The 72089-nt window shown below is 44.5% G+C and overlaps 1 protein-coding gene across 1 annotated transcript; it reads left to right on the top strand.

Annotated features, from left to right (window-relative positions):
- Window positions 1–18656: 18656 nt before the first annotated feature.
- LOC137538205 (protein RD3-like) lies at window positions 18657–40783 on the top strand. Its single transcript, XM_068260242.1, has 3 exons — window positions 18657–18805; window positions 19204–19517; window positions 39574–40783. Exons 2-3 carry the CDS (start codon window positions 19213–19215, stop codon window positions 39881–39883), a joined length of 615 nt encoding a protein of 204 aa, XP_068116343.1. The 5' UTR covers window positions 18657–18805; window positions 19204–19212; the 3' UTR covers window positions 39884–40783.
- Window positions 40784–72089: the final 31306 nt, after the last annotated feature.

The raw sequence follows: 72089 nt of genomic DNA on the forward strand, positions 1-72089 counted from the left end.
CCGAGAGAAGGGTGCTAAACAGTGGGAGATAATGCTTGAGATCAGGTTCCTTCCACAGGTCTGAAGCTCCCCGAGGGGCGGAGCTAGGTTGAGAGTGGGAAGGACAGAACGTGAGTGACACCAATGAGTAAGTGTCACTGACAGATCTGCGAATTATCTCTTAACAGCAGAGAGAGTTCTCGAGGTCGGACAGGCCAGGTCGTTAACACACGGACAGATAAAGTACAGAGACAGTATACAGGGGCAGAATTCTAAGACCAGCAGAGTTTGGCAACAGAGTATCAGAATAACAAAGGTACAGAATCAGAGATCAGAAGAATGGTCAGGAAAGCAGAAGGTCATAACAGATAATCAACAATGCCTAGGCTTGAGTGTGAGCTCCTAGATTCTCAACACTCCTGGAACTAGACTAGATAATAATAATGATACAGATGGTACAGAATTCCTAGACTAAGGTGTGAGTTCCTTGGCCATCAACACCTTGGAAACTGGTCTAGATAATAACACAGATAATAATACAATTCCTAGGCTAAGGTGTGAGCTCCGTGATCATCAACACCTACGAAATTGTCTAATAAACACAGATACTGACAAGGTCTGAGTGCTACCACGTAGTGATCGCAACGCCAGACACCAGAGAAATTACCAGCACCCAGTATATATACACCAGCGCTCTCTAGCGCCTCCCCTAAGTGCTGGACCAATGGAAGTTGCTGAAATTGTCAGCTGACCGGCTTGGTCAGCTGACTCCCCTCTGACTGTCATAAACTGACAAGAGTAGGCCTATGCGCGCTACCTGCCACGTCAGATGCGGAATCCGCCGCCCTGTGGTCTGGGTATGCGGCGGTTTCTCCGCGCTCCGGCTGCGTGCTAGCTGCCATGTTGAACGCGGAATCAGCCGCCTTACTTTGAGTACTAGCGGCGGCTTTTCCGCGTTTCCTCACAGTACCCCCCCCCCCGAGGAGTGGACTCCGGACAACTACTACCCGGTTTCTCAGGATATCGAGTGTGGAATTCCCTTCTTAATTTGTCCGCATGCATGTGACACTCAGGTACCCATGTTCTCTCCTCCAAACCATACCCCTTCCAGTGCACCCGATACTGTAGTGAGTTCTGCACTACCCGTGAATCTAAAACCTTTTCTACTTCATACTCAAGTTGGTCGTCTACCATCACAGGAGGAGGAGGAGTGGCACCCACATGGACTGCTGGCTTAAGCAGGGACACATGAAAAGATCTTACATCACGCATGCTGGCAGGAAGATCAATGGCATAAGTAACATTGTTGATCTTCCTGGTCACAGAAAAAGGACCCACAAACCTGGGACCTAGCTTGGGTGAGGGCTGTTTCAGGGTTAAATGACGTGTGGACACCCAGACCAGGTCTCCTGGTCGGATCTTCCACTCTAAGGATCGTTTCTTGTCAGCTTGACCTTTCTGACTTTGAAAAGCCTTTTCCAAATTACTTTTCATGATTCCCCAAATGGCTTTGAACGACTTTTGCCAAGCCTCCAGAGCTGGAAACAGAGTGGAGGCTACATGCAATGGGGAAAACTTGGGCAACTTTCCAGTTACCACCTGAAACGGAGAGAACCCAGAGGAAGAGCTTTTCAAATTATTGTGTGCAAATTCTGCATACGGCAAGAACTTGACCCAATCACTTTGTGCTTCTGCAACATAACACCTCAAGAACTGTTCAAATGATTGATTAACCCTTTCCGTCTGACCATTGGTCTGTGGGTGGTAGCCCGACGAAAATGACAGTTCCATGCCCATTTGATGGCAAAATGCCCTCCAAAATCTAGAAACAAATTGGACTCCCCGATCTGACACTATGTTTTCCGGAATGCCATGAAGCCGGAAAACGTGGATGATGAAAAGATCGGCCAGCTCCTGGGCCGAGGGGAGTCCTTTCAAGGGCACAAAATGGGCCATTTTACTGAAACGGTCGACTACCACCCAAATGACCGACATGCCTTCAAACCTAGGAAGCTCGCCCACAAAATCCATGGACAAATGGGTCCATGGTTCACTTGGGGTGGGCAAAGGCTGCAACGTTCCCACGGGTGCCAGACGGGAGGGCTTGCTTTTTGCACACACTGCACACTCTCTAACATACTCCTTGCAGTCCGTTGCCAGAGAAGGCCACCAAGCGCATCTAGCAACCAAGTCTTGCGTTCTGGAGGCCCCTGGGTGCCCGGCATTTTTGTGTGAGTAGAACATCTGCAAAATCTGAAGACGAAATGGTAGTGGCACAAACATAACCCCTTCAGGCTTTCCCTCAGGGATATCCTGCTGGAAGGGACTTAAAGTCTCCGTCCAGTCTTTCCAAGTCTCTGTGGCTCCCAGCACTACTCTCTGTGGGACAATGGTCTCTGGGTCTGAGGGCTGTGCTGTCTCCGGCTCAAAACACCTGGACAAGGCATCCGCCTTAATGTTTTTACTACCCAGAGTGTACGTAATTACAAATCTAAATCTCGAGAAAAACAGTGACCACCGAGCCTGACGGGGACTCAATCTTTTAGCCCCCTCAATGTATTCCAAATTTTTGTGATCAGTGTAAACTGTAATAGTATGTTCTGCTCCTTCTAGCCAATGACGCCATTCTTCAAAGGCCAACTTAATGGCTAGAAGCTCCCTGTTACCTATATCGTAGTTTTTCTCTGCTGGTGAAAACCTCCGAGAGAAATAGGCACACGAGTGTAATCTTCCCTGCAGCCCAGAGCGTTGAGACAGCACAGCCCCTACCCCAACTTCTGAGGCGTCAACCTCTACAATTAATGGATAAGAGGTGTCTACGTGTCTCAATATGGGTGCAGAGCAAAACAATTTTTTCAAAGTGGAGAAAGCGGCCAGAGCTTCGGAGGACCAGTGGTTGGTATCTGCCCCTTTCTTTGTGAGACTGGTGAGGGGTGCTATGACTGTGGAGTACCCCTTTATGAACCTTCTATAGTAGTTTGCAAACCCTAAAAATCTCTGAAGAGATTTGAGTCCTACTGGTTGGGGCCATTCCAGGACAGCAGAGACTTTGGCGGGATCCATAGAAAGGCCCGATGTGGAAATTATGTATCCCAAAAATGCGACAGATGTCACCTCAAAAATGCATTTCTCCAATTTAGCATAAAGCCTGTTTTGTCTAAGCTTGTGCAGCACGAATTTGACATGAGCCCTGTGCTCAGAGAGGTTGTCTGAGAAGATCAGTATATCGTCCAGGTATATTAGGACAAATTTACCCAACACCTCTCTGAAAACTTCATTAATGAGTTCCTGGAAGACGGCCAGGGCGTTACACAACCCGAAGGGCATCACCAGGTACTCGTAATGCCCGTCGGGTGTGTTAAAGGCCGTCTTCCATTCATCGCCCTCTCTGATCCGCACCAGATTGTATGCACCCCGCAAATCCAATTTCGAAAAGATCTTGGCATTGGTGACCTGAGTGAATAAATCGTCTATCAAGGGTAATGGATAGCGATTTTTAACTGTGATTTTATTCAGTCCCCGGTAATCAATGCATGGCCTCCGTCCTCCGTCCTTTTTTTTTACAAAAAAGAAACCTGCTCCGGCAGGTGACCGGGACGGACGAATAAATCCCTTAGCCAAGTTCTCACGGATGTATTCTTGCATGGCCACCTTTTCTGGCCCAGACAAATTGTAGAGATGGCCTCTAGGGGGCATACAACCTGATCGGAGATCAATCGGGCAATCGAACGGGCGATGTGGAGGTAGTTTATCGGCAGCCTTGGGACAAAATACGTCCGAAAACTCAACATATTGTTCCGGGACACCCTCCACATGAATCCTGGTCTGGCCTAAGGTCACCTTCACTAAGCAATGACGAAAACAGTGGGCTGACCAGCTCGTTAGCTGACCGGTAGCCCAATTTATCTGAGGGGAGTGAAGGTGTAACCACGGCATACCAAGGATGATTGTGGAGGTTGTCATGCGCAATACAAAAAAACTGCAACTTCTCTCTATGCAGCACCCCTATAGTGACTTCCACCTCAGGTGTCTGGGACAGCGGATGGTTACGCTGTAGCAGGGAATCATCCACTGCCGTGACCTGAAGGGGTGGTTTAACTGGAGTGAGCGGAACACCTAATTTCAAAGCAAATTCGTAGTCCATAAAATTAGCTGCTGAGCCTGAATCAATGAAGGCCTCAGAGACTTCAGATTTATCTTCCCATGTAATCATACAAGGGAGAAGTAATCGCTTATCCTCTAGGAGTAAGAGCTGTACGCCTAGGGTATTACCCCCAACTACTCCTAGGCAGTGGCGTTTCCCGACTTCTTAGGGCAATTTCGTACTCTATGACCCCCCTCTGCACAATAAAGACACAACTGCTCAGAAATCCTGCGTCTCCGCTCCACTTGGGACAGTTTTGACCGACCAATCTGCATTGGCTCTGGAGGAGGTGAAACTGGAGGAGGTGGAGTCACCTGAGGCGCAGTGTAGGACACCATTTTAACATTGTTTCTACCCCGGGTATGCTTTTGATAACGTAATCTGCGATCAATCCTGATTGCCGATGAAATGGCCTCATCGACAGTTTTAGGTTCAGGCTGACTTAACATAAGATCAGAGACCTCATCTGATAGTCCTGATAAGAAACAGTCTAAAAGGGCATAGGTGTCCCACCTGGCTGAAACTGACCACCTCCTAAATTCGGCAGCATACTCCTCGTCTGGACTCTTGCCTTGACGCAACAACTTGAGCTTCCGCTCAGAAGTCGAGGCAATGTCTGGATCGTCGTAAATTACTGCCATAGCCTTAAAATATTTGTCTACGGAGGTTAAGACTAAATCTCCAGCGGGTAAACTGTATGCCCAGGTCTGGGAGTCGCCCGATAACAAAGTCTTAATAAACGTGACCCTTTGGGTCATGGTTCCTGAAGATCTGGATCTCAACTCAAAATATGATAACACTCTACTCCTAAAATTTCGAAAGTCAGATCTGTGACCAGAAAATTTTTCAGGTACAGGCATACGTATGTCTGTGCTAGGAGGGGATCGCACCTCGTCCACTGCCGTCTGGAGGGTACGTAAAGAACCGGACAAAGCGTCAATCATAGCTTTGTGGTTACCCAGCACTTGATTGATGGAGTCCACCGAAGTGGTAAGTGCGCCCAGACAGTCAGTGTGTGCGTCCATTTGCATTTTTGGGTCTGGCGTTCTGTAACGATCGGTGTAACACAGAAAGTGTCTGATTACCGGTGATCTGCAGTATCACCGAAAATACAGATATATACCCGATTATTGATGATCTGCAGTATCACCGATAATCAGATATATCTCTAACCTCTGGACACCTGAGTGGTAAGAGTGTTTGGTGCAACAGTAATACTTTGAGGAGAGCACCCGAGAGAAGGGTGCTAAACAGTGGGAGATAATGCTTGAGATCAGGTTCCTTTCACAGGTCTGAAGCTCCCCGAGGGGCGGAGCTAGGTTGAGAGTGGGAAGGACAGAACGTGAGTGACACCAATGAGGAAGTGTCACTGACAGATCTGCGAACTATCTCTTAAGAGCAAAGAAAGTTCTCGAAGTCGGACAGGCCAGGTCGTTAACACACGGACAGATAAAGTACAGAGACAGTATTCAGGGGCAGAATCCTAAGACCAGCAGAGTTTGGCAACAGAGTATCAGAATAACAAAGGTACAGAATCAGAGATCAGAAGAATGGTCAGGAAAGCAGAAGGTCATAACAGATAATCAACAATGCCTAGGCTTGAGTGTGAGCTTCTAGATTCTCAACACTCCTGGAACTAGACTAGATAATAATAATGATACAGATGGTACAGAATTCCTAGACTAAGGTGTGAGTTCCTTGGCCATCAACACCTTGGAAACTGGTCTAGATAATAACACAGATAATAATACAATTCCTAGGCTAAGGTGTGAGCTCCGTGATCATCAACACCTACGAAATTGTCTAATAAACACAGATACTGACAAGGTCTGAGTGCTACCACGTAGTGATCGCAACGCCAGACACCAGAGAAATGACCAGCACCCAGTATATATACACCAGCGCCCTCTAGCGCCTCCCCTAAGTGCTGGACCAATGGAAGTTGCTGAAATTGTCAGCTGACCGGCTTGGTCAGCTGACTCCCCTCTGACTGTCATAAAGGCCTTGCCTCTCTGCGCGCGCGCGCGTCCTCCTGAACCAGTGTGGACTATCAGTCCCAGCCACACCAGACATGTGTTGTAATGTTCCTGCTGTGTTGAATGCGGAATCCGCCTCACCGCTGTCTGTGCATGCGGCGTTTTCTCCGCATCCAGCATCACTGACAAGAGTAGGCCTATGCGTGCTACCTGCCGCGTCGGACGCGGAATCCGCCGCCCTGTTGTCTGGGCATGCGGCGGTTTCTCCGCGCTCCGACTGCGCGCTAGCTGCCATGTTGAACGCGGAATCAGCCGCCTTGCTTTGAGTACTAGTGGCGGCTTTTCCGCGTTTCCTCACACAGAAAGTTTTGAATCAGGATGATACCACTTATTGGCTTAAAAGAAAAATAGTAAGCTTACTGCTAATAAGCCTTCTTCAGACTGTGTTCTTGTATACTGTCAATATGTTAGAGCACACCACCATATGTACATTCAGCATTCAAAAGAGATGCATAGATTTTTCAGCAAATATAAATATATGTCATTCAGATGCTTTAAAGTGGAGCTGAACTCTTGCACAGGACAGAAGGAAAACAGAGAAATGTACCATTTATGTATTTAGAGAGCCTGTCTAATTCCCCCTCCTCTGTGTCACAAGTTGTAATTTATCTCTACACTGTGTCACCCGACTGCCACAACAGCTAAGCTCATTTGAAAGCACAGGATGTTAACAATATGTCTGCTTCCATAAAAGCAGGAAGTAGACACACTGCAGATTTATTGCAGGATTTATATCAGCTGTAACAAATAAATGTTTTTCTTTAAAGGTTATGTTGTTGCATATCTTTTAGAGCAGAGAGGAAGTTCTGAGTTCAGGTCCACTCTAATTACAACAGAACATCCAACGTGGGTCCTGACAGGATGTTTGCTACTTACCTGTTCTCTGTTTTGGATGGGCTTCTCTCCCATTGCACTGCCTTGGCACCTGTTTGTGGCTCCGACTGCAGCCAGTCGCACAGAGGACAAAGAAGCAGCGCATGCTCTGGCCACTCGCGCTCCCTGTAATTTCTCGCTCCTGCCCAGATGTGCACAGCAAACGAGGCCAGTACAGTGTTGACAAGTACCTTCTTGACAAGTTCCAGTCATACATCAGCGTCATTTCTCAAGTATGCATGCCCAGAACACTATCCGCTGCTGTGCACATTCGGGCAGAAGCGCAAATTACAGGAATTATTTGTTGAATAGGGGGCAGAGCAGCACAACTGAAATGAGCACATTGAAACCAGTGATCGCTAGTCAGAGTGTTGGACAGAATGTTTTTTGGTGGTGGTGGGGGGGGGGGGGGGGGGGGGGGGGGCGTGCAGGGGTTGGTGACAGCAGGCCTAGGGCACTGGAAAGTACAAATCCGGCCCTGAGTAGGATCAGATATCCTAATAGCATCAAAAAGGTGGTGGGACCTAATCAACTTACGGAACGCCTAGGAGGTTTTGACGGTGGAGATAGGAGTATCAGGCTTGTCCAGCGAGCTATGATCCAATCGAGGGGAATGCATAACATTTAAATCTCCGCCAATTATTATTGCAGGACAATCCATCTCGTCCAATAAGTTACAAACTTTGGACATAAAAGGTACCTGACGTGCATTGGGAGCATGTATAGGTATATTAGCCAATAAAAATTGCTTATCACCTATATTACATTTAAGTACAATATATCTACCCCTTGGGTCCAGGATATGATCTGTAACCTTAATTAAGGTACCCTGTTTAAGTAAGATGGCAACTCCCACTTTACTAGAAGTATCACTAGCTGTATGTATATATTAGGAAAGTATTTAGCTGTAAAATTAAAGGATCCCCTTTTTTTAAAATGAGTTTCCTGTACCAGAACAATATCTGCCCCTGAATCCAAAAACTGTTTAAAGAGAACCTGTGACAAAAAAAAATGTCCCCTGGGGGGTACTCACCTCGGTAGGGGGAAGCCTCAGGGTCCCAATGAGGCTTCCCCCTCCGCTGTAGCTGCAGGCAGTCCAGTGTTGGCTCCCCCGAAGTGTCCCGGAATCCTCCCTCTACAAGCCTGACAAGCGCTGATTTCTTTACCTTTCCTGGCTCCAGCAAGGGCGCTGTTGCAGCTCGCCACACGGAGATAGGCGAAAATAACCCATCTCCGTCGGGTCCTCTCTACTGCGCAGGCGCAGGAGACTTACGCCTGTGCAGTAGAGCAGCCCAACAGCGATTGGCTATTTCCGCCTATCTCCGAGGCAGAGAGCCGATACTGCACCTGTGCTGGAGCCCGGAAGGTAAATATTTACATCCCCGCTGTTGTTTGGGGAGCTTTTTCCCACTGCCGTGGGACCGAGGATGGGGGAAGCCTCATTAGGATCCGGAGGCTTCCCCCACCCGAGGTGAGTACCCCCCAGGGGAGGTTTTTCTCAGTACAGGTTTTGTTTAAGGGCTAGGCTCCATTTCTTAATAGAGTTCAGACCTTTAAAGAGTAACTGTTAGGCATGAAAAACAAAATCAATTCTCTATTTGTATCTGTTGATCATATAAAAGGAATGCTAAAGAGGCAATGCTTAACTTTAAAATCAATCTTACTTTTTTATTGCAGAGATTAATCCTCATGTCCCCAGCTCCTTATCAGCCGAAAAAGAGTTGCAGTGCAGGCTGGGGCGCGGGGAGTTTCTGCACAGAGACAACTAGTTCAGCCTGTGTCACTCCTTTTCCTCTCATTGGATGCCTCCCATGACTGTCCGTGTCTGCCCTCTCCCCACACTCCAGCCTGACAGGCATCTCCGCTGATTAATTTGGGCAGTGGCTGTCACCACCGCATTGCATCGTATCCATGGGGACCCCCATCCCTGCTACCATTTCCTTAGGGATTCCCTGCATTTACAATCAACGCTTGCTATTGGTGTGGGGAGGAAGGGGGAGGAAGGGAGGAATTGATCTCACCATTGGCTTCAGCTGGAGGGAGTAAAGATGGCCCCTGCCAGCAAACAGAATTCTCTCCATTTACCTTTTTTTATTTTATAAAGTTCACTGAAATCAACACCTGGACTGTGCAATACACATGTTATGTAAGTAGAGCTAGTATTTATCTACTTATATATGTCGTTTTTTTAACTGGCATAGTATGGCTGACAGCTCCTCTTTAACATTATATGATAAAATATGTACCACTATAAATCTGATAAAGAAATAACTACGGTAAGTGTTAAGATGCTCGGAAAACATATTAACCTCCTTAGCGGTAACTCAGTGCGACACACGGGGTGTCGTTTTTTTTTTTAAACTGGTGCAATACGCTTTAGCTAGCGGTTCGCTAGCTAAGCGTATGCACAAATTTGCTCCGGTCCCCCGCGATCACCTGCAATTACTTCCGGGATACGTACCGCCCAGCGTTCCCACGCCAGCGCAGCCTCCCAATCGGCTCCAGGCTTCGCGATGACGGCGATCGGGATTGCGGCTGACGTCATGACGTCGATGATGTCATGACGTAATCTTCTATCGTCGCCATAGCAACGCCGGAAGCCGACCGGGAAACTGCGCTTTCCGCGGGATCGTGGCGAGGTATGTATAGTCGGCGGCGATCGGCGGGCATGGGGGGGACCGGAGCAACCTTGCACATACGCTTAGCTAGTGAAATGCTAGCTAAAGTGTTTTACAAAAAAATTTGGGGGGCAAAAAACCTCCTGGCGGACGCAGCCTCAGGAACTGCGTACCGCCAAGGAGGTTAACATAAAGCAGGTGATTGGTTAAAAGCAGCCAATTGTAGATACAGTTATAACAGCAATAGTACCTAAAGATAAACTTAGATGAAATACAAAACATTAATAACAAACAAAAGCAACGGACCATATTCAACAGAGTAGCTTGCCCGGCCATAGATGGTCAGGATGAGAAGTATACAAGACTCTGAGTGTGTATTTAATCAGAGTAGGGTGACAAAATATCGTTTAACCAAGTGAGGAAGATGGCTGGAGTCAGGAGAAAGAATTACTCTAATCCAACCTGATAATAGAAAATAAACAAAAAGGGGTCAAGACCATGTACACTATATGCACAGCTTAAAGAGACTCCGTAACAAAAATTGCATCCTGTTTTTTATCATCCTACAAGTTCCAAAAGCTATTCTAATGTGTTCTGGCTAACTGCAGCACTTTATACTATTACAGTCTCTGTAATAAATCAATGTATCTTTCCCCTGTCAGACTTGTCGGCCTGTGTCTGGAAGGCTGCCAAGTTCTTCAGTGTTGTGGTTCTGCTATGAACTCCCCCATCCAGGCCCCTCTCTGCACACTGCCTGTGTGATATTTAGATTAGTGCAGCTTCTCTCTGTTCTATTATCTTTTACAAGCTGGATAAATCCTCCTCTGAGCTGGCTGGGCTTTCACATACTGAGGAATTACATACAGGCACAGCTGTCTGCACTCTGCAGGAAGAAATAGCCTGACACTTCAGTGGAAGATAGCTGCAGGGGGAAAGAAACACACAAATGATCTCTTGAGATTCAAAAGGATGGCTGTATACAGCCTGCTTGTGTATGGATGTATTTTCTATGTGTGGACATACTGTACATCAATCTACTTCCTGTTTTGGTGGCCATTTTGTTTGTTTATAAACAAACTTTTTAAAACTGTTTTTAACCACTTTTAATGCGGCGAGGAGCGGCGAAATTGTGACAGAGGGGAATAGGAGATCTCCCCTAACGCACTGGTATGTTTACTTTTGTGCGATTTTAACAATACAGATTCTCTTTAAGCATTTTCCTTTATAAGGGCTTTGGAGGAACGCCTGTTGTTGACTCACGGGATCTTAGATCTTAGATCCATCAATAGGCGATGTTCTGTTGTCGCAGAAGAGTAGTGACGGGTTGCAAGGAGCGTCGTTTGGCGAGTGTCACCAATAAGATGTCATTAAAGATATGTACAGGGAGTGCAGAATTATTAGGCAAATTAGTATTTTGACCACATCATCCTCTTTATGCATGTTGTCCTACTCCAAGCTGTATAGGCTCGAAAGCCTACTACCAATTAAGCATATTAGGTGATGTGCATCTCTGTAATGAGAAGGGGTGTGGTCTAATGACATCAACACCCTATATCAGGTGTGCATAATTATTAGGCAACTTCCTTTCCTTTGACAAAATGGGTCAAAAGAAGGACTTGACAGGCTCAGAAAAGTCAAAAATAGTGAGATATCTTGCAGAGGGATGCAGCACAATTGCAAAGCTTCTGAAGCGTGATCATCGAACAATCAAGCGTTTCATTCAAAATAGTCAACAGGGTCGCAAGAAGCATGTGGAAAAACCAAGGCTCAAAATAACTGCCCATGAACTGAGAAAAGTCAAGCGTGCAGCTGCCAAGATGCCACTTGCCACCAGTTTGGCCATATTTCAGATCTGCAACATCACTGGAGTGCCCAAAAGCACAAGGTGTGCAATACTCAGAGACATGGCCAAGGTAAGAAAGGCTGAAAGACGACCACCACTGAACAAGACACACAAGCTGAAACGTCAAGACTGGGCCAAGAAATATCTCAAGACTGATTTTTCTAAGGTTTTATGGACTGATGAAATGAGAGTGAATCTTGATGGGCCAGATGGATGGGCCGTGGCTAGATTGGTAAAAGGCAGAGAGCTCCAGTCCAAGTCCGACGCCAGCAAGGTGGAGGTGGAGTACTGGTTTGGGCTGGTATCATCAAAGATGAGCTTGTGGGGCCTTTTCAGGTTGAGGATGGAGTCAAGCTCAACTCCCAGTCCTACTGCCAGTTTCTGGAAGACACCTTCTTCAAGCAGTGGTACAGGAAGAAGTCTGCATCCTTCAAGAAAAACATGATTTTCATGCAGGACACGCGTCCAAGTACTCCACAGCATGGCTGGCAAGAAAGGGTATAAAAGAAGAAAAACTAATGACATGGCCTCCTGGTTCACCAGATCTAAACTCCATTGAGAACCTGTGGTCCATCATAAAATGTGAGATTTACAAGGAGGGAAAACAGTACACCTCTCTGAACAGTGTCTGGGAGGCTGTGGTTGCTGCTGCATGCAATGTTGATGGTGAACAGATCAAAACAATGACAGAATCCATGGATGGCAGGCTTTTGAGTGTCCTTGCAAAGAAAAAGGTGGCTATACTGGTCACTGATTTGTTTTTGTTTTGTTTTTGAATGTCAGAAATGTATATTTGTGAATATTGAGATGTTATATTGGTTTCACTGGTAAAAATAAATAATTGAAATGGGTATATATTTGTTTTTTGTTAAGTTGCCTAATAATTATGCACAGTAATAGTCACCTGCACACACAGATATCCCCCTAAAATAGCTAAAACTAAAGACAAACTATAAACTACTTTCAAAAATATTTAGCTTTGATATTAATGAGGTTTTTTTTGGGTTCATTGAGAACATGGTTGTTGTTCAATAATAAAATTATTCCTCAAAAATACAACTTGCCTAATAATTCTGCACTCCCTGTATTTGGTAGCCTTTGTAATCTATGAATTTCTGTGTTCATGCAGCTTGCGCAAGAGCCTCCTTACTATCATAAAAGTGGAACCTGGCAAAAATGTCTTGCGGTCTGGAGCTGGGTTCAGGTACAGGGCCCAATGATCTATGTGCTCTGTCTAGTCTCCAGTCAGAAATGGGGATAGAGGGGGCCAGGTGTTGGAACAGGGACAACAAAAAGGGTTTTATCTCTTGGTCTTTCACAGATTCAGGGATACCCTGAGGTTCTGTGGTCGATCTCGATTTTCCTTATCCTCCTCTTGTATTTTAAGGGCAGCAACATCTGTTTTTAAAGAGAACCCGAGGTGGGTTTGAAGAATATTATCTGCATACAGAGGCTGGATCTGCCTATACAGCCCAGCCTCTGTTGCTATCCCAAACCTCCCTAAGGTCCCCCTGCACTCTGCAATCCTTCATAAATCACAGCCACGCTGCTGACAAACAGCTTCTCAGAGCTGGCTGTGTTTATCTCTATAGTGTCAGTCTGCTGCTCTCCCCGCCTCCTGCAGAACTCCAGTCCCCGCCTGCATCCCTTCCCTCCCTGCTGATTGGAGGGAAGGGACGGGGGCAGGGACCGGAGCTATGCAGGAGGCGGGGGAGCAGCTGAGACTGATGCTGCATACACACTTGAGATAAAAGTCTCTGGAAAAGGCAAGATCACAGACCAATTATACCCCATTCCATGTAGTATGAGAGCCATACCTTCACAGTCTATTCTATGGAGCTGCACTCCCCATCAGATAAATCTTTGCAAGATGCTGCACACAAAGATGCCCGTACACATTCAAAAGATCATTATCTGCAAAATATCTCTTCCTGCAATAGATCCATTCCTTCAAAATGCATTCATAGTCTATGAGATCTGCAGATCATCATACACACCTTGTTTAGCAGGCAATCATCTGCAGATCAGATCCACCAGGATGGATTTTCAGATCTGCAGATGATTGCCAGATATGCAGATGAAGTCTGTTAAACAAGGTGTGTATGAGGATCTGCAGATCTCATAGACTATGAATGCATTTTGCAGGAATGGATCTATTGCAGGAAGAGATCTTTTGCAGATAATGATCTTTTGAATGTGTAAGGGCATCTTTGTGTGCAGCATCTTGCAAAGATTTTATCTGATGGGGAGTGCAGCTCCATAGAATAGACTGTGTAGAGTATGGCTCTCATACTACATGGAATGGGGTAAAATTGGTCTGTGATCTTGCCTTTTCCAGAGACTTTTATCTCAAGTGTGTATGCAGCATGACACTACAGATGTAAACACAGCCTCACAGCAGGGCTGTGATTTATGAGGGATTGCAGAGTGCAGGGGGACCTTATTGGGGTTTGAGATAGCAACAGAGGCTGGGCTGTATAGGCAGGTCCAGCCTCTGTATGCAGATAACATTCTTTAAACACACCTCGGGTTCTCTTTAAAGTAGCGTTTTCCTCTTCAACAGCATTTACATAATCGATCATTTGTTCCATCTTCTTTTCTAAGTCATTAGTGCGATTGCCAATTAAAGCAATTTCCGAGCGAAGATCTGACGCTAACATTGAGATCTCCGAAGAGGGATGATAAACATTCATCTAATACACTGACATTAAGAGACTGTAACAACTGACCCTCTGACTGTGGAACAGGGGCGTAACTAGACATCACTGGGCCCCCTGCGAAACTTTGAATGGGGCCCCTCTGCGAAACTTTGAATGGGGCCCCCCCGTGAAACTTTGGATGGGGCCCCCCACCCCCCTCGCTTTCTACATGGGAAAACTAAGGACCAATGTGTTTTCCCCATGCAGATAAAAACAATTAGGCTTAAAGGGGAACTGAAGAGAGAGGTATATGGAGGCTGCCATGTTTATTTCCTTTTAAGCAATACCAGTTGCCTGGCAGCCCTGCTGATCCTCTGCCTCTAATACTATTAGCCATAGCCCCTGAACAAGCATGCAGCAGATCAGGAGTTTCAGACTTCAAAGTCAGATCTGACAAGACTAGCTGTATGCTTGTTTCTGGTGTTATTCAGATACTACTGCAGAGAAATAGACCAGCAGGGCTGCCAGGCAACTGGTATTGCTTACAAGGAAATAAACATGGCAGCCTCCATATACCTCTCTCTTCAGTTCCCCTTATAAAGGAAACGTCATGCAATCTATGCTACCCCTAGATCTACTTACCCAGGGCTTCCTCCAGCCCCTTGCAGCTGACAAGTCCCTTTCTGTTCCCAGTACATACATACACACACAGCCTTATTATTTACTACATGAGAGCACATGCTATATGGAGGAACAACAATGACATGCTGAACATAAGATATAGTATCAATGTAACTTTGGCAAAACATTCAGAATGTCACTGATTGATACTGTTATTACGGGATCTTATGAGACAACAAGCTCTCAATGAGGCAGTGACAGTCAGACATCAGTCTCCACTCCATTGCCTTGTAAAAGTATTCAGAGGCCATAAAGTCATTAGCCAGTGTGATAAGAATCTATGAATCCTTTTGCTGAAAAGGGAAAGTCTACAAACAAAGGAGTCACATTTTGAAAAAAAGTTGTAAAGTCTTTGTCAAGTCTTTAGAACTTTGCAGCAGTGAGAGACAGATGTTTTTTTACGAACCCTAGGGAGCAGGGACAGTGTACAAATTCCAAAGTGTGTGTGAGTCCTGATCTGTGTGGTGGACACATGCAGTCCCCCCCGCGGAGGCATCCCTTGCAGGGTCTATTTGTTACGCCCCTCCTGTGGAATATACTCCATAGTTATGTTTGGTATCAGTATCACACTAGGAGTCACAAAAGAGATTTATCTCAATCCAAGTTAGTTATGGGTCTCAGATGATAGCAGCTCTCAAATGATTGCAGGGAAAGTAGAAAAGCAAAAATGAGGCTGTAGTGCAGATATCATAAAAAGCTGACCCTGTAGAACAACCAGGAGCAGTACCAGAAAAAAAGGGATAAATACTTTTAAATTCTGCAGCCCAGAGTAGGTCCGATATGGTGGAATGGAGCAGGAGGGACCAGGAGCTCTTAAACGCAAGTCTGAGATCCTTCAGACTAGAAGCAGGCAGCTGCGTCAAGTGAGGCCTAGTCTCGGCTATGAAGCCGGGGCCTCAATTAGTTCCTGAAGCCGGGAAGCAGGCAAGGTTAGCACAGTGCACCGCGCGTATATCTGTCGGTGAAGCCCCAGGGACTTTGTGCAGGGTCAGGGGGACTAAGTGGAGATGGTCCCTCTCTAAAAAGAAGTGGCAGCAGCAGAGATGAGGGGTCCCGAAGTCAGGCTGAGAAGGAGCTGAAGAGCTACACAGCCATTCTTGCTGGTGCCAGGCCACGCCCCCTGATTGAAGGTATTTTGGACCATCCCTCTTTACAAAGTATCTCTAGTTCATTCAGGTTTGATGGCTTTAACTCACACCACAGATTTTCAATTATATTCAGGTCTGGAGACTAAGATGGCCATTCCAGAACATTGTACTTGTTCCTCTGCATGAATGCCTGGATTGTGGATTTTGAGCAGTGTTTGGGGTCGGTGTCTTTTTGAAAGATCCAGCCCCGGCGCAGCTTCAGCTTTGTCACTGATTCCTGGACATTGGCCTCCAGAATCTGCTGATACTGAGTGCAATCCATGCGTTCCTCAACTTTGACAAGATTCCTAGTCCCTGCACTGGCCACACAGCCCCACAGCATGATGGAACCACCACCATATTTTGCTGTAGGTAGCAGGTGTTTTTCTTGGAATGCTGTGTTGTTTTTCCTCCATGCATAACGCCCCTTGTTATGCCCAAATAATTACATTTTAGTTTAATCAGTCCACAGTACCTTATTCTAAAATGAATCATCCTTGTCCAAATGTGCTTTAACATATCTCAAGCGGCTCTGTTTGTGCTGTGGGCGGAGAAAAGGCTTCCTCTGCATTACTCTCGCATACAGCATCTCCTTGTGTAAAGTGCTCTGAATGGTTCAACGATGCACAATGACTCCATCTGCAGCAAGAAAATGTTGTAGGTCTTTGGTGCTGGTCTGTGGGTTGACTCTGACTGTTCTTACCATTCGTCGCTTCTGTTTATTCGAGATTTTTCTTGGTCTGCCACTTTGAGCCTTAACTTGAACTGAGCCTGTGGTCCTCCATTTCCTCAATATGATCCTAACTGTGGAAACAGACAGTTTAAATCTCTGAGACAGCTTTCTGTATCCTTCCCCTAAACCATGATGGTGAACAATGTTTGTCTTCAGGTCGTTTAAGAGTTGTTTTGAGACCCCCATGTTGCTAATCTTCAGAGAAAATTAAAAGAGGAGGGAAACTTACAATTAACCCCCTTAAATACTCTTTCTCATAATTGGATTCACCTGTGTATGTAGGTCAGTGTACTTACCAAGCCAATTTGAGTTCCAATAATTAGTTCTAAAGGTTTCGGAATCAATAAAATGACAACAGTGCTCAAATTTATGCACCTGCCTAATTTTATTTAAACAATTATTGCGCACTTTCTGTAAATCCAATAAACTTAATTTCACATCCCAAATATCACTGTGTGTGTCTCCTATATGATATATTTAACTGACAGTTTTTATCGTAACAACCAACGATTTATATAGGAAAATTATGACGATTAACAAGGTTGCCCAAACTTTTGCATCCCACTGTATATAGATCATTTTAGTGTGATAAGTAGCGATAAAGTTATTGGCGAATGAGTGGGAGACACGTGATGTAAAAATTGCTCTGGAACAGAAAGGGAAAAAACATGTCCTAGGGAAATGGTTAAAGAAGAAGTGTCGCGAAAATCTTAAAAATGAAAACACATACAAATAAGAAGTGTGTGAGTAAAATGAGCCATACATTACTTCTTTCCTATGTTGCTGGCATTTATAGTAACTAGTAGAAATCTGACATTACCGAGGTTTTGGGCTAGTCCATCTCTCCATAGGGGATTCTCAGCATGGCCTTTATTCTTTATAGAGACACTCCTTGAAAAAGAGTTATACAAAGATGCTGACCAGCCTCCCTGCTCACCGTACACTTTTTTGGCAGTTGGACGGAGCAACTGTAATTCACTTAGTGCATTTTGAAAATAAAGAAATCCCTGTAAACCCCCATGAGGAGATGGGCTAGTCCAAAACCTGACAGTTCTGTCAGATTTCTACTGCCTACTGTAAGTGACAGCAACATAGGAGAAAAGTAATTAATGGCTCATTTTACTCTGGAAGAAATGTACTTCTTAATTGTATATGTTTACATATATTTAAAATTTAAAGATTTTCGCAACAAAGGTCCTTTTAGGATCAATGTGAGTCCAAAACATGTCAGCTACCCGGCTGTGTAGTTTTATCCTGATTTAATAAAGGTGTATCTATATTTTGCTACGGACATTGTGTGGAACTTCCCCTTTTATCTACTATTTATCATTTCAAAGCACTCAGATGAGTTTTACTAAGCCAGACAAGAGTGTTATGACCTCTAATTAGTTATCAGTGAAAGTTCCATGCACAAAATCTGTCATTTATATACCCTGAATTATTAACCCTGACAGTCAGAAATAGTGATAGTCATGTCTTGCAAAACTCTGATTTACTCTGATCAGAGACTTACATATCTATCACCTGACCAAACTGATCACGTTTCTATATGAGTTCTAGACATGACCATCTCTAGTCATAAACAATAAAAAAAGAAGGAATGCAGACTATTTAAAAATGGGATTGGAAAGGATCATTTAACTTTATTTATGTTCTTCAGAAGTACAAAACAGGGAGTCATAATATTGTCCTGTACTTTTGTAATATTGCAGATGATTACCATTATAAAGTTTTCACTATAACCATATATAAATGACAGTAGATTTATGAATAGGACTAAAAGTGTCCCGTGTAAAAGAAAAACCGAATGTTATGTCACACATTACCTATTTCTAAGGTGAGCATTTTCAAAATGTAAGAGCTATTAGTTATATAACAAGTGTGATGTGCCTCAAAGAGAATAATGCTGACTGGCTGGAATCCCTGGATTACAAAGTATTACACAAAGCTTTAAAAGATGTAGCGTGTATAATATGAACAGGGGTGTGGAACCAAGAGCATCTGTGAAGACAAGGACAGTATAACAAGAGGAAGAAGCAAAGATAAGACAAGTAGCTGATACGTTTGAACATTTGGATTCCACAAAGAAAAAACAAACACCAGTAGTGGGTTATATTTTGAAAGAAGTCCAGGTAATATAACACTCATTGCTTTTAGTAGAGTGGACACAATATTTTGAAAGCAAATTTGGTTATTACAGCACTTTATTTTCTCTAGAACCTTTTGGGATATTTACAAGGTGTGTTTCATCTTGGGCAGCCTACATTAGTAAGGAACAGTCATCATGAAAGGTTTTATTATATTATTTAATCAAGTTAGCCTTTGATATAGAACTAAGTGATGTGTTTGTAATTAATTGTTCTATGGGTGTCTGACCAATGCTACCTTTATTCAGATTTATGTTATTATTCTCTCATGTTATACTCGGTGCTTAGAAATAATTTTTCTCTTTTGGTACAACACTATAAATATTCCAAAAGGTCAGCATGTAAATATATATATTTAACTGAGGTAATTATTCGTGTACCAGGTACTGAGGATGTTCCTGGCAGGACTTTTTGGCTGGAATGACTCAGATGGCCCTGCAATGAAACTGGCACCAAGAACCAGTGGAGAGCTGGTCACAGAGACTCTAATGTTAGAACTAGGATCCCATCTCAAACGTGCCGAGAAGCAGCAAAGAGAACGCCTCATTGAATATCGTCGAGTGAAGAGTGGAGTGGACTATACATGGCTTGCCTCAATTCCTCGCCAGGGCTATCAAATCACCCCAGGTGACCAGCTAGAGCTCAGAGACATATGCTCGAAAATAAGCCCTTCGCAATGTGGTCCTGTCATCCTCAGGTACAGTAATAAAGTCACAACCATAGTTTAGAATATATATATAGTTTTCTAATATCTGCAACTCATACCTAATTTATAAATAAAAAATTGCTATTTTTAAATTTAAAAAAAATGTATAATTTTTGCCCTACATTTGCAGGAAGCAAGAAATATAGTAGGAATAGGAAACTGACAATGACATAACTTTGCCAAGCATCAATTGGTACAAAGCTTGCGGTTGCTGAAATCAAAATTTGTTCAAGATTGAAGGGTGAAAAGTGATACATTTAAATACTTATTTTTAAATATTTTAATCACAAACTCAAAAAGTAAGGCTTATAATAATCCTCTAGAGACAATGGGCTGCCTGTAATTAAAAAAGGTTAAAAGTGAACCTGAGACGAAATAAAGGAAAGAATCAATACTTACCTGGGGCTTCCTCCAACCCCATGAACTTTGTTACCTCCCTTACCATCCTCAAAGTTGGTTAGGTAATGCTAGGTAATATGGCTTCAATTGTGCCTGTCTGGCCATGCAGCGACTGCACGATACAGCCGCATGGTTAGTAAAATTTTCACATGAGCAGGCATTTGTGAAAGGGTCTCCTAACATGCAAATTGACATTAGCTTCATCAAGAATTACGAAAATTAGGCTATTGATTCACTGCGCAAATAACACACTGGCTAGGTAAGTGTGTAAACTGCAATTTGCTAATCCAAAATTCTGAATCATTTTAAAATTATATTTTTATTGAATTTTTAGTACCTTTTTCCTTTTTAGATACAGAAAATGTATTACAGAAACAAGAAAAACTGAGAAAAAAAAACAGTTTAGAAAACATTACAAAAGCCATATATACCATATTTTTGCGACTATAAGACAACTCCGGACTATAAGACACACCACAAGTTTCAAGGCCAAAATCTGGTAAAAAAAATACTAAACCTGGTGCATCTATGGGTCAGAGGGGTCTTACGGACCTTTCCTTCCCCCCCCCCCCCCCAACCCAAGAAGTCTCTAAGCTACACTACACCTAAGGCTAATTCACACTTCAAGAGCTTTTTAAGCGCTAGTGATTTTGAAAGGCTTTGCTTATGCAATGCTATGGGGGATTTTTACAAAATCACATCGCTCCAGTGTGAAATCACACAAAGGATAACATTAGCAAGAGCTTTTAAAATCACCAATCGCTTAGAAAAGCTCTTGCAGTGTGAATTATCACTAACCGCTGCTGTCCAACCAACTTATCTGCACTACCCTACACACTGCACTACACTCACCCCTGCTGCCCCACCAGCAAAGCTATACTGCACTGCACTACACTACATTAACTCCTGCTGCCCCACTAGCTAAGCAGCACTAACCGCTGCTGTCCAACCAACTTATCTACACTACCCTACACACTGCACTACACTCACCCCTGCTGCCCCACCAGCAAAGCTATACTGCACTGCACTACACTACATTAACTCCTGCTGCCCCACTAGCTAAGCAGCACTACATTATGCAACACTACACAAACACACCTCACCTCATCCTGCCGCTGCGCTCATCTCCCCCTTGCACTCATCCTGCTGCTGCACACATGCTCATCTTCTCCTCCTGCAACTTCCAAGATCCCATACACTGTGGCCACCTGCCCCATACAGCTCCAGTTTTCGGTATTCAGCTTCTACATCCTGATTAGTGGTTCCCTGCGTGACCCCAGCTGCCCATGTGCTTCACACATCAGCTGCCCATGTGCTACGCACATCACTTTGGTCACACAGGGAACCACTAATCAGGATGTAGGAGCCAACCAAGAAGTACGGAGCACCGAAGCTGTATAGCAGCTGTACGGGATCTCGGAAGCTGCAGGAGAAGAGGAGCACGTGCGCAGCAGCAGGACTGGAGCGAGGAAGAGAGAACCATGGCAGCAGGCTGCTGTAAGTATATTATGTATTCCGGGGGCAAGTGAATCAGCTGATTTCGGCTCTCGGCTCTGAGAGCCGAGCGCCGGAACTGGGCGCCCTATAGCAGCAATGCTATGCTGCACGGGGCACGTAGTGGTAATTCGGAATTTAGCGGCAGCGGTGAGAGCCGTCATTCGGCTCTCACCACGCCGAACTGAGCGGCGCCGAATTAATATGCACCCCGGCAGCAATATGTGGTACTGTGTATTCTGAATGTAAGACGCACCCACTTTTCCCCCCAGTTTGGGGGAAGAAAAAGTGTGTCTTATATTCTGAAAAATATGGTAAGTATCTTTATATACTTCTCAGCTTTTCTATTTGATAACATTTTATATACAGTTAAGTACTTTACATGCATTAAAGTTCACTAATCTTAAATCTCTTTTAAAGAAAACCTGTAACTAAAAAAAGTTCCCCTTGGGGCTACTCACCTCGGGTGGGGGAAGCCTCCGGATCCTATAGAGGCGTCCCCCACTCTCCTGTGTCCCACGGCGGTCTTGCTGTGCCCCTCCAAACAGCGGGGATGTAAATATTTACCTTCCTGGCTGCAGCGCAGGCTCAGTATCGGCTCTTCACTCGGACATAGGCGGAAATAGCCGATCGCTGTCGGTCCGCTCTCCTGCGCCTGGGTAGTAGAGCGGACCCAACAGAGATCGGCTATTTCCGTCTATCTCCGTGCTGAAAGCCGCAACAGCACCCCCGCTGGAGCCAGGGAAGGTAAATATATCAAGCCTTGTCAGGCTTGTCGAGCCAGGATAGCAGGACGCTTCGGAGGAGCCAGCGCTGGATTGTCTGCAGCTACAGGAAAGTACCCCCCAGGGGAACTTTTTTTTGTTACAGAGTATCTTTAAAGTCAATGGGAATCATTAAAAAAAACAGCCAGATACTTACCTAAAGAGAGGGAAGGGTCTGGGTCCTATAGAGCCATACCGCTCCTCTCTCTGTCCCCGTTCCAGTGCTGGCTCCCCAGGAGCAGTATTAAACCAATTTGGTCAAATACTGCTCTCTCCACTGCTGAAGGGAAGTCTTCGGGAGCCTGAGTGCTCCTGAAGACAGGGGCCGATTCATGCAGCACGCTCGTGAGCGCCCTCTCTCACGCACTCGTGTGTGCGCAGTATGGAGCCGCCTGTCTTCGGGAAGACTCGGATCCTGAAGACTTCAGAAGTCCCCCACAGTGGGGAATTCAAACAGGGAAGCTGCAACAATCGAACCGGGAGAGAAGTGGGAAGGCTCTATAGGACCCAGAGCCTTCCCTCTCTTTAGGTAAGTATCTGGCTGTTTTGTTTTTTTTAAATGATTCCCATTTACTTAAACACAGAAATTAACTGAGATTACATTTTTACTAACTAGATGCTGAAAATTTCTATGGTTTTCAATAATGTCACTTGACATTAAAGGGTTACTTAAGCTAGAGTGACCATATTTTTGTGGGTCCAACCTGGGACGGGGGGGGGGGGGGACGTGGGGGGGGGGCGGCGCGCGCAGCGCGCCGCGGCGAAAAGTGGGAAGGAGTGAGGAGCACGCAGCGGCGAAGACTGGGGGAGGGGGGCTTCGGCGCGCGCAGCGCGCCGCGCCGAGAAAATGGGCGTGGCCATGACATTGTATGGGCGGAGCTAACGTAATGATGTAACAGCGAGGCATAAGAAAGCAGTGTTTACGCCATGATGTGGACAAACGAGACTTTGTATCATGGGTGTGCAGAAACTGTGTGATGCTAATAGTATACCGTAACCACAAAGCAGCAAACATAGCCATCTATGACCATTAAATAATAAATGCAGTAACAGTTACCCCGGACACCAGAAAATAAACGCAATAGGCAACATGTCAGTATAAAATAAATGCAATGCGGGCAAACATGTCAGTACAAAATAAACGCAATGCGGGCAACATGTCAGTACAAAATAAACGCACTGCGGGCAAACATTTCACCAGAAAAGAAACGCACTGCGGCCAAACATTTCACCAGAAAAGAAACGCACTGCGGGCAAACATTTCACCAGAAAAGAAACGCACTGCAGCCAAACATTTCACCAGAAAAGAAACGCAATGCGGGCAAACATTTCGCCAGAAAAGAAACGCACTGCGGGCAAACATTTCGCCAGAAAAGAAACAATGCGGGCAAACAATAACATTTCACTAGAAAAGAAACAATGCGGGCAAACATTTCACCAGAAAAGAAACAATGCGGGCAAACATTTCACCAGAAAAGAAACAATGCGGGCAAACATTTCACCTGGAAAAGAAACAATGCGGGCAAACATTTCACCAGAAAAGAAACAATGCGGGCAAACATTTCACCTGGAAAAGAAACAATGCGGGCAAACATTTCACCAGAAAAGAAACAATGCGGGCAAACATTTCACCTGGAAAAGAAACAATGCGGGCAAACATTTCACCAGAAAAGAAACAATGCGGGCAAACATTTCACCTGGAAAAGAAACAATGCGGGCAAACATTTCACCAGAAAAGAAACAATGCGGGCAAACATTTCACCTGGAAAAGAAACAATGCGGGCAAACATTTCACCTGGAAAAGAAACAATGCGGGCAAACATTTCACCTGGAAAAGAAACAATGCGGGCAAACATTTCACCTGGAAAAGAAACAATGCGGGCAAACATTTCACCTGGAAAAGAAACAATGCGGGCAAACATTTCACCTGGAAAAGAAACAATGCGGGCAAACATTTCACCTGGAAAAGAAACAATGCGGGCAAACATTTCACCTGGAAAAGAAACAATGCGGGCAAACATTTCACCTGGAAAAGAAACAATGCGGGCAAACATTTCACCTGGAAAAGAAACAATGCGGGCAAACATTTCACCTGGAAAAGAAAGCATTTACTCACCTGGCAGAAGTGTCCGGCCTCTGGCGCGCTGCTCCGTCCCGGGACCGTCTTCCTCCTCCTGCTCTTCTCTCCCGCGCTGACAGGGCTACGGCAAGATGGCGCCCGAAGCCCTGTACTAGTGACACAAATAGGTCTCCAGTACAGGGCTTCGGCAGCCATCTTGCCGTAGCCCTGCTCGCCTGCCGGTGTCAGAAACAGACACCGGAAGAGGAGGCTGGAGCGGGGCTGCGGGCAATGAACTGGCACGGCGTCTATAGACGCCGCTGCCAGTTCATTGAGGAGAGAGTGGCCAGAGTCCCGAGGCCGGGACGTCCCGCTGCTGAAAGCGGGACGTTTCCCGGGACCTCATTAAGCCTGGGACAGCGGACCCCGAATCCGGGACGTGTCCCGGGCAATCCGGGACGTCTGGTCACTCTACTTAAGCCTAGATGGAAAAAAAATCAGTTTTACTCACCCTTGGCTTCTACCAGCCCCCTGCAGCCATCCCGTGCCCTCACAGTCACTCACAGATCCTCATGTCCCCCGCCACCAGATAGTTTCGATTTCGGATGGAAAGGCTTACTGAGCAGGCCTGGCCATGCGTATCCTTCGCGTTCCCGTCCACAATAGCATCCTGGGAAGACACAGGACGCTATTGAGGACGGGAACGCGAAAAAGACTATGCATGGCCAGGCCTGTCGGCAAAACAAACTAGCTGCTGGCAGAGGACCAGAGGACCCGTGAGTGACTGCGAGGGCAGGGGACGGCTGCAGGGGGCTGGTAGAAGCCCCAGGTCAGTAAAACTGATTTTTTCATCTAGGCTTAAGTATCCCTTTAAAGGACACCTGAACTGAGAGGGATATGAAGGTGGACATATATATTACCTTTTAATGGACCTTTGTTGCGAAAATCTTAAAATTTAAAATACATGTAAACATATACAATTAGGAAGTACGTTTCTTCCACAGTAAAATGAGCCATACTTTTCTCCTATGTTGCTGTCACTTACAGTAAGTAGTAAAAGTCTGACATTACCGACAGATTTTGGACTAGCCTATCTTCGCATGGGAGGTTCTCAGGGTTTTCTTTATTTTTAAGTACTTAGTAAATGGCAGTTTCTCCGTCCAACTGCCCAAAAAGTGTGCAGCGAGCAGGGAGGCTGGCCAGCATCTTTGTATAAATCTTTTTCAGGGAATGTCTTTATAAAGAATAAAGACCATGCTGAAAATCCCCCATGAAGAGATGGACTAACTCAAAACCTGTCGGTAATGTCAGATTTCTACTACCTACTGTAAAGGTGGCCATACATGGTACAATTTTTTCATACAATCTTACCATTTCTATGTAATATAAGGGAACTGCCTAAATTATCCATTTAGTATATTCACTTAATTTACCCTTATACTACATAGAAATGGTAAAATTGTATGAAAAAATTGTACCATGTATGGCCACCTTAAGTGATTAGAGATGGCCTGAACGGTTCGCACGCAAATTTATTCACGCGAACTTCGGTGGTTCGCGTTCGCGGTGAACCGCGAACTATATGCGAGTTCGACCCATTTTCCTATACTACATCATTAGGGCAAACTTTGACCCTCTACATCACAGTCAGCAGACACATGGTAGCCAATCAGGCTACACTCCCTCCTGGAGTCCCCCCCCCCCTTTTAAAAGGCAGGCAGCATCAGCCATTTCACTCACTTGTGTGGTTGCAGTAATTAAAGAAGGGAGAGGAACCTGTGTAGACATAGGGAAAGCTTAGTTAGGCACTTGTTAGGCTTGTTAGCTTGCTCCTTGCTGATACTTATTGCTAAATTCACCCCTCAACAGCTCTTTTGAGAGCAAATGTTGCTCTTGTGATCTATTTTGTGTGTGTGTGTGTGTGTGTGTCCCACAGACACTTGTTGCATATACAGCCCTGTCAGTCAGTCGCAGCTGGTCCTTGGCCCCTTGGTAATTCCTACTTTGCCACTGCCAGGCCCAGCACATTCAGTGACTACCTGTGTGTGTGACAGCTGCATATTTGTAATAGCAATCACTGCATACCTACCTGTTCAGTGCACCTACCTACATGAGCGCACGCAGTGTTATTTACCAGTCACTGCACCTGTTCACGGCCTGTGTGTGTGTGACAGCTGCACATTTGTAATACCAATCACTGCATACCTACCTGTTCAGTCACCTACCTATGTGAGCGCACGCAGTGTTATTTACCAGTCACTGCACCTGTTCACGGTACCTGTGTGGGTGACAGCTGCACATTTGTAATACCAATCACTGCATACCTACCTGTTCAATGCACCTACTTACATGAGCGCACGCAGTGTTATTTACCAGTCACTGCACCTGTTCACGGTACCTGTGTGTGTGTGACAGCTGCACAAGTGTAATAGCAATCACTGCATACCTACCTGTCCAGTGCACCTACCTACGTGAGCGCACGCAGTGTTATTTACCAGTCACTGCACCTGTTCACGGTACCTGTGCGTGTGACAACTGCACATTTGTAATACAAATCACTGCATACCTACCTGTTCAGTGCACCTACCTACGTGAGCGCATGCAGTGTTATTTACCAGTCACTGCACCTGTTCACGGTACCTGTGTATGTGTGACAGCTGCACATTGTATTGATACCAGTCACTGCATACCTGTTCACTGCACCTACGTGCCCACACTCAGTGTTTTATTATATACCAGTCACTGCATACCTGTTCACGGTACCTGTGTGTGTGACAGCTGCACATTTGTAATACTAGTCATCATTGCATAACTGTTCACAATACCTGTGTGACCGCACGCTGTGTATTTGTAACGATTGGTGTCAGCACGCAGAGAGAATCTGATTATTGGTGATCCGCAGTATCACCAAGAATGCAGATATATACCTGATTATTGATAATCTGCAGTATCACCGATAATCAGATATATTGCTAACCTCTGGACACCTAAGGATAAGTGAGTGTTTGGTGTAACAGTAATACTTTGAGTAATGTACCTGCTGAGCAGGTGGTATACAATATAGAGACACAGCTCTGGGAGAACAGGAACCTTCCAGCAGCCTGAGGCTCTCCGGGGGGAGGAGTCAGGCTGGAGACGGGAAGGACCTAGGAGTGAATGACACCTAAGATGGATGTCACTATCTGATCTGGAGACTGTCTCTTTTAAGGGGAGATATAGCTCTCGAGGTCGGGCATACCGGGTCGGCAACACACTGACAGATAAAGTATAAAGACAGAAGGCTGATTCGGTTTCCAAGTCAAGCAGGGTCTGGCAACGGAATATCAGATATACGAGGTACCGAATCAGAAGACAGAGGAGTAGTCAGAAAAGCTATAAGTCATAACATATATCAAACAATGCCTATTCTGGGTGTGAGGTACTTGGTCTCAGCACCCCGGAACTAGTCTAAAGAATACACAGATGATAATACAGTATTCCCTAGACTGGGTGCGAGGTCCGTAGTCTCAGCACCCTGGAACTAGTCTGAAGTATAACTCGGATGATAACACAGTTCCCTAAACTGGGTGTGAGGTCCTTGGTCCCTACACCCTGGAACTAGTCTGAAGTATAACACAGATGATAATACAGTTCCCTAAACTGGGTGTGAGGTCCTTGGTCTCTACACCCTGGAACTAGCTTAAGCATAAACAGACTACAATTCAAATATTCTGGCTAAGTGTGTATTCCCAGGTCCACCTGGTTCAAACACACTGAGGATCTGACTAGGTCTGAGTGCTTCCACGTAGTGATCGCAACGGCAGACAACTTGCAAGTGACCAGCAGGAACTATATATGGAGTAGTGCTCTCCAGCACCACCCCTAATTGCTCAACCAATAGTATCCCGCTCAGGAGTCAGCTGATCGGCGTGGTCAGCTGACTCTTCCTGCTTAGTATAAGAATTCTGCCTCTCAGCGTGCGTGCATGTATTCCTAAGTCTATGTGCACTAACAGACTCACCCAAGTTCTCTCCTCAATGCCATACCCTTTCCAATGCACCAAATACTGCACGAAGTTCTGCACAAGTCGGGAGTCAAGAATCTTCTCAATCTCATACTCAGGTTGGTCATCAATCAACACAGGGGGGGGGGGGGAGCGGAATCCACGTGCACTGCCGGCTTGAGCAAGGACACATGGAAAGATCTCACACCCCGCATGCTGGCGGGGAGATCAATGGCGTAAGTGACATCATTGATTTTCCTTATCACAGGTAATGGACCCACAAATCTGGGACCTAACTTGGGAGACAGTTGCTTCAGAGCAAAATGTCGTGTGGACACCCGGACCAAGTCACCTGGAAGAAACTCCCACTCAATGGAACGTCTTTTATCAGCCTGTTTCTTCTGACTCTGAAAAGCCCCCCTCAAGTTTCTTTCTACCATTCCCCACGTCTGCTTCAAGGACCTTTGCCAATCCTCCAGGGCTGGAAACGGGGTGGCAGCCACTGGCAATGGGGTGAACTTAGGTGACCTTCCAGTCACCACCTGGAATGGAGAAAAACCTGAGTAGGAGCTCCTCAAGTTGTTGTGTGCAAATTCTGCAAATGGCAGGAATTTAACCCAGTCAGTTTGAACATCTGCCACATAACATCTCAAAAACTGTTCCAGAGACTGATTGGTTCTCTCGGTCTGGCCATTGGTCTGTGGGTGGTAGCCTGATGAGAAAGATAGCTCCATGTCTAACTGCTGGCAGAATGCCCTCCAGAATTTTGAAACAAATTGGACTCCCCGATCTGACACTATATTTTCCGGAATGCCATGCAGCCGGAAAACATGTTGGACGAAAAGATCGGCCAACTCCTGGGCCGAGGGGAGTCCTTTCAGGGGGACAAAATGGGCCATCTTGCTAAAACGATCGACTACCACCCAAATGACCGTCATGCCTTCAGACCTAGGGAGTTCGCCCACAAAATCCATGGACAGATGGGTCCATGGTTCCTTCGGGACTGGCAGTGATTGTAATGTCCCAACAGGTGCCTGACAGGAGGGTTTGCTCCTTGCACACACTGCACATTCTCTTACATACTCTTTGCAGTCAGTTGCCAATGAAGGCCACCAGGCACACCTTGCTACAAGGTCCTGAGTTCTGGAGGCTCCAGGATGCCCAGCATTCTTGTGAGAATGAAACAACTGCAGTATTTGTAGACAAAAAGGCAGTGGTACAAACATGACCCCTTCAGGCTTTCCCTCAGGTACATCCTATTGGAACGGACTCAACGTTTTAGTCCAGTCCCTCCAGGTCTCAGTGGCGGCCAGAACCACTTTCTGCGGCAGAATGGTTTCTGGGTCTGAGGGCTGTGCTGTCTCGGGCTCAAAACATCTGGACAAAGCATCAGCTTTGATGTTTTTACTACCAGGGGTGTACGTGATTACAAATCTGAATCTCGAGAAGAACAATGACCACCGAGCCTGTCGGGGGCTAAGTCTCTTAGCGCCCTCAATGTACTCCAAATTCTTGTGGTCAGTATAAACAGTAATGGTATGTTCTGCACCCTCTAGCCAATGTCGCCATTCCTCAAAAGCCAACTTAATGGCTAGAAGTTCCCTATTGCCTATATCGTAGTTTCTCTCAGCGGGTGAAAACCTACGTGAAAAATAGGCACAGGGGTGTAGCTCTCCCTGCAACCCAGAACGCTGAGACAGCACAGCCCCTACCCCTACCTCTGAGGCATCTACCTCCACGATAAAGGGGAAGGTGGTGTCAACATGTCTCAAAATGGGTGCAGTACAGAACAATTTCTTTAACGTGGAGAAAGCAGCATGGGCCTCAGGGGACCAGTGGTGAGTATCTGCCCCTTTCTTTGTGAGACTGGTGAGAGGTGAGATCACCGCTTTATGAACCTTCTGTAGTAGTTAGCGAACCCCAGGAACCTCTGGAGAGCCTTCAATCCCACAGGTTGAGGCCAATCTAACACAGCTGAAACTTTCCCAGGCTCCATAGAGAGGCCAGAGGTTGAAATTATGTACCCTAGAAAGGCGACAGAGGTCACTTCAAATATGCATTTCTCCAGTTTAGCGTACAGCATGTTTTGTCTCAGCTTACGTAACACAAACTTAACATGATCTCTGTGCTCTGAGAGGTTGGACGAGAAAATTAGAATGTCATCTAAGTATACCAAGACGAATTTGCCCAATACCTCTCTAAAGACCTCATTGATCAGTTCTTGAAAGACGACCGGTGCATTACACAACCCGAAAGGCATCACTAGGTACTCGTAATGCCCGTCGGGTGTGTTAAAGGCCGTCTTCCATTCATCACCGTCCCTGATTCGCACAAGGTTGTAAGCACCCCTCAGATCTAACTTTGAAAAAATCTTAGCATTGGTGACTTGTGTAAACAAATCGTCTATTAACGGCAAAGGATAGCGATTTTTTACTGTGATTTTATTTAAGCCCCGATAGTCAATGCAAGGGCGTAGACCACCATCCTTCTTTTTCACAAAAAAGAACCCTGCCCCGGCCGGGGATCGAGAAGGGCGAATAAAACCTTTAGCTAAGTTTTCTCGGATGTATTCCTGCATGGCCAATTTCTCTGGCCCAGATAAGTTATAGAGATGACCTCTAGGGAGCATACAATCAGACCTAAGATCAATGGGACAATCAAAGGGACGGTGTGGAGGAAGTTTATCTGCTGACTTGGGACAGAATACGTCTGCAAATTCTGAATAGTGATCTGGCAATCCCTCCATGTGAATCTTGGTTTTACCAAAAGTTACTTTCGCAAGACAATGCTGATAACAGTGGGTAGACCAGCTGGTTAGCTGACCCGTAGCCCAATTAATCTGAGGCGAGTGAATCTGTAACCATGGCATGCCAAGAATGATCGTGGAGGTTGCCATTCGTAACACAAAAAATGATAGACTTTCTTTATGCAAGATCCCTATTGTGACCCCCAAATCTGGTGTCTGGGAAAGAGGGTGATTACTCTGCAGAGGGGAATCATCCACCGCAGTGACCCGAATCTGTTGTTTCAAAGGGGAGATCGGGATCCCCAATTTCTTAGCAAACTCGTAATCCATAAAATTAGCCGCTGAGCCAGAATCTATGAAGGCTTCTGTGGTCTCTGTTTTATCCTGCCAGGATATAGTGCAAGGGAGAAGGAGATGTTTATCATCTAGAGGACACAACTGTTTGGGGAAACTCTGAACTTTATGACCCTCCTCTGCACAATATAGACAGAGCTGTTTCGTCTCTCTGCGCTTCTGCTGCACCTTGGACAACCTCGACCGTCCAATCTGCATTGGTTCTGGTGGAGGTGAGTCGGGTGGTGATGTATCAGATGGAAATGAATCAGGTTGAGGCGCGGTGTAGGAAACATATCTCACATCGTTCCTACCCCGAGTCTGTCTTTGATAACGTAGGCGACGATCAATTCTGATGGCTGATGAAATGGCCTCATCAATAGACTTCGGCTCGGGGTGACCCAACATCAGATCAGAGACCGCGTTTGACAACCCTGATAAAAAACAGTCCAGAAGTGCGAATGAGTCCCATCTAGCTGAAGCTGCCCACTTCCTGAACTCAGCTGCATAATTTTCCACCGGATCCTTGCCCTGCCGTAAAGTCTTGAGCTTCCGCTCAGCGGTAGAGGCAGGGTCTGGGTCATCATAAATTATAGCCATAGCTTTAAAAAATGCCTCAACCGAGGCCAAAGCACTATCACCTGGCTGGAGATTATATGCCCATGTTTGGGAATCCCCTGATAATAGTGTCTTGATAAATGTAATTCTTTGTGCTTCAGTTTCTGAAGCATTAGGTCTCAACTCAAAGTATGATAACACTCGGTTTTTAAAGTTCTGAAAGTCAGATCTGTGGCCAGAAAACCTTTCAGGTACAGACATGCGTATGTCTGTGCTAGGAGGAGATCGCACTGCGTCCACAGCCGTCTGATAAACTTGCACAGTCCCAGACAAAGCGTTGATTTGAGTCTGGTGACTGTCTAGCACTCGGATGAAAGTTTCCACCAAGGTGGTGAGTGCATTAAGACGGCTGTGAAGTGCGTCCATTTGGGTTTGGTCTGCCGTTCTGTAACGATTGGTGTCAGCACGCAGAGAGAATCTGATTATTGGTGATCTGCAGTATCACCAAGAATGCAGATATATACCTGATTATTGATGATCTGCAGTATCACCGATAATCAGATATATTGCTAACCTCTGGACACCTAAGGATAAGTGAGTGTTTGGTGTAACAGTAATACTTTGAGTAATGTACCTGCTGAGCAGGTGGTATACAATATAGAGACACAGCTCTGGGAGAACAGGAACCTTCCAGCAGCCTGAGGCTCTCCGGGGGGAGGAGTCAGGCTGGAGACGGGAAGGACCTAGGAGTGAATGACACCTAAGATGGATGTCACTATCTGATCTGGAGACTATCTCTTTTAAGGGGAGAGATAGCTCTCGAGGTCGGGCACGCCGGGTCGGCAACACACTGACAGATAAAGTATAAAGACAGAAGGCTGATTCGGTATCCAAGTCAAGCAGGGTCTGGCAACGGAATATCAGATATACGAGGTACCGAATCAGAAGACAGAGGAGTAGTCAGAAAAGCTATAAGTCATAACATATATCAAAAAATGCCTATTCTGGGTGCAAGGTCCTTGGTCTCAGCACCCCGGAACTGGTCTGAAGAATACACAGATGATAATACAGTATTCCCTAGACTGGGTGCGAGGTCCGTAGTCTCAGCACCCTGGAACTAGTCTGAAGTATAACACAGATGATAACATAGTTCCCTAAGCTGGGTGTGAGGTCCTTGGTCTCTACACCCTGGAACTAGCTTAAGCATAAACAGAATACAATTCAAATAATCTGGCTAAGTGTGTATTCCCAGGTCCACCTGGTTCAAGCACACTGAGGATCTGACTAGGTCTGAGTGCTTCCACGTAGTGATCGCAACGGCAGACAACTTGCAAGTGACCAGCAGGAACTATATATGGAGTAGTGCTCTCCAGCACCACCCCTAATTGCTCAACCAATAGTATCCCGCTCAGGAGTCAGCTGATCGGCGTGGTCAGCTGACTCTTCCTGCTTAGTATAAGAATTCTGCCTCTCAGCGCGCGCGCGTGTATTCCTAAGTCTATGTGCACTAACAGACTCAGCCACACCAGACACACGCTGCCGCGTGCAAACCGTCGCGCTGGACGCGGAACCACCCGCCTTACTGTTGTTGCATGCGGCTGCTTTTCCGCGTTCTGCCCTGCTACCAAACACACGCTTCCGCGTGCAAACCGCCGCACTGGACGCGGAATCAGCCGCCTGCTCAGTAGCACATGGGGCGGCTTTTCCACGATTTCTCACAGTAATATACCAGTCCGTGCATACCTGTTAACTGCACCTGCGTGACAGCTGCACATTGTTATGTAATACCAGTCCGTGCATACCTTTTACTGCACCTGTGTGACTGCACATTGTATTAGTCAAGTCAGTGCATACCTTTCACTTCATCCCCCCTGATATGGACAAAACAACAGGCAGAGGCAGACCGAGAGGCAGGCCACCCGGCAGGTCTGTTCGAGGTCGTGCTGACGTGATTTTGTGCGGCCCTGGACCAAAGTACAGTGCTCAGAAGAAGGCACGTCCCATCAACTCCCAAGATTGTCAGGACGTGGTTGACTATTTAACACAGAACACCTCATCTTCCACAGCAACCAGCACTACTACAAGCACCACATCCGCTGAATATTACACTTCGCAGGAGTTATTTGGTGGGGAATTTACTGATTCACAGCCATTATTGTTACAACAAGATGAAAGCACTAAGCAAGTTACACCACCTCATATGCCTGAGTTAGGCGACACTATGAACGTAAGGTGTGAGGAGGAGGATGATGATGAAGTACCTGCTGTTGGTGCAGTTTTGGAGGTGTCTGATGCAAGCGAAGCTGGGGAGGATGATTATGATACGGATGCCACGTGGGTTCCCAATAGAGGAGATGAACAGGGGGACAGTTCAGAGGTGGAGTCAGAGAGAAGTAGGAGGAGACGAGTTCCTAAAAAGAAGCAGGGGGAGCTCGTCGTCAGAAACAGCTGGTGGTAGGGTCCGGCGCCATGTATCGCCACCTATGGACAGCCAGCCAACATGCCTTCAACGTCAGCTGCTGACGCCACCATAGTGCCCACACCTCAGGGCTCAGCAGGGTGGACATTTTTTTGTGTGTCTTCCTCAGATCAGAGCAATGCCATCTGTTCTCTCTGCCACCAAAAATTGAGCCGTAGAAAGGCCAACACCTGCGTAGGGAAAACTGCCTTACGAAGGCACATGGAGAAAAGGCACAAACTGCAATGGCAAGACCACCTGAGGAAAATCAGCACACAAAAGCAAAGCCACCCTCCTTCTCCTCTTCCTCCTTCAGGTGCATCATCTTCAGCCTCTTTCTCCCTTGCACCTTCACAGCCACCCTCCTCCACTCCGCCTCTCACCTTGAGCGGTTCCTGCTCCTCTGCCCACAGCAGCAGCCAGGTGTCCGTGAGAGAAATCCTTGAGCAGAAGAAGTCAATGTCTGTCAGTCTCCCCCTTGCCCGGCGTCTGTCAGCTGGCTTGGAGGAACTGTTAGCTCGCCAGCTGTTACCATACCAGCTGGTGGACTCTGAGGCCTTTCGAAAATTTGTGGCCATTGGGACACCGTAGTGGAAGATACCAGACTGCAATTATTTCTCCAAAAAGGCGATACCCAAACTGTACCGTGAAGTTGAAAGGCAAGTGTTGTCATCTCTGGCACACAGCGTTGGGTCAAGGGTCCATCTGACCACGGATGCCTGGTCTGCCAAGCACGGTCAGGGCAGGTACATTACTTACACAACCCATTGGGTCAACCTGGTGACCGCTGGAAAGCAGGGAGTAAGTGGCTGTGCAGCGGACATAGTTGTGACACCTCCATAGCTTGCAGGCAGGCCTGCTGCCACCTCCTCTCCTTCTCCTCTTACTCCTCCTGCTACATCCTCTTCGCTGTCGTTCTACTCCTCCTCCTTGGCTGAATGCAGTTCAACTCTACTGGTGCTGCAATCTCCTCTCCAGCTACACATCCCTAGCTCCCCAGGGCCTATGCTGCATGCCAGGTACGACGGTGTCACGCCATCTTAGACATGTCTTGCCTCAAAGCGGAGAGTCACACTGGAGCAGCTCTCCTGGCTGCTCTTAACAAACAGGTGGATCAGTGGCTGACCCCGCACCAACTGGAGATCGGCAACGTGGTGTGTGACAACGGCAGAAATCTCATTTCGGCTTTGAATTTGGGAAAGTTGACACATGTACCCTGCATGGCACATGTGCTGAATCTAATAATTCAGACATTTGTGTCTAAGTACCCAGGCTTACAGGACGTCCTGAAGCAGTCCAGGAAGTTGTGTGGGCATTTCAGGCGGTCTTACACGGCAATGGCACGCTTGGCCGATATTCAGCGGAGAAAGAACTTGCCGCTGGAATTCAACCGTCCTTTTGTTTAACCGCCTGCTAAAACAGGAGAAAGCTGTCAACCATTACCAGTACAACTACAGTAGAAGGACACACTCTGGGGAGATGGGGATGTTCTGGCCAAAGTACTGGACACTCATGTGAAATGCCTGCAGGCACATGAGAGGAGGTGACAAACCTGGTGAGTCGCAGTGAAGGCGCCATCAGCGACTTGATCCCATATGCTTTCTTCTTGGAGCGTGCCATGCGTAGAGTGGTGGATCAAGCTGTGGAGGAGTGTGTTACAGTTACAGGAACAGGAGGAAGAGTTGTGGGATCAATTCTCAGAACCAGATGTTTCCTCAACACCTGCAGCAGCACAGAGGAGGGGGGAGGAGGAGGAGGAAGAAGAAGAGTCATGTGAGGAAGAGGAGTCAGATAATGAGGAAGGTGGTTTTTTGGAGGAGGAGGAGGTGGAAGAACAACCGCAGCAGGCGTTGCAGGGGGCGTGTGCTGTTCAACTTTCCCGTGGTATTGTTCCTGGCTGGGGGGAGGAGGAGAACTTACCTGACATCACTGAGGAAGAGCAAGAGGATATGGATAGTACGTCTGCATTCAAATTTGTGCAGATGTTGTCTTTCATGCTGTCCAGCCTGTTGAGGGACCCCGTATAAAAAAAACTCAAGGGGAATGAGCTGTACTGGGTGGCCACGCTACTAGACCCTTTGTATAAGCACAAAGTGGCCGAGATGTTTCCAAATCACTAGAAGGCAGAAAGGATGCAGCACTTGCAGAACAAGCTGGCAACTATGCTTTACAGTGCGTTTAAGGGTGATGTCACAGCACAACGGAATAAAGGTACCACTGCCAGTAATCCTTCTCCCATGTCCACGCAGCCAAGGACAGGATGCTCTAGCGATCTCATGGTGATGTCGGACATGCGGACATTCTTTAGTCCAATGTCTCGCCTTAGCCCTTCCGGATCCACCCTCCCCCAACGCCTCGACTGACAGGTAGCTGACTACCTGGCCTTAAGTGTGGATGTAGACACTGTGAGCAGCGATGAACCCCTGGACTACTGGGTGCGCAGGCTTGACCTGTGGCCAGAGCTGTCCCAATTTGCCATCCAACTTCTGTCTTGCCCTGCCTCAAGCGTCCTGTCAGAAAGGACCTTCAGCGCAGCTGGAGGCATTGTCACTGAGAAGAGAAGTCGCCTAGGTCACAAAAGTGTTCAGTACCTCACCTTTATCAAAATGAATGAGGCATGGATCCTGGAGAGCTACTGTCAGCAGGGCCGGCGCTACCATAGAGGCAAAGGAGACAGCTGCCCCAGGGCCCCAGAGCTTGTAGGGGCCCCCAGTGGCTACAAGAGGAAAAAAAATTTCAAATCGACCTTATAGTTTTTGAGAAAATCGATTTTAAAGTTTCAAAGGAAAAAAAAATACACATTTAAAAACCAGCCGACTTTAATGGTTAATAGCAAATCCACCTTAAATTCTAGAAACCCTAAATTTGCAGGATATGTTAAGGAGATCATTGGGAATAAGAGGATAAAACAATTTTTCAAAAAGACCTTATAGTTTTTGAGAAAATCGATTTTAAAGTTTCAAAGGAAAAAAGTATACTTTTAAATGCGGTAAATGTCACTTTTAGTACCTAACGGTAGTGTAATTTTACATGTATCAAAAGAAAGAGCAATAAATTTCCTGACGGGGTTTCCAGGGGGTCCACACGCAGCTGCAGCACATTGGCCAGGGATCGCTATACAGCCGCAATATAGCTGTATGAATATCCCTGGCATTTTTTCCTATTTTCCCAAATTTTTTTTTGGTTTAGAGTGTGGGAATTTTTTTTTTTTAATTATGTGGGGTCCCCCCTCCTAAAACTTTTTAACCCCTTGTCCCCCATGCAGGCTGGGGTAGCCAGAATGTGGAGCTCCGACCGATTGGGGCTTCAAACCCTGACTATACCAGCTGCAAAAAAGGTCCCTTAATGCCAATTTTTGCTCTGGGGTATCTGTTGGGGGGGCCCCCAGGTTTATTTTGCCCTGGGGCCCCATTGTTGCTTAAACCGGCCCTGACTGTCAGTCCCCACACACAGCATCTCTGCATGCACACCGTGTGACTGCCTGCCCCAAGACTAAGTCGCTCCCCACACAGCATCTCTGCCTGCAGGCCGTTTGACTGCCTTCTCCGCCACCACCAACAAGGTCCAGGACTCCAGGTGGATTCCTGAATTTTTAAGGCCGCTATAATAATTTTTCTGGTGCGTGTACATGCCTGCCTAATTTTTATCGCTGAATTGCAGCTGCAACAATAAAACAAAAGGCATGTACATGTGTCAATTCCCCTTCGTGATCGTTACCTTGTCGTGGTGAAGGGGCTTGCGTATCACAATGAAGCAATGACCGCCGGCTATATGAGTGTCGGGGGGCGCACACCCAAGATAATAAGGTCGTTGCTTCATTGTGGACAGACCAAATTCAGCTGGACAGTCATTGTTGTTCTGTCATTGAGCTACCTCAGCCTGGCGACCATATGGGCTTGAAAACCGCTATCTCCTGCACTCTGGCCATGGTGCGCATCAGTCCAGCACAGCCGTCACTACACAAACAGCTGTTTGCGGTGCGTTACACAGTGAGTTTGGTGTGTCAGTGTGAAGCAGTACACTAATTACACTGCCTGATTGATGTATACACATGCAAGATGTTTTAAAGCACTTTAGGCCTCCAATTTAGCATGCAATGTGATTTCTGCCCTTAAAACGCTGCTGTGCAACAAATCCAGATTTTTCCCCGGGACTTTTGGCATGTATCCCACTCCGCCATGCAAAAACTCAGATGTTAGACCCCTTGAAACATCTTTTCCATCACATTTGCTAGCATACAGTAAATGTTTGTAGTTTTCAAAGTTTGCCTCCCCATTGAAGTCTATTGCGGTTTGCGAAAGTTCGCACGAACCTAACTTTTGCGGAGGTTTGCGTTCGAGGTTCGTGAACCGAAAATCGGAGGTTCGAGGCATCTCTATAAGTGACAGCAACATAGGAGAAAAGTAATGAGTGGCTCATTTTACTATGGAAGAAATGGGTTTCTTATTTGTATGTGTTTTACATTTTAAGATTTTCGTGACAGTTCCACTTTAAACAATGCAGATTGCATGGCTGTCCTGCTGAGCCTCTGCAGGGCTAGGAGAGACAGATATTACGCTTGCGGCAAGAAGTGGCGGATGTCCAGCGGCGGTAGGTAAACACCACTGGACATCTGCAGAGGTGGCAGATGTTCGGCAGGTGCACACGCATCTCTGGTGAGTGAGGTCGTAGTGCTGAAGGACAGCACCACAGCATAAACCTTGCTCCCCATCTCCCATAACATAGGAGCATCGCTCAGGCTTTCACTTGAGTAATGCTCCCTAACAATCGACTATAGCGTGAAGGACACTGGCAATAGTATTTGCCGGTAATCCTTGTGCGATGGCAAGGTGATAAGTAACTAGCATTTGCAAGCTGCTTATCACCTTGAATAGGATATGGCCTATATGTATGGAATGTGTATGTTCACACCATGTTTGCATGGGTTTCTTTCTTCAAACATATTTGTAGGTTAAATGGCTTCCCAAAAATGTACCTTAGACTATGGTAGAGATATTACTGCTTCGTTATTTTTCTTCATTGAGGAACAGTCAGTGACGTATTCTGTGCTCTCTGTAAAAGTGCTGTGAATAGCAAAACTTAGTTTATTACTAATGAGAAATGCCATTTTAAATATTAAACTTTCAATAGTGTGAATACAGGCAACATAAGATAAAAATATTTTGTTGGAATTAAAATGTAATATTTAATTTGGGTGTTTTTACTTTGTAATTAAGTCTATACTAAGCAACCTTCTTCTTGGCTTACTGTGTAGATTTCGCAGGTTGATGCTGGAATTTGAACCAGAAGGTGCTGAGATTCCACGTCTCTTCCGTTCAGTACTGCAAGATTTTGTAGCTCAAGAGGAGGAACAACGCAGAAAGAAGCAGGATGTCCACTGGGAGAAACGTAGAAGGGCCAAGAGCCTGGCAACATTCAATTTCAAGCCACCCCGTCTGCGTGTCAATCCATTCCAGCTGGAGGAAGCACATAGCTCAGACACAGAAAGTGAGCTAATGGCTTCTGGAAGAGCGAGGAGCAAGAGTATGCCAGAATTCAACACAAGAGAGGTGCAGTGCGACTGAAGACATTGTGCCTATTAGGCTGTAACATGTTGTGCAGGTTGATTTTAATATTACAGAAAAAAACCTGTGAATAGACTGTACAGGAATAGAGTCTGATGAAGGCTTATTGGCTGAAAGCTTACTCTTTCTTTTAAGTTAGCCAGTACATGGTATCATCCTGGTTCAAAACTTCATGCTTGAACTGTGAATACTGACACCGAACATTCATAGAAAGTACATTCCAGAAGAGCATTTCTCCCACAAGACATTTTAAGACCAGCATTACTTTTTGTTTTGTATACACATCCTGAAGAGACATATTTTTATACATTGTAAAATATATATATATATATATATATATATATATATATATATATATATATATATATATATAGTAGTCAAATGATGATGTCACATTGTCAGTGCAATCCATTTTGTATATAAATTAATGCTGAATAAAAAAACAACTTTTTTTTGTAGCCTTTGTAGGGCCATTGAAGTATAGTCACTTCAAATGATCATCAATGATTGATATGCATGGCAATATGAAGTATTTTCAAGCACCCTACTTTGACACCCCCCATTTTCCCCAGCAGTTGACAATCCTACAGTGAATAGCAATCAGGCCAGTTGAGTTTGTGTCTGTGCGTGTGCATGTACACTTACTCACAGCTATGGGAAACACACAGGCTCTGATGTTGCAGAAGGTCAGCTAACTGGCACTGTACTTGATGAAGCAGACATACTGTCATGTGAATTTTTTTTAGTTTTTTTTTTCATTCGCTATTCAGTTGTGTCCAACTCTTTGTGATTAGACCACAGCACACTATCTTCTACTGCCTCTCGAAGCTTTTCCAAGCTCATGTTTAAATATTCGGTTTGTTTTTTTTTATTAATAAATGTTTACATTTCAATGTCTAATCTTGTTTTTATTTATCTCTGAAAAAGAAAGTTGTTTAATTGTAGGTATACAACTAAAATAACCTTGATTTATTCATGAAAAACACAAAAATAAGAACGTGTATTCCAACTGAGGCTATAGTTAGGACACCTGGGGCCATATGCAATTCACTTTTTCACCTGAGTTTTCTCCTAAGAGATAATTTTTCATCTTCTATTTAAAATAACTTTCCAGCACTTTTCAACTAGAAAAGTAACAAAACGTAAATTAAAAAGTACTATCAAAATTATTTTGAGTATTTTCTTGCTTTCTGGGGGCTTAAAAGGCATTTTATTGACAAGTTTAAAAATATCACCTAGGAGAAAACTCAGGTGAGAAAATAAATTGCATATGGCCCCTGGCCCCTATGCAATTAACTTTTTCACCTAAGTTATCTCCTAGGAGATAATTTTCATCTTCTCTTTAAACTAAATTTTCAACATTTTACCATTGAAAAAGTACCCACAAGTTGGTGAAAAGTACTATCAAATTTATTTTGAGTGTTTTCTTGCTTGCTGGTGGCTTAAAAGACATTTTATGACATGTTGTGGCAATACCACCTATGAGAAAACTCAGAAGAAAAAGTAAATTGCATAGGGGTCCTGGGCTCATATGCAATTCACTTCTTCTCTTTAGTTTTCTCCAGGTTGGTATTTTCACACCTTGACAGTAAAAAGACTTTTAAACCCCAAGCAAGCAAGAAAATACACACAATAATTGTGATAATACTTTTTCTAATACTTCTGGGATTTTCTCAATTGTGAAATAATTAAATGTTATTTTCAACAGAAGATGAAAAATGATCACCTAGTAGAAAACCTAGGAGAAAAGGTGAATACATATTGGCCCTTATCTTCTAACAGTTAGAGTTACCCCATTTGGCTGAAGTTACTGCAGTGAGATGCTTCTTGTAGCTAGCTACCTACCAGTCTCTGACATCGGTCTGAGGAAAGTTTAACCTACTCTTCAATGCATAATTCTTCAAGTTGTGAGATGTTTGAAGGGTTTTTTATATGTACAGCCTGTTTCAAGTCACCCCACAGCATCTCAGTGGGAGTAAGATCTGTGCTTTGACTTGTCCACTCCAGGACTCTCTATTTCTTAGTTTTCAGCCTGTCTTTCAATTTAGTGGTGTGCTGCGGGTCAATGTCGTGCTGTAAGATACCCTTCCACTTTTTTTTAACAGATGGCATAACATATTTCCTAAGCCATCCTCTGATACATGGTAGAATTAATAGTGGATTCCATGATGGTGTCCTGGCTAGGTCCTGCTGCAGCAAAGCATCCCCAAACCACAACACTTCCAACTCCATGCTTCACTTTTGGCATGAGATTCTTTCCTGGAATGCTGTTTTCAGTTAACTTAAAACATGTCCTTTGTTCTGGTGCCCAAATAACTAAACTCTAGACTCATCTGTACATTGAACATTATTCCAGGGGCCTGGTCTTTGTCTGTGTTCTCTATATAGTCTGGCTTTGATGTTTCTCTCAGAGAGCAAAGTTTTTCTTTTTGAACTCCTACCATGTAAGTTAATTTTCTGATTGTAGAGACATGCACTTTCATATCAAAAAGAGCCTGCACGAGCCTATTGTGTGTCCTATGATGACATTTAAAGGGGACCCAAACCAAACATTTTTTTCTTAAAAATATTTAGTTGCACCCCTCTGACACATACAAAGATAAATAAACACTCCTTCAAACCTATGAGCATTTCAGTGCATGCTTTTCATCCTTCTCTTTTTATATCTAGGGTTATACTGGTGGCAGCCATTATCAATTCCTCCATTGCTGGACACCATCTACTCCACCAGTTTACCGGAGAAATCCCGGCAATTTGAAAGGAAGGGAGGGGTTCCTCCAATAAATGTAAAATATTTTATATTTGTCATCATGCAGCTGAAAAAAGGTTGCTATTTATTATTATAATTTAGAAAATAGGTTTTATTTCTGAAATCTTGTATTTTTAATTTGGGTCCACTTTAAGGGTTTTTGGAAAGTTCTTTTAGCACCTTGTAGTGTGCTCTCATTGCGAACTTGATTGGACGGCCAGACCTGGGTATATTGGCAGTTGTTTTGAAAGTCCCCCACCTGTAGACTATTTTCCGGACAGTCTAAGGGCCCGTTCACACTTATAATCGCGAAACGCCGTTTGCAGGAATGATTTTACCGCGATTAACGCGGAAAAATCACTGGACACTGCGGCGGTTTTGGAGCAATCGCGATTAGCGTGCTTTGCACGCTAATCATGATCGCTAATCGCGGAACGCTCGTCGCCGGCAAACCGCTGCATGCAGCGCAGTTGCGGTTATCACTAACTGCAACCGCGGCAGTGAGAACACTGCCATTCGCTACATTGTGTAGCAGTTTTTGCAAAACCGCTACCGGTTTGCCGTGAGCGGGAATCGCGCGATTCCCGCTCAGGTGAGAACGGGCCCTTATGGCTGATTTCAAATTCTTTTGAGATTTATCTATATTCTTTACCAGACTTATAAGATGCTACAATATTCTTTCTGAAGTCCTCAGACAGCTATCATGATCTCACCATGGTATTTACTCTCACCTCAACAGTCAGGAGCACACCAAACTAAATGTCTGGAGTTTAACTAGGGCAAACCTCCTTCAAAATGTTGAGTATATTAGGGCCTGTATACACTAGCTGCATTGCGCTGCAATTTTAGAATCGCGTGAGATTTTTAATCGCAAAGTATTCATGAAAATAAAGCAAATCGCGAAGCACTGTACACAGTGGTGCAAATTTTTATTCATAAGGGCTTTGCGCTTAAAAAAAAATTGCATGCGATCTTAAATCCCAGCGCAACGCAGCCAGTGTGTACAGGCCCTAAGTGGGAATACATGTGAGATTGCCCTGATTTATTGCACTTCAGAAATTGCATTTTTGTAAAATGAAATTTTATAGATTTTAAAGTGTTTTTTCTTTAGTTTGAAATGTTTAGTTATGTTGTGAAAACACACATGCTTTCATAGGATTTACTAATTTTTTCACACGACTAGTGTACCAAAAGATAAGCAAATTATGTCTATGTGCTCTGCTCTGGCACAATTTTTCCAATCTATCCTAATCATGTCTAGGATGGGGAGTTCCTTTCACAGTATGGGTTTAAATATAATTTACTACATTTTTGAAGATGGAAAATGTAGGGACTTTGTCCAGCTGAAAAATATGTCCAACTTACCTAAACCTTCTTTCTTTCTAGCTTAGTCACACTATCAGATTCAGTATTCAGAATTTATTTGCCAAGTACAACAGGGATTGTACGTGGAATTGGATTTAGCACATACAGGTTGGTGATGCAACAGCATAAGCATTACAGTTCAACAAAGCATACATAGACAGCATTACATTACAGTAGCAGGAAAATATAGAGTAGGGGTGGTAGGAACAGAGGAGCAGGCTGAGTGCTGATTGAGCAGTGCCATTTGCAGCACGCCAACACTACACAGCAAAACAGGTGCTACACAAACCATCCTCAGGGCAGAGGGGGACCAGAGGTGCACAGCGGAGGCATGAAGGACAAGAGTTCTTCATGGGCCAGGATTGAGTTTCATGATGGAGTGGAACCTTGCCTAGCTGGGGCTAAGTCCAAGGGGCCAATGTACGAATGGGCTCCAGATAACTCACACATATAACTCAGTTTTAGAAAATGTAATACTTCACGATAACCAGCTCAAACTGCGTTCATTGTATTATAACCTTTTTGCTGGCCCAAACTAGAAACAGGAAAGAAGAGTCTGCCTGTGATCATTGGCAAGCATGTTCAGATGAAATGCACCATTTGGAGGAATTCCACAGCTCCTATATGAAAACAATGATGTACTCTAAAGATAAACAAAGTCAGCTGAAATGGTTCCACCAAATTTATTATATTCCAGTAAAACTACGGACTATGGGTCATCTGCCTATCTATAATTCTTTCAAATGCTCCCTACCAGGTGCTGATTTGGACTGTCCCATGGTATAGAAATTCTGGAAATCAATAGGTATGGGGCTTCTAGGCAATCACTTGTTTCTCTTCAGATCCTATATTCGAATCTCCACCACACTCTTCACCTAAACTCAAGCACCTGCGTGAATGGGAGGCTGAACATGTCTACCTGACTTTAGTCACCCCTAGGACTTCCCAATCTTCACCAACTCTCCACATAAAATCATGTTCTCATTTGAACAGGAGACTGAACACATTTATCCCATGACTTGTGTGTGCAAGATAGGAACTGAGGCCCAGGAAACCAATGAAGTACCTGAAAGCAAAACAGAGTTCAGAAACAAGGATAAAAGTCAATACCAGGAGTCAGGTGACTGTCATACACGAGTCAGACAGAAACCAGGGATGAGACAGGAGTTTAGTCAATATAGCAGAGGTCAAGACAGGCAGCAATCGAATATGTAATCAAAAGTCAAGCTGAGGTTGTAACAGTAATCAATCCAAATTACAACCAGCAGCTTAGTACAGGTACAGTACTGCTATCATGGGTGGCAAAGCACTTAACAAGGCTTCATTGGTGGAGGGTCAATAAAGTGGGACTGCAAATCCCAGCAGCCATTGGCTGTTGAAATAACAGAGTTGCCACTTAGCACTTTAAATATAACACTAAGGGGACGCAGGGCTGTGCATGAGCACGCACATGTAGATGGTCTCTGGGGATGCCGTGTAGTCAGGAAGTTACTTATTGTGTCAATTTACAGAGGAAGCTAGCCATACGATTCAGCTCCCAGAGAAGCATGATGTAAAGGGGACCTGGAGGGTGATGGATTTTGTCCTCTAGTCTCCCATTATGTTAATACAGGTAGTCCCCGACTTACAAACGCCCGACTTACGAACAACCCGCCGATATGAACGGCATGGAATCTGTGTTGCCATGGGAACAAGTCAACATTTTTTTTTTTTAAATTGGACTTATAGTTTTTGAGAAAATCGATTTAAAAAAAATTAAAGAAAAAATGGCTTTTAAAGCGGATCCGAGATAAAAAACTAACTATAACAAATAACTTGTCTATATACAGTGGGTTGCAAAAGTATTCGGCCCCCTTGAAGTTTTCCACGTTTTGTCATATTACTGCCACAAACATGAATCAATTTTATTGAAATTCCACATGAAAGACCAACTGTAACGGTTGGGTGTCGCAGCTCAGATGTCTGATTATTTGGTGATCTGCAGAATCACCAATAATGCAGACGCTATACCTGATCATGTGTGATCTGCAGAATCACCAATAATACCAGTATAGCAGCACAAGGAGCTGAGTATGTAGTGCTTGGTGCAACCGTGACTTATAGTTTGACAAGACCTCACCAGAGGGGCTGGTGAGGTACTAACGATACACTGACCGTGTAATAGAGTTCAGAACTTTAATAGAATAACAAGGCCTCACCAGAGAGGCTGGTGAGGTACTATCGGCTCACTGACCGTGTAAGGGAGTACAATAACTTTAATAGTTTAGCGAGACCTCACCAGAGAAACTGGTGAGATACTATCGGTGTACTGCCCGTATAATAAAGTACAAACCCCAGCAAGCTGGGGATACTGGAACTGAAGAGATAGAATCTCCCGAGGAGCGGGTGATTCAGACAGTACTGCAACCCAGTGATAGGCGATTACAACAATACTGCAATTACTAATCACCTGAGGAGCAGGCGATTAAGGCTGTACTGCAGCCTAGGGGACACCTGAGGAGCAGGCGTTACAAATAACACTGCAATTGCTGATCACCTGAGGAGCAGGCGATTTAAGGCAATACTGCAGCCTAGTAGAGCAACTTCACCAGAGGAGCTGGTTAAGCTAACACCTCACCAGTGGCGAGGGCCCACTGGTGAGCAGAATGGTCAAACAGGCAAGGGTTGGCAACACAGAAGACAGTATCAGAGCAGAATCGTAAAGCAGAAGAGTAAATGGAAATCGGGCAGAGGTTCAGCAACTTGAGGCAGATAGGCAGAGGTACAGAATCAGTAAGCGAGATCAGAGTCAGAGTTTAGCCAGAGTCATACACAGGAATCAATAACAATATAAACAATATCCTAGACTAGGTGTGAAGTCCTTGGTTTCAACACCTGGGATCTAATCTAAGGTCTGAGCGCTAACACACGAGGCATTCACGACACCAGACAGCGCCAGACTGAAGCCCGGAGGCTTAAGAAGCAGAGGAGACCTCACTGGCACGCCCCCCTGCAATCAGCCAATCCTGGGCGCCGTGAGTCTCCTCTGAGGTCAGCTGACCCGCCGGTCAGCTGACCAGCCTCCTTCCAGCATAAAGTGATGACCCGACCTCGGCGTCCTAGACGCCGGAGGGACGGGTGCGGGAATGGAGGCAGCTGCCTCTTCAGTTGTCACACCAACACAAAGTGGTGTACACATGAGAAGTGGAACGAAAATCATGCATGATTCCAAACATTTTTTACAAATAAATAACTGCAAAGTGGTGTGTGCATAATAATTCGGCCCCCTTTGATCTGAGTGCAGTCAGTTGCCTATAGACATTGCCTGATGAGTGCTAATGACTAAATACAGTGCACCTGTGTGTAATCTAATGTCAGTACAAATACAGCCGCTCTGTGAGGGCCTCAGAGGTTGTCTAAGAGACTATTGGGAGCAACAACACTGTGAAGTCCAAAGAACACACAAGACAGGTCCAAGACAGGTCAGGGATCAAGTTATTGAGAAATTTAAAGCAGGCTTAGGCTACAAAAAGATTTCCAAAGCCTTGAGCATCCCAAGGAGCACTGTTCAAGTGATCATTCAGAAATGGAAGGAGTATGGCACAACTGTAAACCTACCAAGACCAGGCCATCCACCTAAACTCACAAGCCAAACAAGGAGAGCGCTGATCAGAAATGCAGTCAAGAGGCCCATGGTGACTCTAGACGAGCTGCAGAGATCTACAGCTCAGGTGGGAGACTCTGTCCATAGGACAACCATTAGTCATGCACTGTACAAAGTTGGCCTTTATGGAAGAGTGGCAAGAAGAAAGGCATTGTTAATAGAAAGCATAAGAAGTCCCGTTTGCAGTTTGCCACAAGCCTTGTGGGGGACACAGCAACGTGGAAGAAGGTGCTCTGGTCAGATGAGACCAAAATGGAACTTTTTTGGCCAAAATGCAAAACGCTATGTGTGGCAGAAAACTAACACTGCACATCACTCTGAACACACCATCCCCACTGACAAATATGGTGATGGGCTGGTGGCAGCATCATGCTCGGGGGTGCATCTCTTCAGCAGGGACAGGGAAGCTGGTCAGAGTTGATAGTAGGATGGATGGAGCCAAATACAGGGCAAACTTGGAAGAAAACCTCTTGGAGACTGCAAAAGTCTTGAGACTGGGGCGGAGGTTCACCTTCCAGCAGGACAATGACCCTAAACATAAAGCCAGGGCAACAATGGAATGGTTTAAAACAAAACATATCTATGTGTTAGAATGGCCTAGTCAAAGTCCAGATCTAAATCCAATCGAGAATCTGTGGCAAGATCTGAAAACTGCTGTTTACAAACACTGTCCATCTAATCTGACTGAGCTGGAGCTGTTTTGCAAAGAAGAATGGGCAAGGATTTTAGTCTCTAGATGTGCAAAGCTGGTAGAGACATACCCTAAAAGACTGGCAGCTTACCCCTTCTATTAGGACAAGCTGGAGGCTGAATGATAGTCTGCTCATAAATGAAGATATAGTACAAGATATAAGTCAGACACTGCAGGAATACTTCACAATCAATGAGGGTTCTGTGAGATCCAAAGCAATTATTTGGGAGGCTCATAAAGCAACCATTAGAGGAAAGTTCATAGCCATCGCCTCCAATCGTAAAAAAGAGTACAATAAACAACTTTCAGAGCTGTACAATAAGCTGATCTTAGAGGACGAACAGTTTAAAAAACACCCCATCACTGAAAGATATAGAGCCGTAGAGAAAACGCGCAAAGCCCTTTCAGAGCTACACTTCCAAAAAATCAAGAAATCCTTAGCATTTACCAAACAACTATTCTATGAAAAAGGTAATAAAGCCCATTCCCTTTTAGCTAAAAAACTACGAGGAATCCAAACCCGCAATGCAGTGTTCGCTCTAAAAGATAAGAGAGGGACTCCCCACTATGATCTTAGAGAAATAGCCACAATATTTAAGTCATACTTTACCTCGCTCTATAACTTGAATGAACAAGTAGAGAAATCACATTCTCATGTTGATGAGATAAATAAATATTTAAGGGGGTGTGGATTATCTATGCTGTCTCAGACCCAAGCCGCTTCTTTAAATACAATAATCACGCAAGAGGAAATTAAAGAAACTTTAAAGCCCCTCAAACCCCACAAGGCCCCTGGTCCAGATGGATTCACGATAGCATACTATAAGAAATTTTCAGATATACTCATACCTAAAATGACTACATTATTTCGGGCCTTTATGGATCAAGAGCAAATCCCAAATTCAATGTTGAACTCACACATGGTGGTAATTCCCAAACCCAATAAGGACCCCTTAGATTACAAAAATTACAGACCCATTTCATTGATCAATACGGACCTTAAGATCCTCTCTAAACTTTTAGCTAATCGCCTCTCCCCTCTAATGCCGTCGTTAATCCATCTGAACCAGGTGGGTTTCATCACTGGTCGATATGCGGGAGATAACATCAGAAGATCTATAAATATTATTGATTATATTAATCATAATAAAATTGAATCACTTATATTAAGTTTAGATGCAGCAAAAGCGTTTGACCGCTTAAATTGGACCTTCCTATTTCAGTGTTTGAACTATATGGGCTTCACTGGCTCCTATTTTCATACTCTGCAAAAATTATATACATATCCTAAGGTGGCACTGAAAATTCCATACACAGATTCTAATGATTATTTCGGGATCTCTAATGGTACCCGTCAGGGTTGCCCCTTGTCCCCACTACTTTTTGCCCTCTCGATAGAGCCCTTGGCGGCCAGGATAAGGGGCAACCCTGATATACATGGCATCGTGATTGGCAGTCAGGAATACAAACTATCCCTATTTGCTGATGACGTTTTACTTACCATCTCACAACCACTAATTTCATTAGCTTCCCTGAGATCCAAAATTAATCTATATGGTGATCTATCCAACTATAAGATAAATGACTCCAAATCTGAGGTTTTACCTTTAAACATCTCTGACAGCAGAGTATCCTCAATTTTGATGGGGTATTCATACAAGGTTCAACAAGAGTCCTTGAAGTATTTAGGAATAATAATCCCTAAAAATACATCACAGATGGTCAAATGTAACATTTCTCCCCTGTTCTCTAGAATTTGTGCCGATCTAAACAAGTGGGAAGATTACCCCATCTCATGGATAGGTCGAATGGTTTCTTTTAAAATGAACTCCCTTCCTAAGTTGTTATATGTTATGTCAGTTATGCCTCTAGATATTCCAAAGCATATGTTTATTCCTTTACAACGTAAAGTTTTCCAATTCATCTGGCACCATAGACCGCCCAGGATAGCTAGATCAGTCCTATTACATCAAAGACAATATGGGGGCCTATCAGTTCCTAACCTTTATAATTATTATATAGCTTCTCAACTCCGACAAATTATAGCCTGGCTCTCTAAGTACCCTCACGTCTCTTGGTCTCAGATGGAATTCCACCAATTTGCTCCATGGCACCCTAGCTCTGCTCTCTGGTCAAACACCAAGCTTATTCCTCAATCTACAAGGATTTTTTCTTCTATAACTACGAATATTCAACTTTGGCATTCTCTCCAAAAAAAAACTCTTTACTCCAAACTCCATACTTCGTCTGGTCTTTGGCTCTCCGGACTTCAGCCCAGGACTTACCCTCAAGACAGATTCCAAATGGCGCATCAACCACATCACCTTTATAGAAGACCTACTGGACCCAACAGACTATCGACTACTCTCTTTTGACTCTCTAAAGGAGAAACACCAAATGGACAACTCCTACTTCTTGCAATATATGCAAATAAGGAACTTCCTACGTTCGCTTTCACCTACTTTAACATTCCCTAAAAAATCAGAGCTAGAAGTAATATGTGAAATGGGCCCACAACAAAAAGGTTTAATTTCAAATCTTTATACCTGGATAAATGCTCCCACTCACAAAACAGCTAATTATTGTCATAACTATATGAAGTATTGGGATGATGTATGCGGTACTCAAACTACCTTGGAATCTTGGTCTAAGATATGGGTCAACGCAGCCAAGACCTCCATCTGCGTCACTACAAAAGAAAATATATATAAAATAATGTTAATGTGGTATAGGACCCCAATTAAACTACATAAGTGGTTCCCATCGGTTTCCCCACTTTGTTGGAGGGATTGTGGCGATCTTGGATCATTATTCCACATCTTATGGGACTGCCCTCAAATTAAGATTTTTTGGGCAGATGTTATCCAACTTATATTCCAACATACTAATTTAGTGGTCCCTAATGACCCTTGGTATTGTATCTTGGCAAAACCCATTCCAAAAGTAAAACCACATGTTCAACGTTTGTTTAACCACTACTTGACAGCAGCTAGATGTTTAATAGTCAAACACTGGAGAGATCCTCATATCCCATCCAGAGCTGAGGTTTTGGTTAAGTTGGCCCATGTCTATAGGATGGAATTGCTTACAGCTAGATTATCAGATAAACAGACACAATTTGATAAAATTTGGGGTGTATCTAGCTTCCATGCCTCTATCTAAACGGTGATGTAGATAACCCTCTGATTGATCATCCCATTTAGAGTCGGCAATGGGACGCCTGGCCATATATCCACCCTGACCTCTTTTCTATCCCTTTTTTCCCTGATGTGAAGACTGGTACTTCGCATCAGATCTTCTCTATTCTGCTCTACTCTCTATTCTATATTTCTTACTTTCCTATCTCCTGTCTAATCTAAATCTCTTTCTAGACTCAATACCTCATGGTTTGGTCATTTGCAATAAGGATAGGCCACGGATAACAGTGGCAGGAGGAATTGCTGGTATGTGAGCGCGGTATGTTCCCGCGCCCAGCGATTCCCTCTTTTCTACATAATTATAAGGCTAATGGCCGGGTTAGATATTTATAAGAAATGACATATACATTATACTTAATCTATAATGGTTACTGTGATTATATGGTATGTAATCTGTTGATGATTTTTTCTACCCATTACCAAAAATGCCCAAACATTCTGTATGTTTTCTACTTATAAAAATAAAAACTTTAAATAAAAAAAAAAAAAGACTGGCAGCTGTAATTGCAGCAAAAGGTGGTTCTACAAAGTATTGACTCAGGGGGCCGAATAATTACACACACCCCACTTTGCAGTTATTTATTTGTAAAAAATGTTTGGAATGATGTATGATTTTCGATCCACTTCTCACATGTACACCACTTTATATTGGTCTTTTACGTGGAACTCCAATTAAATTGATGCATTTTTCTGGCAGTAATGTGACAAAATGTGGAAAACTTCAAGGGGGCCGAAGACTTTTGCAACCCACTGTATCTTATCTAAAGCTTAGATAGTTTACACAGCATATCTAGCTGCAAACAGCTTCAAAAGTTTATGATTATTTATTCCTACAATACAATGAGGGCAGCCACGTTCTGTTTGTCACATTGTCACAGGCTGAGGGCTGGAGATGCTATCAGCTTGCCAGTGTGTAAATTTAGTCCCCTCTCCTCCTCCCTCCTCCCCTTTGCCTCTGAAATCAATGGCTAGTAACCTCCTCCTCCTTCTGCCCAGTCTGAGCTCACATAAGCCCTTGCTACAGTGCCAAGGCACAAAAGGAGCTGTGGGCGAGGCTTGTTTAGTTTATAGGGAATTAGAGTATTAAAACAAAACAAAAAAAAGGATTTGGCTTGAGGAATGCCCTATAAACTATATGAAAGGAACACTTTGTAGTGGTTGATGTACTCTGTACTGGTTGAACTCGATGGACGTATGTCTTTTTTTCAACCAAAATAACTATGTAGCTATGTAACTATGTAACAATTATGCAATGAGTAAAAGTTTATCTCAGATCCACTTTAAACTTGTATAAGCAGGTACAGAGGGCAGAGGTGACACTGGAGGCATAGGGGGGCACAGAGGAGGTACAGGGGACAAAGAATTGCACAGTGTTCTGACTTAAGAACAGATTTAGGTTAAGAACGAACCTACAGTCCCTATATTGTTCGTTAACCGGGGACTACCTGTATAAATATTTATCATAATGGGTTAAATGCTGAAAATCTAAGTAAGATCAATACCCCATTGAGACTATATTAATCTTGACTGAAGATGCTATGTACTGAATTAGTTTATGTTCAACATGTTTTGTCCTATCTGGCCAATATCTCAAATAAGAGACCCTTGTGGTCTTTATAAAATGTTTTCTGAAAGAGTAGTGATTAGATCAATCACTCAATCCTAAATATGCAAGACCTTTGGACATTTCTACCACACATGGACAAGGGTGCCTATACAGTTCCAGTTCCTAAAACCGGGTAAGGCATGTGGACTTCAAAGGAAACCTGGTAAATTCTGTGTAATAATCTGAGAGACCCCCTCCATGGAAATAGTTTATAAGATTCCTTTGGATAAAGGGCCAAGTTCACTTTTTTTCTCCTAAGTTTTCCCCTAGGAGATGATATTTTATCTTCTGGTTAAAATAATTTTTCAGCACTCTGTAATTGAAAACATACTTAGGCCTGGAACCCACTAAAAAGCGCAAAGCGATATCACAATCGCTAGCGATTTTGGGAGTGATTTCCCTGCTCCTAAACAATTCATTAGAATGGATACGCTCACAAAATGCTGCATGTCCTGCGATTTCCTTAATTGCAATCTCTCTAGTGGAATCTATCCCATCCATTCACATTGGCAGAGCGTTTAGGGAAATCGCTCCCTAAACGCTCAAAAAAACGCTCTAGTGGGTTCCAGGCCTAAAAAGGAGGTGAAAAAGTCCTGTCAAAATTACTCTGAGTATTTTCTTGCTTGCTTGTAACTTAAACGCCATTTTATTGATACGATGCGAAAATATCACCTACCGGTACAAGAAAAAGTGAATTGGATCGGGCAATGTCTCACAGCATTGTAACCAATTAACTAGCAAAAGTGTGGAGTTTATGTCGTGTTCCCATTTATCATAAAAGGCAATTTCTCCCTTGCTGGAGATTGGCTTTGTATCAAGTAAAACCAGGATAATGCTCCCTTGCGTAGAGGATCATATAAACATATACTCTCAAATCCAGAGTGTTGGGACACCATTTCTCCAGGTTTAATTTATTTAATAAAGTGGTAAATCTAAAGGTGACAACAAACTACACAATTTGCCGAACAATTGTTTAAGAACGTTGGGAAATGATCGTTTGGGACCACTAATGGACAAAAATCTCCCAACCAATTTGATCAGATTAATAAAATCAATCCGCTTTTTGGTTCGATCACATCAATCTGATCGAATTGGTTAGGAATTTTTTGTCCGCTAGTGGTCCCAAATGATCATTTCTGATCATTCATATGAAGAATTGTTTGTAAACGATCTTTCTGCAAATTGTATCATTAATGGCCATCTTAATGGGTTTTGAATTGGCCCTAGACTACGATACATACACTACACAGTACATACATGGATGTGCGACTATGGTTGGTATTAGACTGTGAGGCCCTCCGAGGGACAATTAAGTGACAATATACTCTGTACAGCACAGCAGAAGACGTTGACGCTATATAAATACTAAATAATAATAATAAGACAGAAGTGTGTGTAGTTCTAGTCAATTGTTGATGGTCCTCAGGAGTGAGATGCCAGACCCTTTGTAAAGGCGCATACACATGCCATACTTCAGCAAACGATGGGTCCGTCAGACCCTCCCGCTGGGTGGACGTTCTGTCGACAGTAGCACGTGTGTACGCGCTGTCGGCAGACTGATAAGACTGTTTCTAACAGATCCGCTGACTGATAAGACTGTCACAAACAGTCTTATCATGGCGTGCGTACGCGCCTTAAGTCTTCATTATGCTCTCAGAAGGGTAGCAAAGTACTGTTTACTCAAGAGTGCTCATGCATGCAACTCCATTTTGAGACAGGAAGTTTGGCTGCCGTGCTCCAGCCCAGAGGAAGCTTTAATAGTGAAACCGGTTGAACGTGGCAGACTGACGGTTGGACGGTGTCCAGCGATGAGATAAGTTGTATTTACTGCACGGGTCCCTGTCACAAGGGCCCGCATTTGAGTTAACACTGTTTTTACGATATTAATATGGTATTTTAATAAATTGTGAGATTTGACTACACCACTTAGAGGAGGTTTTTTATATTTTTGCCACAAATTGATCCAATGGTCTGTTGTGGATGCTGAATAGTGAAAGGAGGGAGCAAGCAGGAAGAGCCTACTGCTGGTCCGATTGTGTTTGCTGTGACCCTGTAATTCAGGTCCATATCATTTGGTAAGCATATCCTCCTATTATTCTGGTGTGGTGGTGGAATTATTAGGCCAGCTCTGAGGTTAATGGATCATATGTGAAGAAGGTGTACTGAAGCACTGAAATGCCAGCAGCGACCTTACACATTTTATTGTTTGCAAAGTGCAGATATACAGTACATAAGATATTTTCATGCAAGCACAGTAGCTGTGGGAAGACACAGCTGGATGCAGAATATGTCATCAATGAAATTTGCAGATCATCTCCACATCCTGAACAATTCTAATAGCATATCAACCAATCTTCTGACTAAATCCAGAAGCTTCAGGGTAAGCAGGATTGGGTGACATGCTATTAGCACTGCGCAGTATGTAGATAATCTGCAAATGCCAATGCCTGAATACATTTTATAGTTTGTAATGAACTGAAATTGGTCATTTGTTGAATTTTTCAGCAGAGAGGTCATATTTCCTGAAATCAAAAGCTATTTCAATCAAAAACATCTTAAAAGTTTAAGTTACATAACACAGGACCCCCTTATTTGATATCAGCTTCACAAATCTTGCATCCATTGAGGGCTCGTTCACATTGCGTTCCGTTTGCATGGACGTCTGCATTGGCCAGTTTTTGATGCGTTTTTTTTCCCGATTTCTGTGCATTGGCCGTTTTTTGTTAAGCGATTTTGCAGAGCAATTGCGTTTTTTCACTTCTTAACGTCAGTCAGGAAATGGTCTCTTTGGTCCGGAAACTAATAAATATAATGTATTTATTCTTAAAACCGTGAACGCAATCGCTGCACGAAGCGATTGTGAGAGTTTTGCGTTTTCCTATAGCTTCCAAAAATGGCCCATGCACCGCTTATCTGAGTGGATCTGAAACAAACTGCTCAGATGTGAACTTTCTCATAGAGAATCATTGCACAATCGCTTTCAGGGCAATTTTGAAAATCGTCAGCGCTTAAAAAATGACAAAAATGCCCCTAGTGTGAATGAACCCTTAACGCAGGCATGGGCAAACTCAGCCCTCCAGCTGTTACGGAACTACAAGTCCCACAATGCATTTGTGAGTCATGACTGTGGCTGTCAGACTCCTGCAATGCATTGCGGGACTTGTAGTTCCTTAACAGCTGGAGGGCCAAGTTTGCCCATGCCTGCCTTAACGTGTGAGTTTTTGGTTGAATTTATTTGAAGGATGTCAGAATAGCCTCCAACAGCTACTGTTAGATGTACACTGCTTCCCACCCTTCACTTGAGGATTCTCCAAAGGTTCTCAATAGGATTGAGGTCAGGGGAGGCTGGGGGATACACGTGCATGTAAAAAGCAGGAAATTTGGGCACAGGGTAAAGCCGAATAACGTCTCACCCTACTGTGGAAAATTTCCCGTTGGTGTGAATTACTATTCCCTTTCCAAGGAGTCGTACATTAAGGTTAAGACGAGATTTGGCTTCCAGCTATTGCTGACAGTGAATTGCGCTGTTTTTATTGTAATTGGTCTCTTGCCAGCATCCAAATTACTCATTATAGCCATAATTCACTCTATAAGAAAAAGACACCGAGAGCCCAATATGGTGTAGTATGCTTGGAACAATCGTGAATAATGTAATGTGAGAAGGTTATACTCACAAACAAGGGTTACCGCTGAGGCAACCACTGTAAATGCGGGTGAGGAGATTAGACCTGTCCTCACTCAGGGTTAACAAGTCACTCTCTGTAGATAGGAGAAAGGTAGGGGTGGGTCCCCCTTCCACCAAGGATGGACACTATAATGACTTTGATGAACAGAGGCGCCAGCAGAATAAAAACAATAATTAAAAGTTTTAAAATATGCTGGGGAGGCAGTGGTGGACTTACCTCCGTAAGCAGACTAGACTACTTGTCTGACATAAATAAACACTTTATTAGTAACCCAATAGATGCATCGCGTTTCGCAGGACCAAGACCGCTTCATCAGGCAATAAAACAGGGGACAAACAGTAGCTCTCATGTATAGCGCCTCTGTCTGTCACAGTGTTTATATATCTTTGGATGCAGTAGTGGCTGAATCACACACCTGAAACAAGCATGCAGCTAATCCAGTCTGACTTTGGTCAGAGCACCTGATCTGCATGCTTGTTGAGGGGCTGTGGCTAAAAGTATTAGAGACACAGGATCAGCAGGAGAGTCAGGCAACTGGTATTATTTTAAAGGAAAAATCCATATCCTTCTCAGTTTAGGCTGTGATCCAGCCACTACTGAAGCCAAAGAGATCAGCGGGATTGCCAGGCAAATGGTATTGTTTAAAAGGAAACATCCATATCCCTCTCAGTTTAGGTTCCCTTTAAAGGGAACCTAAACTGAGAAGGATATGGATTTTTCCTTTTCAAATAATACTAGTTGCCTGACTCTCCTGCTGATCCTGTGTCTCTAATGCTGGGTACACACGTTGCGATTTCCCGCTCGATCATTTCCGACATGTTCGATCGGTTTTCAAACAATACAGACGTTGATTTTGCATGTTACAGTAAGTATGAAAAATTGACGGCTGTATCGGTCGACACCCGATCGAACATGTCGGAAATAATCAATCGATCCCAATCGATCCCGCGGATCAAGTGGAAAATTGCAATGTGTGTACCCGGCATAATACTCTAATCCACAGCCCCTCAGTTAAGGTTCCCTGTGCCAATAAGGAGATTTTTAGGTTAGCCAGAGCTGGATCACCGCCGGCTACGCGTCGCCTGCACTGCAGAATCCCTTTATGGACTTCAAGGGATTGAACCAAGTAGTTTTTTATATTAGCTTACAATATCAGAAGTAGTCATACTCAAACAAAATAAAGTGTACCGTAATCAATCAATAACTTTTTCTTTTCAATGCTTCAGCAAGCGAGAACAGTGTCTAAGCTAGATCAAAATGCACAGTGCTTAATATACAAAATTTTGCTGGAAATAATCAGGCAACAGCTTGCAATGGAAGCATAGATTTCACCAGTTAATGGAGGTACAGTATTTAGAAGTGTGCCCCTCTGTCCACATTTCAGTGCAGCCTGATACTGCAGTGTTCCAACCATGTACAAGTAGGTCACAGATATCAGGCAATTCCTTCAGTCATCAGTAGATATGGCTCAAACCTCCGATTTCAGGTTCGTGAACCTCGAACGCGAACCTCCGCAAAGAGTTCGGTTCGCACAAACTTTTCGAACCGCAATAGACTTTAATGGGGAGGGGAACTTTGAAAACTAGAAACATTTATGCTGGCCACAAAAGTGATGGAAAAAATGCTTCAAGGGTTCTAACATCTGAGTTTTTGCATGGAGGAGTGGGATACACGCCAAAAGTCCCAGGGGAAAAATCTGGATTTGACACACAGCAGCGTTGTAAGGGAAGAAATCACATTGCATGCTAAATTGGAGGCCTAAAGTGCTTTAAAACATCTTGCATGTGTATACATCAATCAGGTAGTGTAATTAGTGTACTGCTTCACACTGACAGGCCAAACTCACTGTTTAACGCACCGCACACAGCTGTTTGTGTAGTGACGGCCATGCTGGACTGGTGCGCACCATGACGAGAGTGCAGGTGATGGCGGCTTTCCAGCCCATATGGTCGCCGGGCTGAGGTAGCTCAATGACAGAACAGTGACTGTCCAGCTGATCGAATTTGGTCTGTCCACAATGAAGCAACGACCTTATTATCTTGGGTGTGCCCCGCCCCCCCACCCCAGTAGTCCAGGGGTTAATCGCTACTCACAGTGTCTACATCCACATTTAAGGCCAGGTAGTCTGCTACCTGCTGGTCCAGGCGCTGGTGGAAGGTGGATCCGGAAGGGCTAAGGCGAGACGTTGGCCTAAAGAATGTCCGCATGTCCGACATCACCATGAGATCGCTAGAGCGTCCTGTCCTTGCCTGCGTGGACATGGGAGGAGGAGAATTACTGGCAGTGGCACCTTTATTCCGTTGTGCTGTGATATCACCCTTAAACACACTGTAAAGCATAGTTGCCAGCTTGTTCTGCAAGTGCTGTATCCTTTCTGCCTTCTGGTGATTTGGAAACATCTCCGCCACTTTGTGCCTTTACCGAGGGTCTAGTAGCGTGGCCACCCAGTACAGCTCATTCCCCTTGAGATTTTTTATACGGGGATCCCTCAACAGGCTGGACAGCATGAAAGACGACCATCTGCACAGAGTTGGATGCAGACATACTATCCATCTCCTCTTGCTCTTCCTCAGTGATGTCAGCTAAGTTCTCCTCCTCCTCCCAGCCACAAACAATACCACGGGAAAGTTTAGCAGCACAAGCCCCCTGCGACACCTGCTGTGGTTGTTCTTATGCCTCCTCCAAAAAAAAAACAACACCTTCCTCATCATCTGACTCCTTTTCCCCACACGACTCTTCCTCCTCCCCCTCCCCCCTCTGTGCTGCCGCAGGTGTTGAGGAATCATCTGCTTCTGCTGAGAATTGATCCCACAACTCTTCCTCCTGTTCCTGTTCACGCTCCTCCACAGCTTGATCCACCACTCTAAGCACGGCACGCTCCAGGAAAAAAGCATATGGGATCAAGTCGCTGATGGCGCCTTCACTGCGACTCACCAGGTTTGTCACCTCCTCAAACGGCCGCATGAGCCTGCAGGCATTTCGCATGAGTGTCCAGTACTTTGGCCAGAACATCCCCATCTCCCCAGAGCATGTCCTTTGACTGTAGTTGTAAAGATACTGTTTGACGTCTTTCTCCTGTTGTGGCGGTTGAACATCAGGAGCGTTGAATTCCAGCGAGTCGGGCTATCGTAAAGCAAGCGTCTCACCGGCAATTTGTTTCTCCGCTGAATATCGGCAAAGCGCGCCATGGCCGTGTAAGACCGCCTGAAATGTCCACACACCTTCCTGGACTGCTTCAGGACGTCCTGTAAGCCTGGGTACTTTTGAATTATTAGATTCAACACATGTGCCATGCAGGGTACATGAGTCAACTTTCCCAAATTCAAAGCCGAAATGAGATTGCTACCATTGTTACACACCACGTTGCCGATGTTCAGTTGGTGTGGGGTCAGCCACTGATCCACCTGTTTGTTCAGAGCAGCCAGGAGAGCTGCTCCAGTGTGAGTCTCCGCTTTGAGGCAAGACATTTCTAAGATGGTGTGACACCATCGTACCTGGCATGCAGCATAGGCCCTGGGGAGCTGGGGCTGTGTAGCTGGAGAGGAGATCGCAGCACTAGTAGAGTTGAACTGCCACTCAGCCAAGAAGGAGGAGGAGGAGGACGACAGCGAAGAGGATGTAGCAAGAGGAGAGGAGGTGGCAGCAGGACTGCCTGCAAGCTGTGGAGGTGTCACAACTAGGTCCGCTGTACAGCCACTTACTCCCTGCTTGCCAGCGGTCACCAGGTTGACCCAATGGGCTGTGTAAGTAATGTACCTGCCCTGACCGTGCTTGGCAGACCAGGCATCCGTGTTCAGATGGACCCTTGACACAACGCTGTGTGCCAGAGATGACACCACTTGCCTTTCAACTTCACGGTACAGTTTGGGTATCGCCTTTTTGGAGAAATAATTGCGGTCTGGTATCTTCCACTGCGGTGTCCCAATGGCCACAAATTTTCAAAAAGCCTCAGAGTCCACCAGCTGGTATGGTAACAGCTGGCAAACTAACAGTTCCGCCAAGCCAGCTGACAGATGCCGGGCAAAGGGGTGACTGACAGACATTGACTTCTTCTGCTCAAGGATTTCCCTCACGGACACCTGGCTGCTGCTGTGGGCAGAGGAGCAGGAACCGCTCAAGGTGAGAAGCGGAGTGGAGGAGGGTGGCTGTGAAGGTGCAAGGGAGAAAGCGGCTGAAGATGATGCACCTGAAAGAGGAAGAGGAGAAGGAGGGTGGCTTTGCTTTTGTGTGCTGCTTTTCCTCAGGTGGTCTTGCCATTGCAGTTTGTGCCTTCGTAAGGCAGTTGTCCCTATGCGGCTGATGGACTTTTCACGGCTCAATTTTTGGCAGCAGAGAGAATAGATGGCATTACTCTGATCTGAGGCAGACACACAAAAAAAATGTCTACACCGCTGAGCCCAGGGGTGTGGGCACTATGGTGGCATTAGCAGCTGACATTGAAGGGCATGTTGGCTGGCTGTCCATAGGTGGCGATACATGGCGCTGGACCCTGCCACCAGCTGTTTCTGACAATGAGCTCCCCCTGCTTCTTTCAGGAACTCGTCTCCTCCTACTCCTCTCTGACTTCCCCTCTGAACGGTCCCCTTGGTTATCTTGCCTATTAGGATCCCACGTGGCATCCGTATCATCATAATCATCCTCCCAAGCTTCGCTTGTCTCAGACACCTCATAAACTGCACCAACAACAGGTACTTCATCATCCTCCTCCTCACACCTTACGTCCATAGTGTCGCCTAACTCAAACATATGAGGTGGTGTAACTTGCTTAGCGCCTTCATCTTGTTGTAACAATAATGGCTGTCAGTCAGTGAATTCCCCACCGAATAACTCCTGCGAAGTGTCAAATGCAGCGGATGTGGTGCATGTAGTAGCGCAGGTGGCAGCGGAAGATGAGGTGTTCTGTGTTAAATAGTCAACCACGTTCTGACAATCTTGGGAGTTCATGGTACATGCCTTCTTCAGAGCACTATAATTTGTGCCAGGGCCACACAAAATCACGTCAGCATGACCTCGAACAGACCTGCCAGGTGGCCTGCCTCTGCCTGTTGTTTTGTCTATATCGGGGGGTGGGGTGGGGGGGTTGAAGTGAAAGGTATGCACTGACTTGACTAATACAATGTGCAGTCACACAGGTGCAGTGAAAGGTATGCAGTGACTGGTATTACAATACAATGTGCAGCTGTCACACAGGTGCAGTTAACAGGTATGCACGGACTGGTATATTACACAGGGTGCCGTCACACCGGTATTGTGAACAATTATGCAATGACTAGTATTACAAATTTGCAGCTATCACACACATAGGTACCGTGAACAGGTGCAGTGACTGGTGGTATATAACACTGCGTGCGCTCACGTAGGTAGGTAGGTGCACTGAACAGGTGGGTATGCAGTGATTGGTATTACAAATGTGCAGCTGTCTCACACACAGGTAGTCACTGAATGTGCTGGGCCTGGCAGTGGCACAGTGGGAATTACCAAGGTGCCAAGGTCCAGCAGCTGCGACTGATTGACAGGGCTGTATATGCAACACATGTGTCTGTGGGACACACACACCAAAAAAAAAGATCACAAGGACATAAATAGTAGGATAGAGAAAATGAGGGGAGTAGAGCCAACAAACAGCAAAATACTTCTCAAAAGTATCAAAAAGCTTTATTAATCCAAACACACACTTACTAAATAACATTAAAGTTAAAATTAGCTGGGTGGCCACCCTACAATCAAACCGGCGCCTTCACACTCACACCAGAATAGCTACCACAAAACCCAGAGTCCACAAAGATTAATTAGCGAGGACTGTAACGTTCCTTCCCTGCTAAAGTTCACAGAGCAAAATGGCAACAGTTCCAGTGAGCATTCATTTGCAAAGAAGACAGGCTATATGATATTGTGATAACAGCTAAGCCGGAGATAAGCACATGCAGCGTTCCAAGCAGGTACAATATGAATGTAATCTTACCATCCAGATGATGTTGATTGTTCACATTGGTCTAGACATACCAAAGTACCTCATGTAGATGTCACTCAGCAATCTGGAGCTGAGCGCACAGCAAACCAAGTTACCCCTGATGTAGTGAGGTCTCAAGATGGCATATAAGATGGCAGCTGTAAGTCCAAATAGACAGAGGATCCAGCCAATAATGGCTACCGTGCAGAGGGTAAGCTATGCTGATGGCGCTTGTGCGTACTCTTTAAAAGATAGACCCAGATGACGGTGGACCCAATGGAACTGGTGGAGCCTGCTAAAGTGATCTGGTCGCGATGTGCGGCAAGAAGGCAGGGAGCTCAGTGCCCAGCTGATAGCATAACCACGCCGGGTGTACCCGACATGTTTCGCTGGCAAGCGGACAGCTTTTTCAGGGGAGGCGTGGTGAACAACACTATTGGACCAGCAGAGTCCTTTTAAATGCGCCACCGAAGCGGCGGAAATACGTAGGCTCCCAGCGGCATCCGCGCTCACCACCCAACAACCGGAAGCAGGAAGACAAATACACCTGCGCTCCAGAAAGCAGGCAGAGAGGCGGGTAGACGCTGTGCCCCACCTCCAGACCCTCTCCCGTGGAACGCAGGGATTCCAAAACACTGCGTCCACTGTGGGGGAGAGGAGGGAGGGCAAGTGGAGTTCGCACGAGTCAAATCAAATTCAAAAGGATAAAATTCTCAACACAAGGTAATATATACGCAAAAAACTTGAAGCATAATGCACACATCAAAAATATATCCATATATGCATAAAGAAGAGTATAGATATTAAAGTGGCTTCAGTGATGTCCCACAATGAATGAATCTTCAAATTTAGTTAAATATGCGTGGCCAAAGTAAATAATGCCATGCCATGCACAAAAGAAGTGCATTAAAGAAGAATAAACATAAAAGGAACAAAGGAGATGCCCCTTAATCCCTTACCTAAAAATGCTACAAATAATCAAGGTGTAGCAGGGACTTAAAGTCAAAAGTCGCGATGGGACGCCCCGCATAGCCGCAGGAGGAGTATCGCACACAGTCAAATTGGTAGGAATGGCGAAAAGCCAAATGATTCATTGAGCCCTGGGTGCTCAGTAGCTGCTAGTTCACAAGGACAACATTAGCTCTCAAAAGAGCTGTTGAGGATGAGGAGAGCTTTTTAGCAATAAGTATCAGCAAGAAGCAACCTAACAAGCCTAACACAAGAGCCTAACTAAGCTTTCCCTATATCAGCAGGTTCTCGCCCTTCTCTAATTACTGCAGCCACACGATTAAGTGAAAAGGCTGACGCTGCCTGCATTTTATAAGTGTGTGGGTGGAGTGGGGGGGGGGGGGGGGGTGTTCCAGGAGGGATTGTAGCCTGATTGGCTACCCTGTGTCTGCTGGCTGTGATGTATAGGGTCAAAGTTGACCCTATTGATGTAGCATAGGGGGTGGGTCAAACTCGCATATAGTTTGCGATTCACTACGAACGCAAACCACCAAAGCTCGCGGTCGAACCGCGCGGGCCTTCTCTAGTCATCAGGCAGTAGCTTACACAGGAAGCATAGGTCTCAATGGCTGGTGCCTTGGAGATAATCTATACAGGCCCATAGTAGCATGCAGATAAAGAGCAAGTGACTGCTAGCTTGCCCACGGCTCATGGTTTCACTTTGCACTATAGCTGGATACAGAATACCACAGGGGGCAAAAAAAGTTTACTATAACAGTAATTCTATTATATACAGGTTTTTTTATACTAGATGTTTTTCCCATATACTTATAATGGGTGCTTGGCCGGGACCTGAACATTTTAGTTTACTATATCGAAAGTTTTACTAGATCAGAGTTTACTATAATAAGAGCCAGCATTATTCATAAAGTCAACATTTTTTTTAGCTTTTTAAAAAAGATTTAATCTTATACAATCATGCATCTTTAATACAAGATAACACAGCAGCAACATTTCATAAGACATCTTGCTCCTTTCTCAAGCGGACATTTGCTGCTCTGATGCCATTTTGAATTAAAGACACAATTTTTTTTTTAATAGAATATTTTTAAAAAGCTAAAATAAAACGTCAAATGTTGACAGATACTCGAAGAAATTTTTACTTTTGAATCTATGAGAATGTTGTAAGTGCAAGCCGTTGCACACTTGAGCATAGCTGGTCTGCACTCCTAACTATATAAAACCAGGAAACAATTGTGCACCACACTCAGCCGCCGCCCACAGGTGCATCCGTGCATACTTGGTAAGCACGGATGCACCTGCAGTTGCATGCGCACACCACAACAACCACCACACTAAGCCATCGCCCACATGCATACTTACAGCACTAAGCTGCTCCCACAGGTCTTGCACACTTACAACCTTCAGGTCGTATGTAGGATTGCAATCATGTGCTCACGGTCCAGTAGATAAGCCGTCCTGCAGCTTGATGATGGAGCCACACAAGGATGCAGCAGCCCAGAGCTCTCCGTTTACATGTCAATTTCTATACCTATTTTTCCTGCAAGGTATCTAGGATTGCTTCAAAAAATATTTCATTGTATTGCAGTGGCAATAAAGGTATGTTGTATCTTGCACCTATATAGGACTCCAATGGGACTGGCAGGGGAAACAATTGTCTGGTTCAGGATTCCAACTCAACTTTGGATCTGTGGGCACCGTAACCCATCTCTATTTTGGGAAATCTCATGCAGGATTTCTGCTAAAGCTGAAGGCAAATACTCCATTCTCCTCCTCCTTGACCCTTCAGCAGCTTTTCACACAGTGGACCATCCCCTACTCCTCCAGGCCATGGGCATTCATGACCTCGCCCTGGCCTGGCTCTCATCCTACCTCTCCAACCGCTCCTTCACAACCTCCTTCAATGAGTCCTCATCCACCCTCAACCACCTCTCGTGGGAGTCCCCCAAGGCTTGGTCCTTGGCCCCATACTATTCTCCCTATACACATCCTCCATTGGCAAGGTTATCTCCTCCATGGGTTTTAACGATCATCTGCATGCAGATGACACCCAGATCTACCTCCACACCCCTGACCTATCCACCACTACCATGGACAAGGTCTTCTCCTGCCTATAAGCCATCTCCTCCTGAAAGTCTGCTAGGTTCCTGAAACTAAATCTGGACAAAACAAAATTTATAATCTTCACACCCCAGCCATCCCTGAACCTCCCAGATGTGCATGTCACTGTTAACCACACCATTTGGCCTACCTCTCAAGCCCGCTGTCTGGGTGTCACCCTGGACTCTGCACTCTCCTTTACTCCCCACATCCAAAACCACACAAAGTCCTGCAACTTCCACCTCCGTAACATCTGCAAGATCCACCCTTTCCTGACCTCTACCTCCACCAAACGCCTCTTCCATGCCCTCATAATTTCCCGCCTTGACTATGGCAATGCCCTCCTGTCTGGTCTCCCTAGGACCCGAATTGCCCTGCTACAGTCCATCATGAATGCGTCAGCCAGAATTTTCCACTCCTCCCATCGCTCCACCACGGCAGCTCCCCTCTGAATCCCTCCACTGGCTTCTTATCCAGTCCAGAATCAGATTCAAGATACTGTGTTTGACGTACAAATCTGTCCAACCTATATTTCCAATCTTACTCAGAGGTACACACCTAGCCGCTCACTCTGCTTCTCCAATGAACTTCGCCTGACCACCCCCTGCATCACCGAGTCCCATGCACGCCTCCAGGACTTCTCAAGAGCTGCTCGAACACTATGGAACTTCCTACCTCCACCCATTTGGACAGCCCCCTCCAACATCTTCAAGAAGGCTCTCAAAACTCACCTTTTCACTCTGGCCTACCACCCCTCACTAGTGCTCTAAACCTGCAGCTGAATTCTGTTCCCCTACCTTTCATGTCCCTACCACCCCCTCTAGATTGTAAGCCTTCGGGCAGGGTCCTCCTCCTTTTGTGTCCTACCTGATCATGCACCTCCATTACTGTGCACCCATGCTATGCGTTTGAATGAACTCAACTTGCCTGCTCCCCATGCTCCCATTCAGTGACCGACTAAGCATTACCTTGTACTCATACTGTGCTGCATGATTTGGTTTTTCTTGTATTCCTGTATTGTCATATTGCTGTATGTAACCCCTAAATATTGTCTGTAACCATAACTAATGTCAAGTGCTGCGTAATACGTTGGCAATAAATAAATAATAAACAATAAATAAGTGATCCCTTCTTCTCTGGTATGATGAATGGTCTATTCGATTTCCCCTTTTCTATTTAGAGGCTCTCATATTGATAAAAGAAAGAGCATAAATTGGCCTCAAGCCCCATTTCATCTTGGTTAAATCAATAATATCTTTATTGCACGTAAGCCTAGCAACAATTAAGGGGAGATGTGGGAAGGCTCTGGTGGTTTTAAATATGTTGACTTTCTGCGCAGAAAAAGTTTTTTAAATACTATCTGTGTATTGGTTCCTTAGAGGAGCCTCTCTGTGATTTGACCTTTGTACGTGCAATAAAGATATTATTGATTTAACCAAGATGAAATGGGGCTTGAGGCCAATTTATGCTCTTTCTTCTATATGTACTTTATACTAGCTGCACCAACTCATTGGTTTATGTGAACAATTTAGAGTGATTGCACGGCGATGCCACAGCTCCTTGGTAAATCCCAAATTCTTTATGCTCTCATATTGATGTTGAACAAAAACAGCTTAGCATTCCAATACTTAACTTCTGAATACTAAGCAGGAGGCAGACACAGACGCACTGTCATAACGACGGTACACTGGGTCACGCCATGGACACGTCATTCCGCCTTCACTATTTTAATCACACTATCTTTATTATTAATATTTAGTTATTGTCCCTGATGCAGCCTCGGTGTGACTAGTAGGACAGGCACAGCAGTGCCAGCTTCACTGCCCCGGGTCTCTCTTACACCTCTGCTACCTTGGTAAGCTACCCATTAATTCTTACTCCATCGCAGCCCATTATCAAATCTACCTCCTCTTGAAACACATTTGGGTTTCCATTTTTCTTTCTTTCTCACTTCATTGTGTTTCCTTGGCTTGCTTTTCTTAGGTTCACTGTGGTTTCTTGCTTTTCTTATATTCTCCGTGGTGTCTGAATAATTCGCATTTTCTGGGAATTGTAAACGATTTACACATCTTATTGCTGGATGTAGTAACAGCCATTGCTACACTCTTCATGCATATATACACAAAAAACTGAGCACCAATAAATCTGTGCATCTATGTGCACCTAAATATAATCCCGTGGTTATTGGAATCATAACTATAGACCACAAAAAAAGAAAAGACAAAGCCTTATCGGGTATACAGTTCCAAACTATCAGGAATAAATCCGTCACAACACTATGTCTCGAATGAAAAAACGTGTATGAAACGTGAATGAATGCACATGTGGACATCATTTTTCATAGTCTCGGGTGTACGTGTATATGCGCATACCCATAGATTTCTGGGGTGTGTGGGCATGCACGTGTGTAGCTACTGGACACACTTTTCATGGATTTATGAATTTTTTTCATTTGTGCACAGATTGCAATTTTTGCACGTGAGTGTGTATGCGCACGCAGCTTCCTTTGCTGCTGGGGGCGTGGGCATGCACACGAATTGTCGGACCCTATATTTGTTTACAGCACAGAGCACTTTATATTTATACAGTGATATGGATAGGTGTTTTTTATCACCATGTGTCTGCCTTGCAGTATGAGATGGAGATTATTTGACATTATCCTGAATACATTTATTCAGAGGGGGAGTGACCCAATTACATTTGAATTTACCTGGGAGATTTTATATGATTTTAATTTTTAGGTCTTGTTTGACCTTACAGTAAAATACATTTTTCATTAGAGACCATAGTGTTGTGATGATTTATTCCTGATAGTTTGGAACTGTATACCTGATGTGGCTTTGTCTTTTTTTTTTTTTTTTTTAGGTCTATAGCACTCTTCATGCACTTCTATTTCCATTAAAGGGGAACTGAAGAGAGAGGTATATGGAGGCTGTCCTGTTTATTTCCTTTTAGACAATACCAGTTGCCTGGCAGCCCTGCTGATCCTCTGCCTCTAATACTATTAGCCATAGCCCCTGAACAAGCATGCAGCAGACCAGGTGTTTCAGTGGTTCAGACTTATAAGTCTGATCTGACAAGACTAGCTGCATGCTTGTTTCTGGTTTTAATCAGATACTACTGCAGAGAAATAGACCAGCAGGGCTGCCAGGCAACTGGTATTGATTAAAAGGAAATAAACATGACAGCCTCCATATACCTCTCTCTTCAGTTCCCCTTTATGTATGTGGATATCTACGTCATTGTTGCACTATGCACTTTTTGAATGAAGAAATATCTTTCATTGTTTATTGCTATACACTTAAGCACTTTTTGTACTTGTGAGGAGAGATTGCAATTTATTGTGACAACAAAACCTAATTATTTGGTTCTGTTCTGTTGCTATATCTACACCACAGATTACACTGTCTTATTCCAATACATTGGCTGCGGTGACAATTTAAAATGATCCAGCTAATTTAGATTACCACTAATAAGAGACCGCTACCTCTAGGTTATTGAATATTGATATATACTTCTATTATGCTGTGAAGATGTTATATAATTGCAACTATATCATTTAATCTACATGCACTTTGGTCCTGCTGTGTTGCTGAATCAAGACTACAAAATTATATTGTTTATTCAAATATTTTTCAGGTTGTGGTATCTGATTTAATTGACTCAGCCTTTTCAGAATACAACTAATGTGAGGTAGTTACCAGTGTTGCTTGCAAATTTTCGCCACAGTCGCATTAAAAATCCCATTTTTGATTTCACTGAATTTTCTTAAAATTAGCTTAAATTTTCGCAGTTTTTGCCCAACTGCGAAATTTAATGGGGAAAGTGCCATATTTTCACCCAAATATTACATTTCGAAATTAAGTGCTATATTCGGACATCTGCTTAGCATGAAAATTCGAAAATTGATAGGAAGTAATGTCTTCTCTCCCCATATTAGGCCTCCCATGATTCTTAGCAGCACAACTGACCCAGGAACCATATGAGACAACAGACAACCCCGACTATTAGGGCCCATTCACACTTGAAAGCACAAACCGCCGACGCTTACCGCCAGCGTTTTGCATGCGTGATTTTTCAGCAGAAAAAAAAAAATCAATGAACACCGCAGCTATTTTTCCACGATCGCGTTTAGCGCTTCTATAGCACTGAAACACGATCGATGGGAAATGGCCTGAAAATGGTGCAGGCGACGCATTTGCGGCTCGCAATTTTGGGTGATTTGAGGCGATTACCGCAAATCGCCCAAGTAAGAACAAGCCCATAGGGTTTAATTACACTAGCGTTTTCAAAAGCGCTAGCATTTGAGCGGCTTGCCGAAATCGCCGGCAAAACGCTCAAGTGTGAATGGGGCCTAAGACTAGCTCTCTGACACACCAGCCTCTATTGAGAAGAGTTAGCAGATGTGATAGGGAGTAGAGAGCTTAGCTAGCTACTGCTCATTTATTTGCAGTCTACTGTGTGTTTGTGGTTTGAAACTCTCCACAAATACAAGCTACAGCAGGCTGGATTGTACTTGTATTCTAAAACAAAAAGTCTTTTTTTAGACTTTTTCTCTGTGCTCAGTGGATTTTATGTAGAAGCAGGGGGTGATATACTGTTACTGATCACTGTGTGTCTGTGCCACAGTGCAAGCTACATACTAGATATCATATCAGTGTAGTAGTACATCTGTGCAAAGTTTATTTCCTTTTAAAAAATGCATTTCCTTTTAAGCAATACCAGTTCCCTAGCTATCAATGCTGATCCTCTGCCACGAATACTTTTAGCTGTAGACCCTGAACAAGCATGCAGCAAAAGAAGGGGACCCCCAGATGCCCGGCCACCCCCTTCCCAGGAGAACTGAATATAGGGGTACAAAGTTCCCCTTACCCATTTCCACAAAGGGTTAAATGAAATAAAAACAGAAATAAAAACCAGAAATATCTGGAAACCCTGTCAGGAAATTCATTGCTTTTTTTTTATATAAGTAAATGTACATTACCACTAGGTTTGCTACAGTAACTGTCATTTACCTCATTTAAATGTATACTTTTTTTTTTTCCCTTTGAAACTTAGAGTTTTTGAAAAAATCGATTTTTAAGTCTTTTTGAATTTTTTTTTCCTCTTGTAACCACTTATCTCCTTAATATACCCTACAAGTTTGGTAATTCTAGCTTGTAAGGGGGCTTAGCTATTAAACGCAAAAATAGCGGACATTAGGTGAAAATAAACACGAAAATATTTGGGCGAAATTACGCTGGTCGAAACGAAATAGTAATATTTTCGCAAAAATTTGGCGAAAAGAATATTTGCATTTTCGCTCATCACTGGTAGTTACCTATACATAGCAAGAAGTTCTGAATCAGGATGATACCATTTATTGGCTAACTTAAAATAATAAGATTAAACTAGCTTTTGGCTGACTAGCCTTCGTCGGGCTTCAATCCTGTTTGCTTACAAACTGATGGAGCAGACCGCTATATACATGCATCATCAAAAGGGAATACATTGATTTTTTTCAAGCATAAACACAAAGTCATTAAGATGCCTTAAAGAGAAACTCCGACCAAGAATTTAACTTTATCCCAATCAGTAGCTGATACCCCCTTTTACATGACAAATCTATTGCATTTCACAAACAGACCATCAGGGGGCGCTGTATGACTGATATTGTGGTGAAACCCCTCCCACAAGAAGCTCTGGGACCGCGGTACTCTGGGCAAACTGCCACAATGTAACAATGTTCACAGACAGGAAATAGCTGTTTACAGATGTCTGTAACAGCCAGAACAGCTAGAAACAGCTACATAACCTGCCCACAGTAACAATGTCACCATGTAATACATGTCAGAATGTGATTCTGGGAGAGGAAAGATTTTACAATGAGCAAACACTGACTAAATCATTTATACATAATTATTGTAAAAATGAAGCACTTTTTTTATTACATTATTTTCACTGGAGTTCCTCTTTAAGTGAAACAGAACATCTAAATGGGATGAAATAAGACTCTTTGTTTACACAATACCCACAGAATTGGGAGTCAAACTGTCACAGAGGCATCATAAATTCAAAGTTCACAAGTTTAGCTATACAGGCTAAGAAAGAGTTCTGGCATTAAAGATCATTAGCCTTTATACCAGTATAAAAAGTTTTTGTCCTTATTTAAGCCTTTATGTATCTATGTATATTGGACGACAGGACCTGGGCAGTGCCTGTCTTGTTTTTATTTGGTTTTAACCTCTAAATGACCGCCTCATGCCAATTG

The sequence above is a fragment of the Hyperolius riggenbachi genome, chromosome 11 (genome assembly GCF_040937935.1).
Source record: "Hyperolius riggenbachi isolate aHypRig1 chromosome 11, aHypRig1.pri, whole genome shotgun sequence".
Classification (NCBI taxonomy): domain Eukaryota; kingdom Metazoa; phylum Chordata; class Amphibia; order Anura; family Hyperoliidae; genus Hyperolius; species Hyperolius riggenbachi.

Coding starts and splice junctions, on each gene's coding strand:
- LOC137538205 (XM_068260242.1), top strand. CDS start 19,213: ATGTTCCTGGCAGGACTTTTTGGCTGGAATGACTCAGATGGCCCTGCA. Junction 19,518..39,573: donor TGTGGTCCTGTCATCCTCAG/GTACAGTAATAA, acceptor CTTACTGTGTAG/ATTTCGCAGGTTGATGCTGG.